Source organism: Vanellus vanellus (assembly GCF_965231255.1).
Source record: "Vanellus vanellus genome assembly, contig: HAP1_SCAFFOLD_35, whole genome shotgun sequence".
Lineage (NCBI taxonomy): Eukaryota > Metazoa > Chordata > Aves > Charadriiformes > Charadriidae > Vanellus > Vanellus vanellus.
Window position 1 is genome coordinate 1,867,322 of NW_028128889.1, and position 55,540 is coordinate 1,922,861.

General features: G+C 53.8%; 2 protein-coding genes across 2 annotated transcripts in view; both read left to right on the forward strand.

Moving 5' to 3' along the window:
* The window catches only part of LOC309683952 (scavenger receptor cysteine-rich type 1 protein M130-like), a gene marked incomplete at both ends in the record, with an annotated part of 6,237 nt that extends 2,896 nt beyond the window's left edge, over positions 1–3,341 (forward strand). Inside the window, 5 exons of the mRNA XM_082499922.1 lie at positions 779–1,099; positions 1,185–1,499; positions 1,857–2,171; positions 2,790–3,104; positions 3,337–3,341. Coding sequence (XP_082356048.1) covers positions 779–1,099; positions 1,185–1,499; positions 1,857–2,171; positions 2,790–3,104; positions 3,337–3,341 — 1,271 coding nt within the window. The remainder of the gene's footprint in view (positions 1–778; positions 1,100–1,184; positions 1,500–1,856; positions 2,172–2,789; positions 3,105–3,336) is intronic.
* Positions 3,342–28,236: 24,895 nt separating this feature from the next.
* On the forward strand, positions 28,237–49,795 carry LOC309683953 (olfactory receptor 14A16-like; the record flags this gene model as incomplete). Its single annotated transcript, XM_082499923.1, has 2 exons — positions 28,237–28,530; positions 49,109–49,795. The coding sequence occupies 2 exons, from the start codon at positions 28,237–28,239 to the stop codon at positions 49,793–49,795; spliced, it is 981 nt and encodes a 326-aa protein (XP_082356049.1).
* Positions 49,796–55,540: the final 5,745 nt, after the last annotated feature.

Below are 55,540 nucleotides of genomic sequence, written 5' to 3' on the forward strand. Positions count from 1 at the left end.
GCAAGGTGTCACCAGGGGACATCTGGAGCACTTTTCCTGCTCAGACTGACTACTCCGCTGTGACAGAGCAGAGGACTGAACAGGGGCCGGTGTCTTTCCCCCTCAGGGCAGCAGCTCCGGCCCTGGGGCCACCGCCAGGCCCAGGCTCCTTTACCTTCCCACAGTGGGATGGGCCAGGAACATGGCTGTGGGGCTTGTTTCCATCCCTCTGCCTGCAGGCAGCCCTGTCCCACCCCACAGAGAGTCCCACAGAGCCCAATCCCACAGCAGAGGTGCTGCCTGGGGGCCACCAGCAGCAGCATCAGACCTGGGGGTGAGCTGCAGAGTGGGGCTGGCTTCTGGTCAGCACAGGACCCAAATTTTGCCCATTTGATGGCAAAGGCCCACCTTGCTCTGGCTCCCAGTTGCCCATCCCAAGGGATGCAGGATGGCAGAGATGCATCTCTCCCGTGTCTCAGTAGTGGCCACTTCTGGCTGCTGCTCCCTCCTGCAGGAGCTGCCCCAACTGCCTTGGCAGGGACGTGCTCTGTGGCTCTGCCCCACCAAGAGCAAAGCTGGCGTCTTACTCAGGAAGGCTCGGGGACTGGGAAAGCACCCCATGGAGTCCTGGACAAGGAGCTCTCCTTGGGGGCTGGAGGCAGGCAGGCGAGCTCCTTCTGCAAGGAATTTCCCTTCTGGGCCCCTCTGCAAGGGTGCCAGAGCCTGGAGACATGCTGCAGGCTGCCAGGCTCCCCAATGCCACCAAGGACTGGGGCATGGCTGCTCTCCCCAGGCCCAGATCGCTTTGCATCCTTGCGGCTGGTGGGTGGAGGAAGCCGGTGTGATGGGCGAGTGGAGATCTTCCAGCACGGGACGTGGGGCAGAGTCCTGGATGACCAGTGGGATCTGAAGGAGGCCAGCGTGGTGTGCCGGCAGCTGCAGTGTGGAGAGGCAGAGACAGCCTACAACCCCCCGAAGCCTCAGCAAGGGACGGGTCCCGTGGGGCTTCGAGGGGTCCGGTGCGCAGGGCATGAGGCCAACCTGACCCTCTGCAACACCTCCCTGCCTGAGAGTGCACTGGACGCAGGGATTGCCGAGGACGTGGCGGTCATCTGCTGGGGTGAGTGGCACTGCAGGGTCCCCCAGGCTCTGGGCTGGGTGGGCAGCCAGCCCGTGACGGCAGCTGGGGTTTCCTCCTGCTGCAGGGAGCCGGTGGGTGCGGCTGGTGGACGGGCCTGGGCGCTGCGCTGGGAGAGTGGAGGTCTACTACCAGGGACGCTGGGGGACCGTCTGTGATGACGACTGGGACCTGTCCGACGCTGCCATTGTTTGCCGCCAGCTGGGCTGTGGAGGGGCGGTGGAGGCAGTTGGCTCTGCTCGGTTCGGAAAAGGCTCCGGTCAGATCTGGCTGGATGGAGTGAACTGCTCCGGGGCCGAAGCTGCTCTCTGGGACTGCCCGGCAGGGTCCTGGGGGCAGCACGACTGCGGGCACAAAGAGGACGCAGGAGTCGTCTGCTCAGGTCTGTGCCGGGGGCTGCGGTGGGAGCCCAGTGCCCAGGCAGGCTGGGATGAGGGGAGGGCCAGCAATGGCCGAGGCTGTTACTGGCCACCTCTGAGCCTCTGACAAAGCCCATCCTGGGGACACCCACCCACAGGTCCCCTCAGTCCCTTTGGGGGTCCCTGGGGTGCTCAGCTGTCCCTGATGGTTTGCAGGGAGGGCAGGGTTGTCTGTCCATCAGGGACATTTCTCTGCCCGTGGGTGCAAGAGGGACTTGCTGGCCGTTCCTTTGCCTGGCTGAGGGTGTGGGTTGTGCAGAGGTGTCCCTGCTGCCACAGCCCCACACCAGCCTGTTCCCCCTCGGTGCCTTTCCTCCCAGAGTTTGTGGCCCTGAGGCTGGAGAACAGCAACAACTGCTCCGGGCGCCTGCAGGTTTTCTACAATGGGACGTGGGGGAGCGTTTGCTCCAACTCAATGACTCGCAAAACGATGTCGCTGGCATGCAAGGAGCTGGGCTGCGGGGACATACAGACCCTGGAAACACAACTGCCCTTCGGCAGGATTTCTGGCCCTGCCTGGCTGGATCGTGTGCAGTGTGGGGAGAAACACAGCTCCTTCTGGCAGTGTCTGTCTGATCCCTGGAACCCACAGTCATGTGATGACCTGCGAGATGAGACCCACATCACCTGCAATGGTAATTCTGCGCTACCCGGGCACCAGCTTCTCCCCAGCTCCTGCTCCTTGCTGGGCATGGTCAAACGCAGAGACAGGCTCTGCCGAGGCTCTTCCTTTCCATGCCAGATACTTCTGCTGCTGGTAGCAAAAATGGGACTTCAGCCCTCAGAGCCCCACACATTCACCAGCAGGGGAATTGCCAGCCGGGCTCCCAGCTTTGCCTGGGCAGGGAAGAGGTTTTTGGAGGCAAGGTCTCAGAAGGGAACAGCCAGGGGTCCCAGGAGTGTCCCTTCCATGGACACCCTGCTGCTGCTGTGAAGTCCAGGGTCCCTTTGGGGCTGAGCAGTCAGGGTCCCTCACACTGCGTGTCCCCTGAGTGACCGGGGTTCAGGTGCTGCCGTAATTGAGGTGGCACGTGCATAACTCAGCCCCGCTCTCTGCTGCACCATGCCCTGCAACAGCCCCTTCACCGCAGCATTTCCTTCTGCAGGGCGTCAGCCAGAATTGCCCCCGGCCCCAACGGCTGCGTGCCCCAGCACCACGAGCTGCACAGGTAGCTGCTTCTCCGCGTGCCCCTCTCGCCTGGAGGGGTTCTGCCTGCTGTCCCGCTGCCCTGGGAGCTCTCTGCCTTCTCCAGACAGGGAGAAGATTCGTGCCGTGGGAGGCGAGAACGGGTGCTCTGGCAGAGTGGAGGTCTGGCACCGTGGCTCCTGGGGGACGGTGTGTGACGACTGGTGGGACATGCGGGATGCCGAGGTGGCATGCAGGCAGCTGGGCTGTGGGCCTGCGGTGTCTGCCCTGCACGAGGCTGCATTTGGGGAGGGGACCGGCCCCATCTGGCTGGAGCAGGTGGAGTGCCGGGGGACAGAGCCATCTCTGCAGGACTGCTGGGCCCGGCATGGGGACAGCGGTGCCTGCCGCCATAAGGAGGACGCTGCTGTGCGCTGCTCAGGTAAGCGGAAGGGCTGGTGCCCCTCACAAGGATATCAGCAAGGAGCCGTTTCCCCCATTCGGTCCTGTCATGGCTCCAGAGGTCCTGAGAGCAAGGCCATCGCTGCAGAGCACGGGAGCCTTTTGCCAAGTAGGCAGCAGCTTCTGTGGGATGTCCTTCAGCTTCTGCTCGCAGGGCCCTGCAGCCCCCAGGGCCATCACTGGGTGCCTGCTCTGTCCTGCCCTGCGGCCAGAGTAGGGCCATGGGCTCCTTTCTGGCCACCCTCACCAGCGGTGCAGGAGGGGCAGTTTGGGTGGGATGTGTCAGGGATGTCTGCACATGCACACGTGTGCACACAAACACACACACACACACACTATGTGACAGAGAGGAGGCTCCCTGGTACCTGCACACCCACCCATCAGCCCTATTCTCCTTCTCCTTCCTTGCAGATGCACCCAGGACGGCAGCACCAACCCCTCGAGCAGGTAACCTGTCCTCCCCACTGGCGCTGGCTCTCCTTGGGCCCAGGCTGTGACCCACAGCCAGAGGGAATGGGCTCCTTTCTAGGGTGTGAATTCTCCCAGGAGGAGGCACCAGGGTAGCAGGGAGGTGGGGAGGTTGGGAAGGAGTGTCATTTAGCCAGTAAGGATGGAGCGTGCCCATCCCTCATGCCCTGGAGTCCCCTAGTCAAGATGCAGTGGGGATCAGGACTGGGCTGTCCCAGCCCCTCACCTCTCCCAGGCCTGGTACTGCCCTTGGTTCCTTCTATGCAGATCTCACCCGGGGCCGTCTGAGTGTCAGCGGGAGACTCTCATTGCCCGTCATCATCTGCATCATCCTGGGAGCCCTTCTCTGCCTGCTCCTGGCCCTCCTGGCCGGGCAAGTGCGACGCGCCAGGGCTGGGCGCAGAGGTGGGTCCCTTCCAGGGGAAGATGCCTCCTGGCAAGGCCAGGGCTGGTGTGGGCTGTCAGTGAGTGGTAGAGGCAGATCTGGGGGAATAGGTGTTTCCTACCTGCGGAATGCCATCCTCTCTCTGACCACCCCTGGGCCAGCTCTGCCTCTGTCCACAGGGTCTGAGAGAGCTCAGGAGCCCTTCCCTGAGGCTGTGTACGAGGAGATCGGTTACAGCCCAGCATGGGAGAAGCAGGCAAGGTTCAGCGGCTCAGGTTGGTGCGCGTCCCTCATTGAGGACACATCTACAGTGCCTTCCCCCTGGTCCCCACCCAGGGTTGACACCCCCTGCAGCCCCCTGGCCAAAGGTCCCTGCAGCTCTGGGGCTGTGGGGTGTGTGGGGAGAGCAGACAGGTCCTGGTCCCAGGAGAGAAGCTTTCTCCCCACCAGCTCTGCCCGCCCCAGCTGGGGATGGCCCCTCTTTGCCTGCCCCGGCACCCTGGGGGACACATGAGGGGTGAGGGAAGGGGCTGTCCCAGGGCAGCTCTGGGAGGCCCTTTGAGAAGGGGTTTTTCCCAGGAGAGCAGGGTGAGTCCTGAGCCCTCGTCCCTATGCAGCCGTGGCTCTGTGGGTCCCCCATCCCCAGCAGCACTGGCCACAAGCCGTGTCAGCAGAGCGCACTCCTGGAACACCCATTGTGCCTCTCTCCAGGCGCCTCTTCAGAGGGGTCCCTGACCAAGCTGCAGTCCTACCCTGGGGACAGCAAGGAGGAGGATGGTCCGGGGCCAGCCCCAGGTAATGTGGAGCAGGAAGGGGTGGATCTCTCCTCCCTGAAGACATGTGATGGACAGCAGTGTCACTGGGTGTCAGCATCAGAGTTGGAGAGGACATGGGGGGGTCTTCTGTGGGGCTGCCAACACCAATGTCTGAGCCCCATGTCCCTGCGTATCCTCCCATCCTCTGCTCTGCAGATGTATCTTCTCTCTGTCACCAGCTCCCCTCTCCTTTCAGATGTCCCTGTCCTGGCCGAAGGTGACCCAGCGGATGGCTATGATGATGCCAGGGAGGTTTCTGACCCGGGGGAAGATCCTGCCCCTGGGCAGGAAGACTGGGAAATGCCCAGGGTGCCAGAGGAAGGAGCAGGGCCCAAGGATGCACCCGGAGGTGAGAGGGGGAGATAGCGCTGCCGGTTCCTGGGGTGCCATCCCTGGTGCTGGATGAATCGCTGCCATACTGAGAGCCCGACCTGCTGGGACGGGGCCACCTGCCCCAGGAGTTTTCCTTGGGGGAAGTAACGGTGAGAGAGGGAGCTGAACATCTCCGGACTGGTGAGAAGGGAGGAAGGAGATGTAGAGTCCAGAAGGGGCACCCCATGGGGTGAACATGCAGTAGCATGCCTTGCTGCTTGCAGAGGCAGCCCTGCGCTCCCAGAGAATTGCTGGGGCCCCTGGAGCTAAGGGGGATGTCTGTTCCCTGTCCCCAGAGAGCACGGGCTACGATGATGCTGAAGAGGTGTCTCTGGCGCATCTCCCTGAGGACACAGAGGCTGTGAGACCGGATCTCAGTGCACAGCAGTCCCTGAGCCCCGGGCGAGGAGAGCACATCCCTGCCATGCAGCGGGGTGCAGCCAGGAGAGAGGAGAGGTCTGTGCAGCTGGGAGAGCCGTGAGCACCAGGGAACCGTCTCCCTTTTCCATGGGCAACAGAAACTGCTGGGCGGTTGCTCTATTTTTAATCCCCTGTTTTTATACTGTGCCCGTGTATTTGGTCTTATTAAAAGCCTTTGAGTCTTCAAGCCAGAGCTCTTCTTGCCTGCCCAGGAGTTGTAGTGTCTCCCTGAGGCCAACTAGGGGGAACAGAGAAGGAAAACATGGGAGTGGGGAAGAGACATGTCTTGGGGACAGCAGGCTGTGAGAGCCCATGGTCCCTCGGAAATGTTTCTGCTGACAGAGACATTTCCACCCTGCCAGTCACACTTTCCAGCAAAAAGGATTCTCTGCAAAGTCCTGTGATACACCCAGTGCGAGCGCCCATCTCCTCACCCCGGGGTTCCCCAGTCGCCCTTTCCTGCAGCCCTGCCTGGGCCACGCTGGTCCCATGTATGCAGTGACCATATGTGTCAGCCATCGCCGAGGGGGTCTCGCCCTGGGAACACTGCTCTCCCATGGGCTTTCCACAGCCGCGCTCTGCCCAGCGTGGGGTAGCAGTGCAGAGGGTTGGGGTCTCACCCTCCCGTCTCTCAGGCAGGTCCGTGGGAGCTGCAGGAGCAGGCACAGACCCAGGGCACAGTGACAATCCCGCTTTGCCACAAAGACCGGACCCAGCCTGCAGGGCCAGACTGTTCAGGCCCCAAAATGCCATGAAACGGGCTCTTTCTGCTCAGGTGTTCTGCCCCCTCACACATCTCTATTAGGAGGAGGAGGAGGAGGAGGCAAAGCTCTGCCAGGTGCCAGAGTCAGGGAGAACTGTCACAGCTGTGGGAGGGAAGGGCTGGTGGGGAGGTGGCCTGGGAAGGACAATGGGCTCTTCTCTATGGTCGCCATCTGGGGCAGCTTGGGTCCACAGGTCAGTGTCCATTCATGGCACCCATCATCTCGTGTTCAGAAGATTTTACCACCTCTCTTCTTTGCTTCACTTTTATACCTCATTTCTTTGAATTTGGTCCCACTGTTGCTGGGGACTGGGCACCCTGCAGTGAAAGGCTGTCTCACAGCCCATTTTGGTTGCAGGTAGTTTTGGTGGGGGAAAAGTTGAGGAACCACCTACCATCTCCGTGTCCTCCTCTCTTCTGCACAGCTGTGGACAGGCCTGTGCCTCCCTGTTCCCACTGACACGCGGGTGAACAGAGAACCCAAACACCCCCCAGAACAAGAGGTGGGTTCTGGCCCCACCCGTTCCACCTCTGCAGGGCTGTGCCTGACCTCAGCAGCTCTGGGTGCCCTGAGTTGAAGCTCTGCTCAAGCCAGTGGTGATGGCAGAGGGAAGAGGACCTGGAGACAGGGTCAGGGTAAGAGGTGTCATCCCTCCAGATGGGAGTCCCACAGGCCTGTCCAGGTTCATCCAGCTCAGACACCACTACCTGCTGGCACAGAGGGGTGCTTCCCACGTGCTCTGGGATCTTCACCTGGAGACAGGGCAATCTCAGACCCTGGGAAGCCACCAGGGCAGCGTGGCTCTGCTTCCAAAGGACACCCAGGCTGGAGCAGCACCCTCACACCACATCTCTCAGTGCAGCCAGAAACGATTCCTCGTGTGCTGCTGCTGATGTCTACCTCCTCCCTGAGGTCTCCTCACAGGCACTCTGCTGCCCAACCTTGTCCCTGGGTGGTGGGTGGGGTGGGTCTGTGGTGCAGGCAGTGACCTGAGCTCAGGCCCAGCACAGCCGCCTGCCTCTCTTCTGAGAGGGGGCTCAAAAGAGGCAGTGCCCTCCTCACCCCACAGCCAGGCCCTGGGTGGGCAGGGCAGGCCCACAGTGCCTGGAGAGGACCAGAGGCTCCAGCTCCAGCCTGTGCCCGCCTGAGGCTGGGGATTCAGAGAAGAACACCCTTGGAGATGCCGGGGATCAAACCCAGGACCTCCCACATGCACAGTGGGCCCTTGACCACTGAGCAACATCCCCTTCACACTTGCCAGTAGAAGAGACATTCTGCTCCCATGACATGTCTATGACACAGCAGCTCTGTTGTCCCCTGGGTGCCTGGGGACCCTCTGCACAAAACAGCACTTGGATCCTCCTGCGATGGGGGAAGGCCGGACTGCCTCTCCACTGGGGCCTGATCCTGGCACAGGGCTGCACTGCAGAGCACTGCCCCTTCAGCGTCTCTGCAGGGTGATGGGGCAGAAGGAGGCTCTTGCTGCAGGCACTGCTCCCACGCTCTGGCCCACCCTGGGGTGTTTGGATGGAGAGGAACAAACCTCTTCCCTTGAGCCTCCTCTGCCACCCAGGAAAACACAAGTCTGTGCCACATCTGTCCCCAGCTCCACAGGAGGAGCAGTACAACAGGGTGAGGGACATGGCCTCCCTGGGGTGAGGTGCCCCCAGGCTCTTATGACACCCCAGGGTGTGTTGTGGGGCAGACACAGGCAGAAATCTCACAGACCCTCATCCAGGTACTGGGCCTCCTCCTGCACTTCCTCTGCCCCACAGCATCCCTGGAGGTGGGGTGAAGGGCAGGCTTCCAGCTCCATGGGGCTGATGCCCAGAGAGGGGCACAGAGGTGTTTTATCAATCACTGCAGCAGGGGGGCAAAGGGGACCAAGAAACTCCACTCAGGACAGAGTGGGACTAAACATCACTGACGCCCGTGCACTGCAGTGGGTGACCCTCAGCATGGCTTTGCCAACTGTCCTGGGCACATCAGAGGTGTGGCTGTAATACCCCCCCGCGGGAAGGATGCTGCCATTCAGGGCTCGGTTCCAGGGAGTGCCTGTCCCTGGGACTGGGGGGACAGTGGCCTCTGGTCTGGGAACTGAAGACAAGGTGAAGGAGGCACACGAGGAGGGGAGCAGAGTGTGCACCATCAAGCGTGACAAAGAGGAGAGGAACAGGGTCTTTGCAGAGACCCTACAGAGGAGAGATCCCCATCTCTGTGGAGCAGGGAAGGGGGGACAGCTGGACACCCCCCACAAAGCAGCACTGAATGGAGAGTCCTGCCCAGGGGGAGGATGGGGACTTGTGGCCCTGGAGGAAGGCTCCTTCTAAGCCGCAGATGCACAGCTCCAGGGCAGTGCCAGTGCTCTGGCAAGAGGTGATGGAACAAGCATGGCTGGGGTAGGCTGGAAGAAGGCTGAGGGGCTCTGCAAAAATGAAAGGGAGAAAATCATTGCTGAAGCCCGGGGTTGAACCAGGGACCTTTAGATCTTCAGTCTAACGCTCTCCCAGCTGAGCTACTTCAGCCCTGCCCCAGCAGCCACTCTGCCACCTGGGCCAGGCTGACACACACGAGGAGTGCTCCTCAGGGAAGTTCCCAGGGAGAAGCTGTGCCCAGCCCCGGACAGAGGGGACCTGGCCCCTCCCTGCCTCCAAGGCCAGGGGGGCTCCAGGTTTGGGTGGAGGTCAGCTTACACTGGGCATGCCCAGATGTGTGTGGGCCTTGTACAAGCCTGACAGGAGTGAAGGTGTTTGGCAGACCAGGCTTGTGCCACTGCAAAGGTTGAGGGTCGAAAAAGCATAGGGCGGGTAGAAGACCATCTGTCAGTTCCCTCAGGACCCACAGATGAATCTCATTGGGTCCCATGGACTTGTGCAGCTTCACGTTCCTCAGATGGTCTTGAACCTGGTCTTCTCCTACAGTGGCCAGTTCCTCATTCTCCCAGTCCCTGCCTTTGCTTTTGTGACTTGGGTGGGGTGGCTGGAGCCCCTGCCAGTGAACACCAAGGTAAAAACTTTATTGAGTACTTCAGCCTCCTCCATGTCCCAGGTTACCAGGTCCTCCATTTCCTTCCTGAGAGGGCCCACAATTTCCGTCATCTTCCTTTTGTCACTGACATATCAATAGAAGCTTTTCTTGTTGCTCTTGACGCCCCTGGCCAGATTTAACTCTATCCGTGCTTTAGCTTTCCTAACCTGATCCCTGGCTGCTCGGACAATTTCTCTGTATTCCTCCCAGGCTACCTGCCCTTGCTTCCACCCTCTGTAGGCTTCCTTTTTCTCTTTGAGATTGCACAGGAGCTCCTTGTTCACCCATGCAGGCCTCCTGGCATTTTTGCCCAACTTCCTCTTTGTTGGGATGCATCTCTCCTGATCTTGGAGGAGGAGATCCTTGAATATTAGCCAGCTTTCTTGGGCTCCTCTTCCCTCCGGGGCTTTATCCCATGCTACTCTGCCAAGCAGATCCCTGAAGAGGCACAAGTCTGCTCTCCTGAAGTCCAGGGACGTGAGCTTACTGTGCGCCCTCCTCGCTGCCCTAAGGCTCTTCAACTCCACCATCTCATGATCACTGCAGCCAAGGCTGCCCTTGAGCTTCACATTCCCCACCAGCCCCTCCATGTTGGTGAGAACAAGGTCCACCATGGTCCCTATCCTCATTGGCTCCTCTGTCACTTGGAGAAGGAAGTTGTCATCGATGCATTGCATGAACCTTCTGGATTGCTTATGCCCTGCTGTGTTCTCCCTCCCACAGATATCAGGGTGACTGAAGTCCCCCATGAGGACCAGGGCTTGTGAATGTGAGGCTGCTCCAATCTGCCTATAGAGGGCCTCATCAGTACAGTCTTCCTGGTGGGGTGGCTTGTGTCAGACACCCACTGTAATGTCACCTGTCCCTGCCCTCCCTTTAATCGTGAACCATAAGCTCTTGATCCGCTCCTTATCCATCCCCAGGTGGAGCTCCATGCCCTCCAGCTGGTCTTCCCCTTCTCTGACAGGTGGACCCCATCAGGCCCCAGGGGACCCGGTTTCTCAAAGTGAGTCTCATGGTCGAAGCAGCCAAACCCCTGGCTGTGGCACCAGTCCTGTAGCCATTTATTGACTGGCCAGCTTTGACTGGACCTTTCAAACCCTTCTCTTTGACTGGGAGGATGGATGAAAGAGCCACCTGCGCCCCAGAGTCCCTGACCTCTGCTCCCACGGCTCTATAGTCTTTCTTCATCGTCTTCAGGCTGCTCCCGGATGCATCACTGGTGCCCACGTGAAACAGCAGCAGCAGATAACAGCCAGAGGACTGCTCTCGGCGCCATCCCTGATACGAGCCCCCGCTAAGCAGCACACCTCTCCAGAGAGTGCCTCAGGTCAGCGAATGGGTGCCTCCGTGCCTCTCAGAAGAGCGTCACCTACTGCTATCACCCGTCGCCTTTTCTGAGTTGCACTGGTTGTTACACGGGGAGCAGATCGGGTGGCCTTACTCAGCTCCAGCGCCTCTCCTGATGCAGTGGGTTTTTCCTCTTCACTCTGCAGAGCAGTGAAGCGGTTCTGCAAGGGCACCTCAGGTTTTGGGGGAAGTCTCTTCCTCCTGCTGGTCTTTGCAGTAACAAGCTTCCATTCCCCTGTGTCGCTGGTGCCCCTCCCTTCTGTGTGTGACAGAGTGGGAGGTTTTGGCTGTTTGGCCGTGTGCTGTGGGTCCACTTCAGGCTGTGCTTGTAACGAGCTATCTCCTTCTCAGCCTCCCGGATGCACTAAGATAAACCAAAGAAAAGCACTACCCAACAAAACCCCAGCTTCCCTGAGGTAGGATTCTGAGCAGGAGAGTTTGAGGATCTGGGGGATTTCACAGAAGTACTGGTCCACAGCATTGCCGTGGCAGAGAGGTATTGAAAATGTATGTGCAGTGTGCAGCAGAGCATTGAGAAACCCACTGCCCCAGGCAGCTGCTGCCATGTGGACACAAGCTCTGCTGCCCAGGAGGGTCCCATAGTGCAGGGGTTTGCAGATGGCCACATAGTGGTCACAGGCCATGACAGTGAGAATGAAATACTCTGCTACAACTAGAAAGAGAATCTAAAAAAATGTGAGCAGCACATCCCAGGTAGGAGATGGGCCTGGTGTCCCAGAGGCCATTGGCCATTGATTTTAGGACAGTGGTGGAGATGCAGCCCAGGTCGAGGAGGGAGAGGTTGAGGAGGAAGAAGTACATGGGGGTGTGGAGACAGTGGTCTCAGGCTATAGCAGTGATGATGAGGCCGTTGCCCAGGAGGGCAGCCAGGTAGATGCCCAGGAAGAGCCAGAAGGGCAAGAGCTGCAGCACTGAAGCCCCCACATAGGATTGGGTTCCCCCGGTGACCCATGATCTACAGGAGCACTTCTGGAGCAGGAGCTGGTCACCAGACAGGCTGTGTCAGAGCATCACAGTTGAGACAACTGGTTTCTCTTCCTTGGGTAGAAAAGGAAGCCTGGGCAATGGCACCCCAGCTCTCCAACATTAGAGGAGATCACTCTTATCCCTGCCTCCACCTGCAGAGGAGCCACCTGTACCCTACCCTGCAGGGAATTAAATAGGAGTTGGTGTAGGTGCTGCAGAATCTACTTGAAATGAGTCCTTTATCCCTGATGCATTGGGATGAGTGCAGGTTTGGCTATTCAAAGTAGAGCACTTCATTAACTGCGTCTCTTTGCTTCCTTCTGTGAATTGAGGGAGTTTGTGAATTCACCGTGTGACTCATAGTAGGCAAAAAAAGGGAAGACTGAGAGAGTCCGAGCAGGGAGCATTGTGGTGGGCCTTGGGATCTGTGCTTGACAGAAAAACATTTTTTTCCATTGGTCTAAGGCTGTCCATTCGGAGGCGCTCAGGAACAGCATCCGTCATGGATAGCCGACCTCACTTAATCTGTAATCAGAAAAAAAAGAAAAGAACTAGAAAAAGAACAAGTGCTTTGTTATTGTTATTTATTATTCAACTCTTTTCACTTTGAGTGGGCTCTTGAAATCTCACTAATCAACCACATGAGAACTGAGGACTTGAGGCAAACTCTGCCCCAAGACTTGGCTTGTTAGGGCTTTTTGGGTGTTTATGAGCCCTCTGGTGTCAAATGTTTGAACTGCAATTATTGAAAAATGGAACCAGCTTCTGTGGAAGTACAGAGTCAGCAGCAAACCTTCAAGTTTCTGAGCATGTCAGCAGGTCCCACTGAGGGCCATCACTGAAAAGGCCATGGAGGGCATGGCCTGACAAGGAGATGGTCCCTGGGGGCTGGTGAAACAGGCAGTCAGAGGCACCGGTTACAGGTGGAAAATTAAATGCTGAAGTGGCTCTGAAAGACCTTGATGTGTTTCACCAAGCGGGATGCCCAAGCCTGGTTGATGATATTTAAGCCTGCTTGTGAGGATTTGCTAAAGCCATCAGCCATCACCTTGTAACTCACTGACATCCCCTGACCCACCTTCCCAGACACACTGCATTGGCTTTACGTGGCAGAGTTTTGGTAGGGGGGCACTCCAGGGTGGCGTCTGTGAGCAGATGCCAGAAGCTGCCCCCACGTTGGGCAGAGCCAGTTCCAGGCAGCTATGAGACAGACCCACCGCTGGCCGAAGCTGAGCAAATCAGTAACAGTGGTAGTGCCTCTTTGATAACACATTTAAGAAGGAGTAAAAAATGGCTGCGCAGCAGCAGCTGAGAGAGGGGAGTGAGAATATGTGAGAGAAAGAACTCTGCAGTCACCAAGGTCAGTGAAGAAGGAGGAGGAGGAGGTGCTCCAGGTGCCATAGCAGAGATTCCTCTGCAGCCCGTGGGGAAGACCATGGTGAGGCAGGCTGACCCCTGCAGCCCATGGAGGCTGTGTATCCAGAGTGGAGCACGTGGAGGATGGCATAGCAGAGCAGGTGGATGTGCCCTGAAGGAAGCTGCAACGCTGTGGAGAGCCCACACTGCAGGAGGCTTCTGGAAGGAAGCAGAGGAAGAGCAGGAGAAGGAACAAGTGGCACAAGCAAAGCGATACGAAATGAACACAATCCCCATTCCCCATCCTCCTGCATCACTCTGGGAGAGGACGTAGAGCAGTCAGGAGCAAGGCTGATGCTGGGAAGAAGGGAGGGGTGGAGGGAATGTGTTTTTAGATGTTGTTCTTCTGTCTCATTATCCTCCTCTGTTTGATTGGCAATAAATTACGAGTCTGTTTTGCCTGTGATGGTAACTGGTGAGCGATCTCCCTGTCCTTATCTCAACCCATGAGCTTTTCATTTTATTTTCTCCCTGTCCTGCTGAGGAGGGGCAGTGACAGAACAGCTCGGTGGGCACCTGGCAGCCAGTCAAGTCCTACACAAGGCCAATCACTGCTGCTCAGAGCCACTCACTCTTCAGACAGGATCTTGAGCTTTCTGGATCTTCCTGGTGCTTATTACAATCTCCCTGGCTTCCTCCACAGCTCACGGGGACGTTTCCTGTCCTTTAACAGGGACTTTACGACCATCTTTTATGAAATGGTTTTCTTTTTAGGATATTCTGTGCAGAAAGAATAGTCACAGAAAAGCACCACATATGTCAAAACAAATGCCGAGTGAAGTGCCAGAAAAAGCCTCCTGAGCTTCCCGCATGGCTGTGGCTTCTTGGCAAGCAGTCTGTCCTGAGAAGGGACTCCAGCCCCTGCTCCTCTGGGGAGCGCAGTAGTGCAGTCTGGATCAGTCCATGGCAAATGGTGGGGCTGTGTTTCCACCCCTGGGGCAGTCGATTCCAGGCGTACGGGGTACTCCTCCAGGTGAAAGCAAACTCTGGCCTGCACTCTGCTGCCAAAGAGACCAAGAAAGAAACTTAGTGGTATCAAGTGTTGCATAGCCCTTGGCTGCCTTTGACTCCAGTTCCTACTGGAATTCTATTATGTCTGGTGTGGCAGCACTCAGTGGTGGTGTGACTTTGTTCAGGCCACAGAAGTCCACATTTAGCCTCCACTCTTGGTTCGATCTTTGCAGTGGCCATTTGGGACTATTAAAGGGTGAGCAAGTCTTGCTGATCACTCCATGGCTCTCCAGTGGCTAAATCAGCTTACAGAGCGGACCAGGGAGTTTCAGCTGGTGCGATATTGTTGCCTGTGGACTGCCATGGCACCTGGCTATAGCCAATAAAAATAAATAAATAAATAAATAGGAAATGGATTGCCTTTTGTCTTTTTTGCGTTTTTTTGCACTTCTTGTACCAAAACTTCTAGTCTCCGGATAGGTACACCATCCCACTTCCTCATGTCCTTCCCCTGGTCACGCAGATAGAACCACAGGGTGGCACAGGGTGTGTGCCACCAGTACCCTCTCCCTTGAGCAGAAAAAGGCTGACTCTTAATAGCTGAGATGTCGGTCGGTATGAGAGAGGAAGACATCCTTTTTTAAGTGCTGGGGCAATTGTTGGGGCAGTTTCTCCACAGCTGAGACGCAGGCCTGTAGGGAGCAAGCGAGAGTCTCTTTCGATTCCTGCAGCTGGCTGGGCAGTCCCTCCACAGCTGGTGCCTCCGCGTCTGTCCAGCTCACTATAGACAAGGTGCTGGCATGTGCACAACGGCCTTATCCCTGGCAAGGACACCCTGAGCTGCCGGGCATCCTCACCCTCTCATTCTGACTAGTGGCCCCAGTGTCCCAGCATCGGAGCAACCAGCTGACAATTTGCTCTCCTGGATGATGGCTGAAATCCATTTGCACACCTCCCAAGTTGGCCTCGGCTTCCGTTGTTCCTTCTCGGCTAGAGGGGAGACTGATCTGGCTGAGCGCTGTGTCTCTGGTTCAGCCTCAGTGTCTGCTTGCACGTCTTGAGATCCAGAGCCCCTCTCTTCCCCTTGAGGTGCTGAGCAGTGCTGAAGAGAGCTCAGTAGGCGCAGGCCAGGCCCCAGCACGGCGCGACAAGCTGTGGCTCTTGGGCACAGCCAGGGCCAGGGCACCCTTTGTTCTGGGTTGAAGTCCCAGACCATCAAATGTGACCACCATTCTTGCCACCCATAACCACACTGCCTCGAGGCCTGCCTGATATTCCCAAGTACTTGGTTAACCTTAGAAAAAGCGGAGAGAGTATTCTTGAGAAGTACCACCAGCAGCATTTTGGCTACCCAAGGGTATTCAAGTTAGTGAAGACCTATTGTAATGAGGGAGAAAACATCTGCCACGCAGAAGATGGTGAGGGTGCCATGCTGTGTGTCCTCCCCCAAAAACCTCTTGGAGGACAAAGGTGAAAGTGTAATTGTTAATTGTCTCCATGAGATGGTTCCCAAAGTAGAGAAATGGCATCAGTGCAGAGCTCACATACCACATTAAACTTCAGGACAGTCCTTTTACAGTAAATCTCCCAGAGGAAACACCACCAAGCGCTACAGAGCACAGCAAAGGGCAAAAGCCAAAACCAGCCTTTAACATCCACAACACAAAAGGGATCGTGGCACAGAGCAGATAAACAAACGTCGAGTACAGATAGGTCAATATCGTGACAAGCAGCTGTTACACAGATATAACAATTAAAAGTTCCCTCTAACACGCTGGGGTCATATCTCTTGTTAATTCCATCCCAGCCCAAAGCAGGACAGCAGGACAGAGACCCCCTGCTGAGTCCTGTCCTTCCCTCCACCCTCCCCAGGCACTAAGGGACACTGGGAACTGGAGGATATGGGGGGATGGGAACCAAAACCTAACTGTGGGGGAAACAGGACCTTCACTCTCTGTCTGCCCCCACTGATGTGCGTCCTGTTAGGTGTCCTTAAACCAGCAGATGGGATCTTCCTGAACAGCGCCTTTAAGGTTAAGTGCCCATCAAATGCGTTTGCCCCTCATTTGCATTGACCTCAAAGGCAGCCCTGACCTCTCCTAAGTCAATATTCCTCAATTATGACAGTGCACACAGTTCAGCACTTCTTTTCAACATAACTTCAAAAAACAAAGAACATCAAAGCATATTTAAAGATGATAAATAAATCAACACTCGGTCATTTCGCTATCTAATAAGTAACACACAAAGCAGAAGCAGTCAAAATGAAAACCTTCCAGGTGACTGCCTGCTCTTTGGGCAATTTCCAAAGCAAATATTCAAGTCAGTACCCTGAAATCTTTTCACAGCTGATCCACAACAGATCTCTTATTGATACTTAGTGTCCCGTAAAGATGGAACCATACCCATAAGCCTTAAAAATGACAGAGAATGTCATGGAAGAATCTGAGCCATTCACAGTTCTCGTGAACCTCTTGTCAGTGCATTTTTGTTTCTTTGAAGCCCTGACAGGAGCCTGTGTCATCACGGGAACAAAACCAGTGACACCTTGGATTCACTGAAACTCAGTCAAACCTCCCACTGATTTCAAAACCCAAACCAGATTTTTACCACCAGCCTTTGATTCCCAGCTTGCGTCTCATAAAAATAAATTAGCCTCACCCCCTCAAAGACAGAGGACTCAAATAGAGCACTCTTTTACTTTCAGACCTGTGACATGGACTGCTGGATGGTTTTGGAAGGGCAATTGGGAAGCACATCGTGGTAGCTTGAATTACTGTGGCATATGACAATCAGAGGATGTCAGCTGGTGGGTTTGATGGTCATTCCATGAGGTTACTTCTGACCATCAGCTACCCAAAGAGGCAAGTGAATACATGACATGCTGCATCTCCTGACTGAGACCTTACTGGCCTCCCAGTGCTAGCTCACACCACCAGGAAAAATGCTGGTCTTCTTGGGATGCAGAAATCCATATATGCCTGTCCATTTGTCTCTCTCTCCTTCCAGTTGTGTGCATCTACAGGAGGCACAGCAGGCGTGCCGGAGCTTCTTGATCCAAAATACGCCCATCATCATTAGGAGGGTGTCCCCGCTGACAGAGGCACCAGCTATTCCCTCTGCTGTTTGGGGCAGTTGCATCCTTGAAGAGAGCAGTGATGGCCGATCCCATGCGCGTCACAACTGGAAAGAACGGTGCATTGATACCGCATTGCTGGAGAAGGTCTTGCTTGGCTTATGCGAGCCAGGCCAGCAGCTTCACCCAGCGGCCCTCCCCACTGAGAGGGGAGAGCTGAACCACTTGTGTACAACCGCACACTGCCCCTGACCCACACTGGCCAGAGGGTGCTGTGCAGGGCCCCCGGGAAGGTGATGTGTGGGCCAGGGGTGCTGTGAAGGAACCCCCCTGGAAAGCTGGGGAAAGCTGCAGGGCAGGCAGGGGGGAGAGGGAAAGGGAGGCAGTGCCCCTGGGGAGACAGCTCCAGCCCCCAGGCTGCTCTAAGCCCCGCTCCTGCAGGACTCCCCTGCCGCCAGGCTTTCCCGAAGGACAGCGACACCCCGGGTGTCAGGCTGCTCCCCCGGGACTGCCCCCGCCTCTGGGCTCCAGCCTGTCCCCAGGGCAGCGAGGGAGCCCCAGGCATGTGGGGGTTCCCAGGGTGTGCTTCTCCCCAGTGTCCCTGGCACTGCCCTCCTCTGCGGGCTCTGCCCGCTGCCAGGGCTGGAGGGAGCCCCGGCATCCAGGATGCTTTATCCCCCCCCAACTCCCCCCAGTTGGGACCTCTTGTGAAGCACCAAGCTTGCTGAAGGGGCTCCTGGTGCCATGGGTGCTGGGCAAACAGACCTTATCAGTGATGCTGTGGGGACAAACATCCCTCCTCTTGCCAGGAGAGCTCTGTCCCCACAATTAGCTACGGGTGGCTGCCCGGGCACAAGGGACTCCTTCATCGTGTTTCTCTGAACAGCCACATCCTGCTCAGTGATGGCAAAGGCCTGGGCCAAGGAAGAGGCATTGAAGGGAGACTCTGTGAGGACACGGGCCTCTGGTGAGCTGCGGTCAAGTCCCAGCCAGGGATAGGGCTGTAGGCAGAGCCTTGTTTGGGACGGGGCCACTGGGACCCACCGTGTGAGGGCAGTTCTGCAGAGTGGGACCCATGCTGTCTGGAGGGCACGGGATTTCCCCCTCTGTTCTGTGCTCTGGGGAGGTCACGGCTGGGAACTGGACGAGTTTGGGGCCCACAGTGCAAGGGGAATGGAGTGGGCTGGAGCTGGGCACTGACACCACCTCAGCCCTTCCCCCAAGTTCAACCCTGAACGTCCAGCTTCCCAGCATTCACCAGTGCTCCCCATTTACTCCAGGGACGGAAGATTCCAGTCACCCAAATGACCGCATTGCCCATGGCCCTGGTTGTCCTCCGTAGGGTGTGCAGCTGTCAGGGGCTCACTGCCCTCACCACCCGCTGATGCCTGAGCAGTTCCCTGTGCAGCTGCCCCAGGCGGGAAGATGGAGTGATGCCGGTGAAGGTGGCTGGCTCTGTGCCGGAGGCGGGGGTCACTCTGTGCTGGGGCTAGGCTTGTTGCCAGGGCTGGTGTCTCTGCCAAGCCTGGCTTTGCCCTGGGGGCTCTCGGGGCTGGGAGGGGCAAGGAGGAGTCTGGGCAGGGATAAATCTGTCCCTCATCTTCTCCGGCTTCACCCAGGACTCAACACACCGCAGAGGAAGATGAAGGTCGCAGCGCTCAGCGTCGCCCTCCTCTTCACCATCCTGCTGTGCACCTTGGACGATGCTGAGGTGAGTCCTCAATGCCACAGGGAGGGGCACGAAGCTGAGGATGGGTCCTGGCGGCAGGACATCTGCTGTCCTGCAGAATGACATTGTAGTGGTGAGCTTGGCCTCTCCCTTTCCCACGCAAGGAGCTCCTCCAGGCTCCCATGCACCTCCAGCCCAAAGCAATCCAGCTTTCTGCCTCCCGTAATTCCGTCTGTTGTCTTCACTTCCCCTGCAATTAACCTTCTGGTGCCCAGAGCCTGAGTTCCTCAATGAGTGGTCGGACCTGTCCCCTCCCTGGGAGAGTCCACTGCAAACTCCTCTAAGGGCACCTGCCACTTTCTCATCTTGGTGACCCCATATCACCCCCTTCTGGTCCTCCCCATCCCATCCTTTTGTGACCCTCACACATCACTTCCTTAGATCTCTTCAGTGTCCTTTCTAGAGTCCCCAAATGATCTTCCATTTATCATTCCCAATGCCTTGCTTTCAGTCTTTCCCCTCAGCCTTTTGCCTTTCATCCTGCCCACTGTGGTAGTGTCCCCAGATCAACTTCCTTCAAACCCCACTCCCAAACACCATCCCGATCCCCTTGTTTTGGTCCTCAGCAGTCCTCTCCTTCTGCCCCCACCAACCACCCCGCTTGAAGTCTCCATATCCCCTCCATTTCAGGTCCTTTACCCCTCACTCGCATCCCACACGGTCCTCTCCATTCAACACCGCCAGCCCAGTCCCTTGGGGTCCACTAATTCAGCCCAGTGCCCCGTCTTTGGGTCCTCCCCATCCCCATCTCCTTGGGAGGCCCTGAATTCTCCACACTATCCTTATCTCCATCCCCACCCCTGGTCCCTCTGTGAACAGCTATCCCAGGTGAAACTTGGGAGGAATGGAACTGGAAGGAGCAGAAAGGATTTCCTGTCTCAGAGCAGGGGGAAGCAATGGGCCTGGGGGGAGTGGGGAAACCCGTGTCCCACACACAGCCCCACCAAGGTCCAATCCAGACCACCCCTTTTCTCTCTTTCCCTAGGCACGCTTGGAAGGAAGTGGAAGTGTTAGCCTGGATGTAAGTGGTGGGATGGACTTTGGTAATGGGAGGGCAATTTGGTCCTCCCATCCCTTGCTGGGACCGAGAACATCTCAGTGACCAGTGAGGTCTCATGGTCTCTCTACAGGAGAAGGTACTCAAATCCCAGATAGGAAAGAGGTCTGAGGTGGGTACCACAAATTCTACTGGCCCCTAACCCTCCCCTCCCATGACCACGATGATCCAGGGCATCCCAGTATACCACTGTACACCCCACTGACACCCCAGAAAGCATCTCTGAACCCCAGTGTTTTCCCAGGGAGGCCCCCTTCCCCAGGGCCCCCATTGGATTCCCATCCCTCCCATTACAACCCAGTACACCCCAGGATACCCCAGTAAAAACACAGGCACCCAAGTGGGCCCCTTCCCCATGACCCCCACTGCTCTCTGTGCACCAACATACAAACTCATGTACCCCATTCCTCCCTAGAAGCACCTTCCCCAAGGACCCCATTGCTTTCCCCTTTCTCCCAGTATACTGCAGTGCTCTCAAGTGTGTCCCTAACTCTCCCTTTCTCCCCAGCCTCCTGTGGCTGAGCTGGCAGTGGACCTTGCGCGCCAGAGACGTGTGGCTGTCGACGTTGATGTCTAGGTGAGCAGCATCAGGGTGTCTCCAGCCCCACAAAGGATGCTGAGCCCTGTGGGATCCCTGAGCCCTCTGGGTTGGGCAGAACTTGTCTAAGGGAGAGGGAAAGAGAGGGGACTGTCCATGATCCATGTCCCAGGGTGACTGGGACAGAGCTGCCTCCATGCCTTTCCTTGAACGCAGTGGAGCTCTACAGACCCAGAGGGTCACCATGCAGGCCAGGCAGGGTCTCTGGTGCCATACACAGCCCAAGGATCACCATGAGGGCTGTGCAGGGTTCGGGGAGATTTAGGGGCATCGCAGGGTAGAGACACACTGGGCGAGGGACTCTGGGTGCCATATGGTCTCAGGAGAGCCAAGTCCATTCCTTGGTCTGTTGAGGGCTCCAATTCCCAGCTCCTTCCGCAGGGCTCTGCAGAGAGAGACAGTAGGAGACAAGGCCACTCTCATGTCCCAGTTGACAGTGGGGGTCTCATGTGGGGCTCTGTCTTTCAGGACTGGAAGTGGTGGTGACACCCTTGCCCTGTTCCCCTCCAGCAGCATGAGGAGATGATCATCCCTGGATGACCCCACCTGATCCCGAGCCCTGGGCCATTCCCCCCTAATGATCAATAAACCCCTTCAGCAAAGCTATTCTCTGCGCGTGTGTCCGTGTCTGTTTCGGTGTCCCCTTTCGCCTGCCAGTGCCCAGACGCCTGGGTCCTCTCTGGCTCTACCACGGCAATGAGCAGAGTGACTGAGGGAGTGTGGACACCTGGGGTGTCTCTGTAAAGGAGATCCCCATTCCCACCCACCGTGTGCCCCCCGAGAAGGGCAGATTAGGGCAAACTGGAGTGGCCCCCCATGAGGCTGGGAGAGGCGAAGGGCAGACGGTGCCAGCCCTCAGGGCAGACGGTGCTTTGGAGGCACAACGGGAAACAGGTTCTTACCGGGGCTGTAGTGAGCACCAAATGGCACCATTTGGTATTGGGTCAGGAGAGGAGCACAGGGACAGGCAGCCTGGGCCCCTGGGTCTTCTCCCTGCTGTGGGAGGGGGGTGGTTCCCTGCCCCATGGACTCAGCGCTCCTGCCATCACGGATGATTTCAGAGCCCCGTGATGGGCCAATGTGCCTTCCTCAAGCCCCAGCCCACATTCTTCTCCTGGGAATGCCCCATCACAGGCCAGGAAGGCAGGTCATGGGAATCAGATGCTGGAGAAGTGCTGGGTCCTGCACTTAGGTCACAACAACCCCATGCAACGCTACAGTTCTTGCAAAGTGTTGTTGGAAAGCTGCCTGGCCGAAAAAGACTTGAGGGTATTGGTGTACAGCCGGCTGTGTATGAGCCAGCAGCGTGCTCAGGTAGCCAAGAAGGCCAACAGCATCCGGGCTTGTATCATAAATAGTGTGGCCAGCAGCACTGGGGAAGTGATTGTTCCCCTGTTCTCGGCACTGCTGAGGCCTCACCTTGGATACTGTGTTCATTTTTTGGCCCCTCATTACAGGAGGGACATTGACGCACTAGCGGGTATCTAGAGAAGGGCAAGGAAGCTTGTGAGTGGTGTAGGAAGCAAGTCTTAGGAGAGGCGGCTGAGGGACCTGGGGTTGTTTAGTCTGGTGTTGTGGTTTTGGCTGGACTTCCACCAAAATAAATGACAGATGCTCTCCTTTAACTTCCCTCCCAAGGGAGAGAAGAATGAGAGAGAGAGAAACTGATGCTTTGAAAAGAAACTGAATTATTTTAACAAAATAATTGGAAGAAGATTTGATCCTAGTAATAAGAAAACAATGAAATATATTCAGTATATAGAACCTGTATGGAGCACACTGTATGAAGATCACATCACTGGCAAGCACTGGGAAAGTTCCAGACTGGACTCAGCAACGGATGGGAACTGGATTGCAGATCAAGAGTCAGGAACGCACAGACCGGGATCAAAGGAAAATGAAAATACAGAGTCCTCCTTGGACACAGGCTATTGAAGGAAGAGACCTGACTCTTTGATCCCTCAGCTTTTACACTGAGCACGAGGCAGATGGGGTGGAATACCCCCTTGGTCAGTTTGGGGTCACCTGTCCTGTCCGCTCCTCCCCGCAGGTGGGACCCCTTTACGCTCTTCTGCTTCCGACCCTCCAATGGGGCAAATACCAAAGTGAGCCGCCCTTGGGTGTTATAGCAATAAGTATAAGCAGGAGCCTCTCTGCATACCATGCCCGGGCATCAGCTATAAACACAGGTCTTATCCCTCTGCGGGTGAACAGTGTCTGCACAATGTGCTGTTAATTTCAGTAGTTAGAAGAGGCTCAGCTAAAAAGTGAAGTTACTGAACAGAAATTCCATTCTGCTTCACCTCAAACCAGGGCAACGCTTTTAAGATTCAGCTGGACAGGGTGCTGGGCCATCTAATTGACACTGTGCTTTTGCCAAGAAAGGTTGGACCAGATCACCCTTGAGGTCCCTTCCAACCTGCTATTCTAGGATTCTAAGATGTTTTTCAGTGCTCTTCAGTGACAGGACCAGCAGCAATGGGCATGAGCTGAAACACAGCTCTGAACATCAGGTAAAGTATTTGAACTGAGGGGTGGCACAGGTTTCCTAGAGAGGTTGTGGAGTCTCCATCCTTGATGATATTCAAGAGGCATCTGGACATGATCCTGGACAACTGGCTCTAGGTGGCCCTGCTGTAGAAAAGGTTTTGACCAGATGACATTTAGTAGTCTCTTCCACCCTCAACCATTCAGCAATTCTGTGAAAAGGTAAATGATCCTTGATCTGACCTTTGCCTCTAGTCTCAGGGGTCTGGGATTACTGAAGGCTCATCTAAGAAGCAAAGAGTGAGGTTGAAAGGGCATCAAATCCCTCAGCCTTGTCGATGTCCTGTGTCAGCAGGACTCCCGCCCCATTCAGCTGTGGTCTCATGTTTTCCCAAGCCTTCCCTTTGCCATTGATAGAGTTGTAGCGTCCTTTCTTGTTGCCCTTCATATCCCTTCCCAGATGAAACTGGAGCATGTTCCCCATGGGAGCATGGCTGTGATCATCTGAAGAAAGCCTTAATCTTCCTCAATCATCTTCTGTAATGTTCCTGATTCCTTTGAGAAGACACCCACTACCTCACCCATGTGTCTCTGCACACTAATTCATTTTTTCTCAGCTGACTCATCACCTCTCCCCAAGCAGAGATCCAGACATTCCCACTGCTCTCTCCCATGACCTGTTAGGAATAGGTCCAGAGGAGGCCACGAAGATGATGAGAGGGCTGTAGCACCTCTCCTTTGAAAACAGGCTGAGAGAGTTAGGAGAAAGCTGGAGAGGGACTTTTTACAAGGGCATGTAGTGATAGGACGAGGGGGAATGGCTTCAAACTGGAAAAGGTGAGATTTGGAATAAATATTAAGAAGAAAATTTTCACTTTGAGGGTGGTGAGGCACTGGAACAAATTGCTCAGGGAAGTTTTGGAGGCCCCATCCCTGGAGGTTCTCAAGGTTGGACAGGGTTTTGAGCTTCCTGCTCTAGTGGGAGGTGTCCCTGCCCATGGCAGGGATATTGGAACTACATGATCTTTGATAAAGTCCTCAGAAGAGGTTTTCAGGATTCTGTTGGACAAAGTGAATTGAAGGATCTCGGGGTGAATTCAAGGTTGACTCTGTTGTGAGCAGCAGGCTGATCTAGAGATATCCCAAACTCCCTCCCAACTTGAACAGTTCTGTGATAAACCTGTCATCCCTGATGGTGGTTAATGTGGTTCCTGCAGCCATTAATTCCTCATCTGCATGTGGGTTAGCACCAAGCATGGTGCCCCAGAGCCAGACCCTCACAGTGGTGTCCTGTTGCCACCAGGGCCTGAACCATCGTCAGCTCAGTGTTTCACTGTGGGTGACTGCTTGTTCAGACAGAACAGGCTGTCCCTACAGCCTGCAACAGCTGTGCATTGCAACAGGGTGACCAATGAGAGCGACACAGAACGTGATGGCATGAAGGTGATGATATTCCAACATCCCTGCAGTCCCTTGCTAATCCAGTAAATCCAGGGGGAATGGAAGAGCCCTAAACGTCTCAGGCATGCATTGGTAAGGTTGACCTTGTCAGTAGGAGAGGGTAAAAGAGCTGAAGTTGTTCAATTGTGAGATTAGGGAGCTTTAACATAAAATTACTACCTCCTACCACTACCAGGAGGTCACCAAGGAGGCAGATCCAGGTTCTTCCCTGTTGTGTGTAAGGAAACACTGTTTACCCATGAAGAGAGTGAAGCACTGGAGCAGGCTGGCCAGTGACGTTGTGCTGTGTCGTTCCTTGGCAGGTTTTAAAGCCAACACGAATAAATCCCTGAGCAACCTGGTGTAATCTAATAGCTGCACTTGCTGTGAGATGGACATTGGCCTAGAGAGCTTCTGCGGTCCCTTCAACATGAGTGACCACACATTTCCTTCCACCACAGGTCTTATCTTCACCATGGTGGGGAAAGTACTAAGAATCTCCAAGACCCTGGAAGTAAGGCAGACATAGGTTTGGTCAGATCACCTGTGTTGTTCTTGTCTCACACCAGTCACTGCTGCTCACATCCAGAGCTTCTTGGCAGGAACCCCCAAAACAGCCTTGATCTAGTCCTTAGCTTCACCTGCCATTTCCTTTCTCCCTCTCTTCTTCCCTTTGATCCTTCTTGTACACTCCAACATAAACAGCAGACCTCCCTTTGCTCTTTCCTCACTGGCCCTGGCTTTGCTTGCTTTGCAGCTGTTTATGAAATCGTCACCATGGATAATCCTAAATTGGAAAGAAGTTGCACTAAAGTAGCACCACCTGTTAGTATTTGTAGTGCCCTGCAACTCCCTGGACTGTTACCTTGTGAGGGACACCACCATCAGGGTGACCAACTGCACGATAATATTAACAGTTGAGAGAAGGGAGCTTCAGTCCAGGGGGTCTTTGAGAAACTCTGGGATTTGGGCAACAGAAACCTTGTGAAATTTTACATGGAGAAGAGGCCAGTGCTGCATCAGTGGGAGGAATAATCCTGTAGATGAGGGCATCCTGGGACCTGCCTGGCTGAGTAGGCACCCTGAGGAGAAGGGCCTGGGCACCACGAGGGGTGCCAGAGGAGCCAGTAGGGCATGCTCACCATGAACAGGGCCAGCTGCATGTGGAGCTGCCTTGGGAGGAGTGTGGGTCACCCACAGCAGGGGAGCTGTCATCCCACTCCACTGAAACCTCATGTGGCCACCTCTGAACTAGCGTGGCCCTCTTTGGGGCTTCCTGTTCTAGACAAGTGGGGAGGAATGGAGAGTGTCCAGAGGAGGTCTGCCAATACGGGATTCATGACCTCAAGCACATGCCCCATTTGGGGAGGCTGAGGGACTTGGGGTCCTTCAGCCTGGTGAAGTGGAGGCTCAGAGCATCACAGTCACAACCCGTAACTGCCTGAAGGGTGGTGGAGCTTTTCTTCATAATGGTCAAAAAGCAGGAGAGAGAAAGAATGCCACAAAGTGTGGCTTGGGAGGTTGAGAATAGAAGAGAAGAGAAGGAAATGTCACTCCAAGGACAGCGCTGTGGAACAATCGGGCAGCCAGAGTGGGGCAAGACCAGCCCATGGCTTTGTCTTTCAAGGACCAGCCAGGGAGGATGGAGAGATATCAGTGCTGGCAGTGAGATATTGAGGTGAAAATGAAAGAAAATTGAGTGCCTTCAAAGAAAGAAGGGGGCACTGAAAGCCCCCACCGGACATGATCTCTTCTTCACCATGGCTATGGCAACTCTCTTTGCCACCAAGTCCTACCAGAAGGTACTTAAACCTTTTTCAGGAAGACATCATTACCTCCTTGCCCCACCCAGAAGGGTCATGCCACACTCCTTCCCTCGGCATTGCACATCCCCACATCACACTTCCCCAAGAAGAGCCCTGAGCAAGGGGTGAGGGACGAGATCTCCTTTCCCAGGGGCTGCAGGTCAGAGTGTGGCCCTTTGGCTCAATGTAACACATTCAGGTTTCCTCAGCATCAGAGCCACTTTTAATTTTCCTTTCCCTATCTGTTGTTATTGACTCCAGTGTTGTGCTCCAACGAGCCCCTGGGGAGGCTTTGTTGGTAATGGTCCTCAGTGGGACCCATTAACACTCCAAGAAAGTGTTGGGTTTGCAGATTTCATCCGAGTGTGGCTTCTTGAGAGGTTTCTTCAAATTCCTCTCAGTTTCTGAGGTTCATAGACTGTGTCTCAAACCCACCAGAGTGGTCATTAAAATGCCTTGGGCTGGTGCTGTGCTGCTGAGCTGGGCCGGGCTCTTGGGACAGAGGGAGCTCTTGGTGAGTTGGTGCTGCTGTAGAGAGACAGCTCTGCCCAGGAGCAGCTCCTCTGCAAAGCGCAGCAGGGCTGAGGGAACAGCTTCAGGCACGACGATGAGATGAGCAGTGCAGAGAGAGCTTAAAGGCAGTTGGGAGTGGAAGACAGCTGAGAGCTCACAGTGGGAGAAAGCTTCACAGCCCTCTGCACGGTAAGTCTCGGGCTGCAGGGCACTGCCACCGCAGTGTAGAAGATAAGGGTGTTCTCCAGAGCAGGGCTTCCCTGCAGCACCGTCAGAGGAGCAGGACTGCCTTGTCCTGGGGATGGCTGCAGGGGTGTGCAGGCGGGTGTGCAGCCAGGGGTGCCCAGGGCTGTCCTTCAGAGCAGGGTCCCTGTGCCCCGGGGGGCTGTGTGCCTGCCCAGTGAGCTTCTGCCCTCAAGGATGTGGCATCCAGGGCAGCAGCTGCCTCATCTGTGGCCAGAGCTCGGGCAGAAGAGACTCTCCTGAGCGCCCCTCTGTCCCTCCCCGGCCTTGCCTGCCTTGGCAGACCCATTGGGCCATTTCTCCTTGCTTCACCCATCCCTGCTGTTGCTGTTGCTCTCGTTTTCAGTTTATTTGTGATGAGGCTGCAGCAGCAGCTCAGTGACTGACCCTGCAGGTCCTGCCATGCTGATGTGTCCATGGTGCCCAAGCCCCCTTCCAACCTGTGGGTCTCTTGGCAATGCATTCCATGGTGTGGGGATAAAGCTGACATTTCTTTAAGGACACCCCATCTTCTGGGTGTCCAAAAGCTCACAGCTCTTCACTGGGGAGGGGAGGTTGAAGATCTGCACTTTGAAACCTGGATTCCTCTGATCTCTCTGTGGTCATCCTCCAGAGCAAAGAGGTGCAAGAAAAAGCAGCTGAGCTTTTCTTCAACTTCCTTCAGCTGAGCTGAGATGAGATGGACAGATGGATGGAGAGACCGATTCTCCTCCTGCTGCACTAAGGCTCTGTCCTAGATGCCTCCCAGGACTCGCAAAATAGCGCTTGTAGTGTAATAAATATGCCAGGGATTTTTGTCTTCAGAAATGACTCCTCCGGTGGGACAGGGGTAACAGGAGCAAAATAAACAAAGAAATCCAACCCACATCTGTGTTCTGCCGCCAGGGGAACTGGAAGTGACAATGGTCAAAAGCTCTTTTATATCAGCGATAGGTTCAAGCTGCGATCACTCCTGGTTCCTGTCTGCCCATTGCTGCACAGCACGACTGACTCCTCTGGAGCCCACAGCAGAGTCCCCTTCTCCCCACTGCAACCTCAGCCCACACAAACCAGGATCACACCAGGATCTGCACAAACGTCTTCCTGGAAGGACAGAGTTCAGTTGGGGGACCTTACTGTGATGTGGAACAAATTCTGCTCAGAGGTGTCTGTCCTAACTCCTCACTATCTTTTCCTCCTTCAACAGGCCCCTCTGTTCAGGGGGAACAAATGTCCAACAGCAGCTCCATCACCCAGTTCCTCCTGCTGGCATTCGCAGACACACGGGAGCTGCAGCTCTTGCACTTCTGGCTCTTCCTGGGCATCTACCTGGCTGCCCTCCTGGGCAACGGCCTCATCATCACTGCCATCGCCTGCAACCACCGCCTCCACACCCCCATGTACTTCTTCCTCCTCAACCTCTCCCTCCTCGACCTGGGCTCCGTCTCCACCACTGTCCCTAAAGCCATGGCCAATTCCCTCTGGGACACCAGGGCCATCTCCTATGGGGGATGTGCTGCACAGGTATTTCTATTTCTATTTTTGATCTCAGCAGAATATTTTCTTCTCACTGTCATGGCCTATGACCGCTACGTGGCCATCTGCAAACCCCTGCACTATGGGACCCTCCTGAGCAGCAGAGCTTGTGTCCACATGGCAGCAGCTGCCTGGGGCGGTGGGTTTCTCAATGCTCTGCTGCACACTGCACATACATTTTCACTACCTCTCTGCCAGGGCAATGCCTTGGACCAGTTCTTCTGTGAAATCCCCCAGATCCTCAAGCTCTCCTGCTCAGACTCAGACTACCTCAGGGAAGTTGGTCTTATTGTTCTTAGCGCCTGTTTCTTCTCTGTGTGCTTTGTTTTCATTGTGGTGTCCTATGTGCAGATCTTCAGGGCGGTGCTGAGGATGCCCTCAGAGCAGGGACGGCACAAAGCCTTTTCCACGTGCCTCCCTCACCTGGCCGTGGTCTCCCTCTTCATCAGCACTTCATTCTTTGCTTACCTGAAGCCCCCCTCCATCTCCTTCCCAGCCCTGGATTTAGTGATATCATTTCTGTACTCAGTGCTACCTCCAGCATTGAACCCCCTCATCTACGGCATGAGGAACAAGGAGCTCAAGGATGCCCTGAGGAAAGTGATCCCATGGATCTGGCACCATTAACACACCATTAAAAATAATTTGCCTCCCCTTCTCTGCACGTTTCCCAGGATGTATTTTACACGTGGCCTCTAATTCCCAGCCCCTCCCCCCCCCCGCTTTCTGGTAATCATGCTTAGAGGTAATTGCTTGGGTTCATAATCCTTCACTTGCGACTGTGTCCTGTTGCGTCTGACTCTTGAAGAACTGTGTGTCATCTCTTGCCTCCCTAATAGGATCTCTGCAATAAAAGGGGATGTCCTGAGCGTGGCGCCTGAAGGCTGGGTTCTCTACAGTTGTGGTTAAGAACAAACCCGAGGAACTGACCTTTCCAAGTGTTTTGCACCTTTTCCTTTTTTTGGGGGGGGGGGAATAAACTCATGGTATAACTGCGTTCTGTTAGATACCAAGCACTTAATTAAAGGCTCTCTTCTTGGTGTCCAGGGGCAGCGGAAATAGTCAAAAAGTGCCTGGTCACCTTCCTCAGGCTGTCACAGGTGATGGGGCTGATGGCAGATGTCAGTCCATGTGGAAAGGAATCTGGAGTGGTCAGGGGAGGATGGGGACACTCCATGTGCTCTGGGGTGGGAAGGGAATGGAGACTGAGAAGGAAAAACACCCTCTGAAATTAAGTCCCCTCAGGAGAAAGCACTAAAGTCAAGTGCCCACAAACGAGGACTCTGCCATGCTGTGGGAGGCAGTGAAGGGCAGCAGAGCTTGTGTCCACGTGGCAGCAGCTGCCTGGAGCAGTGGTTCCCTCCACGCTCTCCTGCACACTGCCAATACATTTTCAATACCTTTCTGCAAAGACAATAGCCTAGAGCAGTTCTTCTGTGAAGTTGCCCAGATCCTCAGGCTCTCCTGCTCAGAGGCACACTATCGCAGGAAAGCTGGGCTTTTTTTACTTAGTGCCTGTTTATTCTTTGTGTGTTTTTATTTTCATTGTGTTCTCCTATGTGGAGATCTTCAGGGCCGTGCTGAGGATGCCCTCGGAGCAGGGACCGCACAAAGCCTTTTCCATGTGCCTCCTTCACCTGGCTGTCGTGTCCCTCTTTCCCAGCACTGCCATGTTTGCCTACCTGAAGCCCCCTCCATCTGCTTCCCATCCCTGGACCTGGTGGTGGCAGTTCTGTACTCAGTAGTGCCTCCAGCAGTGAACCCCCTCATCTACAGCATGAGGAACCAGGAGCTCAAGGATGCCCTGAGGAGACTGATTCCCTTGGTCGTATTTCAGCAGGACTGAGCCACCCATCTCTCTTCACAAGTAATTGCCAGTTATTCTCAGGCAGCTTACATGCCTCACACATTTGTCCTGTGATTATTGTGTCTGTACACAAATAATTGAATTTATCCCACTTCTCCAGTGGCACCGACCCACTCTATCTGACCCAGAGGCCTTCTTTCAAAGTGTCGATTGCTATGTCAGAGTTGGCCTCCCATGTAGCCGCTAATAAAAGGGGATGTCCTCAGTGCACTGTCCAAAGACTGAGATCTTCTTCCTTTAGCTGGAGTCAGGAATACCCACAAGGAATTGCACGCTAAAAGGGTCTGATGCTGTGCTTGGGGTCTCCATGGGCTCATGGAGATGAGCTCATTGGACGATGTGTTAGGGAGGGAAGGCTTGACTCAGCCCACAGTTGTGGTCGCACAGTGCCACTGGAGATGGTGAATGGGCAGTACGCATCTGCTCATGACTGTCCCACATGTAACAGCGCTGCTGACTGTTGCCCATCGTCCTGTCTCCCGCCAGGAGAGCACAGGGCATATTCACAGACACCCTTTGCCGGGGGGTGGGCAGCAAATGCAACTTCCAAAAGCCAAGTGGAGTCTCCGAAAAGTAAAGGGCTAAACCAAAGAATACACAGGCTATTGATGGCTCTGCAATCCCAAGAGAGGCAGGGGAGGCACAGCGGGTGCAGGGAAGAGAGCCTGGAGTGGGATTCACATCACCTCCAATGAAGAGCCACAGCCTGGATCTAGGGACACATGTGAACGCATTGTGACTTTCTGAAAAGCCCCACGATTGCTCCGAGCACCTGCACAGCCACAGGTCCCCAGGGAGAGCATTCTCACATGCAATGACCCCTGTCTCTCTGACTCTGCTTCCAGCTTGACCAGCACAGCCAATAGGTAGCCACCCCATAGTCCCAGGGCACCACAGCCACCTCGCTCGGCAGAGCATCAGAACAGCCGGTCAGGCCAGCTCAGATGCATTCACCTGGGCAAAGGCTCTCTGGGGAACAGGGACATCTCAAGAGAAGATCAGGGCAGACTGTGTGCGGAGCAGGAATGAACGAGAAAGAAAACCATGTTTCTGACTGCACCAGCTCAGGGCAAACTGTCCTGCCACTGGGTAGCAGGAGCTGCCTGAGGAGCCCTAGGACCAGGATTCTTGTGCTGCGCTGGAGAGGGGTCTGTCAGACAGGGGCCTTATGTGGGTGGGGATGAGGATACCCTGCACAGGAGAATAGGTCAAGAGTGTCAGTGTCCTACAGTGCTCAGGCAATGTCCAGCCTCTAGCCCCGGGGCTGATGAGGACACTGGCAACCCTTCTCTCTGGCCCCGACAAGTTCCTGTGCCCTTCGGCGGGGCTGGGGCTGTGGTGTGCATGCCCAGAGCTCTGCAGTACCATTGTCCTCGGTCTGGTGGGGATAGGGTTAATCTTTGCAAGGAGCTGGCATGGGACACAGGTGCTAATCAGTACAACAACGGTGCATCAGCTGCAATATGGCACTAACCAAGACTCTCGGATTCCCATCCATAAGCTGATTTGTCAACTAGAGACTCAAGCAGTCATCAGCAAGACCCACTCACCCTTTAATGGTCCCATATGGCCAGTGCGAAAATCTAATGGAGAGTGGAGGCTAACAGTGGACTATCATGGCCTGAATGAAGTCACGCTGCCACTCATCACTGTAGGAGATGACTTGTAAATTCCCTGAAACAAATGGTGAGAGACCAAAGACAGGGGAGGCCCTCTGAGCCTCACTGAGGAACAAACACTCTCAAGTACCTTGAGATATGGCTGTAGCCAAGGGGTGGATAATGTGGAGTCTGGATAATGGAGGCCTTGTGCTCAAAGAACTGATATGGCTAACACTTGCTTCCCTCTTGTGTCACTCAGGAGAAAAAAACTCATCTCGATAACGCAGAGTTCATCTGTGTGTGGGGAAGTCTTGTGAAGACAGGGCTTTCTGCTCAACTTGTGAAGATTGTTAGTTCTCTGTTTTCGGGGCCATCGTGTCTGATGAATGACCTTTGCCTCATTATCCACAAAATGCATATTAAACTTCACACCCCAACATATGCTCATGAAGATTATCGAGATCGTGCTAAACATACATGACTATAGGACTCTTCTCTCCACCCAAATCATGTTATGTGTCACCTGGTGGGGAGAGAAACCTGAGCACCGTAACAGCGGCACAGGTCATACTGATACTGAGAACATAAAAGGGGAAAATAAGGGCCCCTAGGGAGACGATTTTCCTTGGGGATCCACAGAGGGGCGCTTCTACAACCCAGAGACCCCTGTTGGCTGGACAAATGCTGGAACCAGATCCAGTGATCTCCTTCTCTCTCTCTCTTTTTCTCTATCCCTCTGTTTCTCTTTCTTTTCCCTTCTTCTTTTAAAGTTAAGTACATCACGCAAGGCGCACTTTGCCACTTGAAATACATTGTTTTACCGTTAGCCATAATTTGTCATATACCTAACCCATTATAGGAGACCTAGTAAAGACATATATTAATCACTGTGGGAATCTAATAAATGTTTCTGTATGGACCCTGAGAGTTGTCTCACCTTACTCCACACCACTGGGGATTTGCAAATCTGAGTCACTTCCCCCCCTCTCTCGAGAGTGGGGTGTAACAGCCTCCAAAGCACCGGCTGCCCCGAGGGCTGGCACCGTCTGCCCTTCGCCTCTCCCAGCTTCATGGGGGGACACTCTAGTTTGCCCTAATCTGCCTTTTTATGGGGGCACACGGTGGGTGGAAGGGGATCTCCTCTACAGAGACACCCCAGGTGTCCACACTCCCTCAGTCACTCTGCTCACTGCTGTGGTACAGCCAGAGAGGACCCAGGCGTCTGGGCACTGGCAGGCGAGAGGGGACACGGACACGGACACACACATGCAGCGTGTAGCTTTGCTGAAGGGATTTATTGATCATTAGGGGGGAATAGCCCTGGGCTCCCAGGGGATCAGGTGGGGTCATCCAGAGAAGAACTCATGGTCATGCTGCTGGAGGTGAACAGGGCAAGGGTGTCACCACCAGTTCCTGTCCTGAAAGACAGAGCCCCAAATGAGACCCCCACTGTCGGCTGAGACATGACAGTGACCTTGTCTGCCATGATCCCTCTCTGCAGAGAGCTGGGGAAGGAGAAGGGAGCTGAAGCGCTCAACAGCCCAAGGACCAGATGGGGCTCTCCTGAGAAACATATCGCAACCAGAGCCCGTTGCCCAGTGTGTCATTGCCTTGGGATGCCCCAGGGCATGGGATGACCTCTGTCCCTCTAACACTGGAACATGGATCATGGGCAGTCCCCTCGCTTCCGCTCTCCCATACCCAAGTTCTGCCCAACCCAGAGGGCTCAAGGATCCCATGGGGCTCAGCATCCTTTGTGGGGCTGGAGACACCCTGATGCTGCTCACCTAGACATCAACGTCGACAGCCACACGTCTCTGGCGCACCAAGTCTACCACCTGCTCAGCCACAGGAGGCTGGGGAGAAAGGGAGAGTTAGGGACACCCTTGGGTGCACTGGGAGACAGGGGAAAGCAATGGGGTCCTTGGGGAAGGTGCCCCTGGGTAGGAATGGAATACATGAATTTGTATGGGGGTGCACAGTGTGCAGTGGGGGTCTGGGGAAGGGGCCCACTTGGGTGCTGGCTGTGTACTGGGGCATCCTGAGGTGTACTGGAATGTAATGAGAGGGATGGGAATGTAGTGGGGGCCCTGGGGAAGGGGGCCTCCCTGGGAAAAGACTGGGGTGCAGGGGTGTTTTCCGGGGTTCAGTGGGGTGCAGCGGAGTGTACAGGGCTATGTTTGGACACCCTGGAGTTTTGTGGCCCTGGGAGGAGAGGGTCCAGGGCCAGCAGAACTCGTGGTACCTACCTCAGACCTCTTCACTCGCCCAAAACTATACCCGTACTGTAGAGAGAACATGAGACCTCACTGGTCACTGGGATGTCCTTGGTCCGAGCAAGGAACGGGAGGGCGAAATTGCCCTCCCGTTCCTCAGACTGGATGTCCTCAAAGTCAACCCCATTACTTACATCCAGGTCATAACTTCCACTTGCCTCAAAGAACGCCTAAGAAAGGAGAGTGAATGGGTGGTCTGGATTGGACCTTGGTGGGACTGTGAGTGGGGCACAGGTGTCCCCAGTTCCCCCAGGCCCACAGCTTCCTCCTGGTCTGGTCCATCCCTTCTGCTCCTCCCAGCTCCATTCCTCCAAGTTTCACCTGGGATGGCTGTTCACTCAGGGACCAGGGGCGGGGATGGAGATAAGGATAGTGTGGGGAATTCAAGGCAACCAAAGAGGATGGGGGTGGGGAGGACCCAAAGACGGGGCACTGGGGTGAATTAGTGGACCCCAGAGGGACTGGGCTGGGGGTGTTGAATGGACAGGAACACGTGGAATGGAAGTAACGCATAAAGGACTTCAAGTGGAGGGGATACAGAGACTTCAAGCAAGGTGGTAGGTGGGGGAAGAAGGGAGAGCAATGCAGAGGATCAAAACATGAGGAATGGGAGAGTGTTTGGGAGTGGGGGTTCAAGGAAGGTGATCAGTGGAAACTACTACAGTGGACAGGATGAAAGGCAAAGGACGGAGGGGAACGACAGAAAGAAAAGCAATAGGAACAATTGACAGAATGGTGTTTAGGGACCCTTGATAGAACACAGAGGAGATCCCAGGGAGGTGATGTTGGAGGGTTACAAAAGGATGGGATGAGGAGCACCAAAAAGGGGAGATGTGGGGGCACCAGGACAAGAAACCGGTGGGATCTGATGACCTGCAATGAAGACCTATCCTCAGCCTTGAGTCCCTCCCTGTTGCATTGAGGACTCACCTGAGCATCTTCCGGGGTGCACAGCAGGATGGTGAAGAGGAGGGCCACGCTGAACACTGCGACCTTCATCTTCTTCTGCGATGTGGTGAGTCCTGGGTGAAGCCCGAGAAGGTGAGGGGCAGATTTATCCCTGTCCAAACTCCTCCTTGCCCCTCCCAGCCCCGAGAGCCCCCAGGACAAAGCCAGGATTGGCAGAGACACCAGCCCTGGCAACAAGCCCAGCCCCGGCAGAGAGTCAACCCCCGCCTCCGGCATAGATCCCGCCACTTTCCCTGGCATCACTCCACCTTCCCACCTCGAGCAGCTGCACAGGGAACTGCTCAGGCATCAGCAGGGGGAGATGGGGGGGTGGGCAGTGTGCCACTGACAGCTGGACATACTATGGTGACGACCCACTGCTCCAACACAAAACCATGCTCCAACAGCTCCCCAAACACAGACCTCCCCCCATCTCCCAGTGCCCCTCACCTCCCAGCACTGCCATCTCCCAGTGTCGCCTGCCTCCTGGGCCAGTCTTTCCCTCTGGGACTCTCCCAGAGATGCCTCCAGCCTCAAACCAGTGGTCTCTGAGTAGACTTCTCTCTGAGTGCTATCCAGCCCCTTCGGGTGAACGCGGGGCTGGGACTGACCCTCTCCTTGGAGTACCGGGGATCCCCGGGATTAGGGAACACTGAGTGGTGGGAGGACAATTGTGGAAACGGGGACAGCCAGGAGAATGGGATCTTCAGTCCCTGGAGGCAATGGGGAGCACTGGTGAATGCTGGGCCCCCGGAGATGAGGGTTGAGCTTGGGGGAAGTACTGGGTACTCACAGTGCCCAGCTCCAGCCCACTCCATTCCCCTTGCACTGTGGCCCCAAACTGGTACAGTTCCCAGCCACAGGCTCCCCAGAGCACAGAACAGAGGGAAAAATCCCGTGCCCTCCAGACAGCATGGGTCCAACTATGCAGAACTGCCCCCACACAGTGGGTCCCAGTGGCCCTGTCCCAAACAAGGCTCTGGCTCCAGCCTTGTCCCTGGCTGGGACTTGGCCACAGCTCACCAGAGGCCCTTGTCCTCACAGTGTCCCTTCCATGCCCTCGTCCTCTGCCCAGCCCAGTGCTGTCACTGAGCAGGATGTGGCTGTTCAAAGGGACACGATGAAGGAGGCCCTTGTGCCCGGGCAGCCACCCACAGCTAATTGTGGGGACAGAGCTCTCCTGGCAAGAGGAGGGATGTTTGCCTGGGGGCTGGAGCTGTCTCCCCAGGGGCACTGCCTCCCTTTCCCTCTCCCCCCTGCCTGCCCTGTAGCTTTCTCCAGCTTTCGGGGGGGTTCCTTCACAGCACCCCTGGCCCACACATCACCATCCCAGGGGCCCTGCACAGCACCCTCTGGCCAGTGTGGGGCAGGGGCAGTGTGCGGTTGTACACAAGTGGTTCAGCTCTCCCCTCTCAGTGGGGAGGGCCGCTGGGTGAAGCTGCTGGCCTGGCTCGCATAAGCCAAGCAAGACCTTCTCCAGCAATGTGGTATCAATGCACCATTCTTTCCAGTTGTGACCCGCACGGGATCGGCCATCACTGCTCCCTTCAAGGATGCAACTGCCCCAAACAGCAGAGGGAATAGCTGGTGCCTCTGTCAGCAGGGACATCCTCCTAATGAAGATGGGCGTATTTTGGATCAACAAGTTCAGACACCCCTGTTTTGCCTCCTGTAGATGCACACAACTGGATGGAGAGAGAGACAAAAGGACAGGCATTTATGGATTTCTGCATCCCAGGAAGACCAGCATTTTTCCTGGTGGTGTGAGCTAGCACTGGGAGGCCATTAAGGTCTCAGTCAGGAGATGCAGCATGTATTCAGTTGCCTCTTTGTGTAGCTGATGGTCAGAAGTAACCTCATGGAATGACCATCAAACCCACCAGCTGCACTGAGCCACAGCAGCATTGAAGGCATTGGACTCCGGGCCCCTACTGAGTTCATGGGACATCAACGTTATGACAGCACATCCATGGATACTTTGTAAGGCGGACATGTTCCTCTGCAAACTCATCCTCTGAGTTTTGTGTGCCACTAATTCAAGCTACCGCGCTGTGCTTCCCAATTGCCCTTCCAAAACCATCCAGCAGTCCCTGTCACCGGTCTGAAAGTAAAAGAGTGCTCTATTTGAGTCCTCTGTCTGTGAGCGAGTGAGGCTAATTTATTTTTATGAGGCACAAGCTGGGAATCAAAGGCTGGTGGTCAAAATCTGGTTTAGGTTTAGTGGGAGGTTTGCCTGAGTTTCAGTGAATTCAAGCTGTCGCTGGTTTTGTTCCATGTCCCATGATGATACTGACTCCTGCCACAACTGAAGAAAGACTGTGTTGTTTTATCCACGTGAAAAGGGATAAATAGAAATACACTGATAAGTGGTTCACGAGAACTGTGAATGGCTCAGATTCTTCCATGACATTCTCTGTCATTATTAAGGCTTATGGGTACGGTTCTATATTTACGGGACACTAACTATAAATAAGAGATCTGCTGTGGATCAGCTGTGAAAAGATTTAAGGCAACTGACTTGAATATTTGCTTTGGAAATTGCCTGAAGAGCAGTCAGTCACCTGGAAGATTTTCATTTTGACTGCTTCTGCTTTTTGTGTTACTTATCAGATAGCTCAGTGACCGAGTGTTGAATTATTTATCGTCTTTAAATATATTGTGATGTTATTTGTATTCTGAAGCTATTTTGAAAAGAACTGAAGTATTCTAAAGCTCTTTTGAATAGAACTGATGCACTTTTATACTTGAGAAATACTGACTTAGGAGAGGTCAGGGCTGCCTTTGAGTTCAATTCAAATCAGGTGGATGGCATTTGATGGGCACTGAACCTTAAAGGTGCTGTTCAGGAAAATCCCATCTGCTGTTTAATGACACCTAAAAGGACGCGGTCATGTTTAGGTAAGAGTAGCCTATTGGAAAAGTGTAATGTCACGAGGTTGCCAGCTTGACAAAGAGGTGGACAAGAGACTTTACAAGGTTGGTCTAAAGTGTAGCTTCTCCTACTTGTGCTGTCTCCCTCAACCTTCTCTGAGCAGGGCTGAGAGCAATTGTGGAGGTTTCTCTGTTTTTCCTGCAGTCACTTCTGTGAGGCAGTGGAATTTGTCTCACATTTGTTTTCCAAATTAAGTTGTAGTACAGTTGCTGTCCTCAGGCTTTGACCTGCAGCGAGGTATCCCGTTGTTTTACAGAGGGAAAGGTGTGTTTTCCCTCTGTAAAAGAGGGAAAAGAAACGTTCATGCACTGCTGCTTTGGTGGAAACACTTGGTTCATCCATTCATCTTGAACATGTATATAGGTTTGGAGCTTGAGCAATCACCCCAGCTCTCCCCTCCAGCATTTGGAGATGCATCTTCCCCTGCCCCATTGGAGGAACCCCAGGGATGGAGGCAGGGAGGGAGAGGGAGACCAACAGAGGCAGGAACGAAAGGGGAGGAGAAGGGATGGGGGTAGAAGGAGAGGGGAGAGGCCGCTCTGCAGCGCTGGAAGCGTGTCAGTGGGGACAGATGGACAGTGAGGGCCGTGTTTTCCCCACGGTTACGTCTTGCTCCATCACCCAATCAGCTCTAAGCCTCACTCCTGCAGGACTCCACTCTCACCAGGCTTTGACGAAGGACAGCTACACCCCGGGTGTCAGGCTGCTCCCCCAGGATGAAACCTCTGGGGTCCAGTGTGTGGGGACCCCCAGGATGTGCTTCTCCCCGGTACACCTGGCATTGCCCTCCTCTGCGGGCTCTGCCCGCTGCCAGGGCTGGAGGGAGCCCCGGCATCCAGGCTGCTTTATCCCCCCCGACTCCCCCCAGTTGGGCCCTCTTGTGAAGCACCAAGCTTGCTGATGGGGCTCCTGGTGCCATGGGCGCTGGGCAAACAGACCTTATCAGTGATGCTGTGGGGACAAACATCCCTCCTCTTGCCAGGAGAGCTCTGTCCCCACAATTAGCTGCGGGTGGCTGCCCGGGCACAAGTACCTCCTTCATCATGTCCCTTTGAACGGCCACATCCTGCTCAGTGACAGCACTGGGCTGCACAGATGACAAGGGCATGGAAGGGACACTCTGTGAGGACAAGGGCCTCTGGTGAGCTGTGGCCAAATTCCAGCCAGGGACAATGCTGTAACCAGAGCCGTGCCGGGGACGGGGCCACTGGGACCCACAGTGCAGGGACAGCTCTGCAGAGTGGGACTGTCTGTTGTCTGGAGTCTGCTGTCTGGAGGGCACGGGATTTTCCCCTCTGTTCTTTGCTCTGGAGAGGCCGTGGCTGGGAACTGTACCGGTTTGGGGCCTGCAATGCAAGGAGAATGGGGTGGGGTGGAGCTGGGCACTGCGAGTACTCAGGCACTTCCCCCAAGCTCAGCCCTCAACTCCCAGGACCCAACACACTCACCCGTGCTCCCCATTGTCTCCAGTGACTGAATATGCCAGTCACCCAGCTGTCCCCATTGCCCATGCCCCTGGTTGTCCTCCGTAGGGTGTGCAGCTGTCAGGGGCTCACTGCCCTCACCACCCGCTGATGCCTGAGCAGTTCCCTGTGTAGCTGACCCGGGCGGGAAGCTGGAGTGATGCCGGGGAAGGTGGCTGGATCGGTGCCGGAGGCGGTGGTCAATATGTACCAGGGCTGGGCTTGTTGCCAGGGCTGGTGTCTCTGCCAAGCCTGGCTTTGCCCTGGTGACTCTCGGGGCTGGGAGGGGCAAGGAGGAGTCTGGGCAGGGATAAATCTGCCCCTCATCTTCTCCGCCTTCAACCAGGACTCACCACACTGCAGAGAAAGATGAAGGTCGCAGTGCTCAGCGTCGCCCTCCTCTTCACCATCCTGCTGTGCACCCCTGACGATGCTGAGGTGAGTCCCCAATGCCACAGGGAGGGGCTCGAAGCTGAGGATGGGTCCTGGCAGCAGGACATCTGCTGTCCTGCAGAATGACATTGTAGTGGTGAGCTTGGCCTCTCCCTTTCCCAAGCAAGGAGCTCTTCCAGCCTTCCATGCACCTCGAGCCCAAAGCAATGCAGCTTTCTGCCTCCCACAACTCTGTCTGTTCTCTCCACTTTCCCTGCATCTAAGCTTCTGGTGCCCAGAGCCTGAGTTCCTCAATGAGTGGTCAGACCCGTCCCATCCTTGGAGGGTCCACTGCAAACCCCTCTGAGGGCCCCCTCCTGTTTCTTGTCTTCGTGCCCCCACATCTACCCCTTTTGGGCCTCCTCATCCCATCCTTTTTGAACCCTCAGTTATCACCTCCTTAGATCTCCTCAGTGTCCTTTCTAGAGTCCCCAAATGCCCTTCCCTTTGATCATTCCCAAAGCCTTGCTTTCATTCTTTCCCCTCAGTCTTTTGCTTTCATCTTGTCCACTGCCGTCGTGTCCCCAGATCGCCTTCCTTCAACCCCCACTCCCAAACACTCTCCCAGTCTCCTTGGTTTGGTCCTCTGCAGTCCACTTTTTCTGCCCACACTGACCACCTCGCTTGAAGTCCCTTTATCGCCTCCACTTGAACCCCTTTACCCCACACACCCACCCCCATCCTCTTTGCAGGCCCTGAATTCCCCATGCTATCCTTGTCTGCATCCCCACCCCTGGTCCCTGTACGAACATATATCCCAGGTGAATCTTTGAGGGATGGAGCTGGGAGAAGCAGAAAGGATTTCCCCCTCCAAGCAGGGGAACACCATTGGACTAGGGAGACTAGGGACACCTGTGCCCCACCCACAATCCCACCAAGGTCCAATCCAGATCACCCATTTGTTCTCCTTTCCTAGGCATTCTTTGAAGGAAGTGGAAGTTATAACCTGGATGTAAGTAGTGGGGTTGACTGGGAGGACATCCAGTCTGGGGAATGGGAGGGCAATTTCGACCACTGATGAGTGAGGTCTCATGTTCTCTCTACAGTACGGGTTCAGTTTGGGGCGAGTGAAGAGGTCTGAGGTGGGTACCACAAGTTCTGCTGGCCCTGGACCCTCCTCTCCCATGGCCACAAAGCTCCAGGGTGTCTGAGTATACCCCTTTACACCCCACTGCACACCACTGAACCCCAGAAAACACCCCTGCACCCTAGTTTTTTTCTCAGGGAGGCCCCCTTCCCCAGGGCCCCCGTTGCATTCCCATCTCTCCCGTTACAACCCAGTACACCCCAGGATACCCCAGTACACAGCCAGTACCCAAGTGGGCCCCTTTCCCATGACCCCACTACTCTCTGTGCACTACCGTACAACCTCATGTACCCCATTTCTTACTGGAGGCATCTTCCCCAAGGACCCCATTGCTTTCCCCTGTCTCCCAGTGCACCCAAGGGTGTCCCTAACTCTCCCTTTCTCCCCAGCCTCCTGTGGCTGAGCTGGCGGTGGACCTTGAACGCCAGAGACGTGTGGCTGTCGACGTTGATGTCTAGGTGAGCAGCATCAGGGTGTCTCCAGCCCCACAAAGGATGCTGAGCCCCGTGGGATCCCTGAGCCCTCTGGGTTGGGCAGAACTTGGCTAAGGGAGAGGGAAAGAGAGGGGACTGTCCATGATCCATGTCCCAGGGTGACTGGGACAGAGCTGCCTCCATGCCTTTCCTTGAACGCAGTGGGGCTCTACAGACCCAGAGGGTCACCATGCAGGCCAGGCAGGGTCTCTGGTGCCATACACAGCCCAAGGATCACCATGAGGGCTGTGCAGGGTTCTGGGAGATTTAGGGGCATTGCAGGGTAGAGACACACTGGGCGAGGGACTCTGGGTGCCATATGGTCTCAGGAGAGCCAAGTCCATTCCTTGGTCTGTTGAGGGCTCCAATTCCCAGCTCCTTCCCCAGGGCTCTGCAGAGAGACAGTGGCAGACAAGGACACTCTCATGTCTCAGCCGACAGTGGGGGTCTCATTTTGGGCTCTGTCTTTCAGGACTGGAACTGGTGGTGACACCCTTGCCCTGTTCACCTCCAGCAGCATGAGGAGATGATCATCCCTGGATGACCTCACCTGATCCCCTGGCAGCCCTGGGCCATTCCTTTCTAATGATCAATAAACCCCTTCAGCAAAGCTACACTCTGCGTATGTGTGTCCCCGTGTCCGTGTCCCCTCTCGCCTGCCAGTGCCCAGACGCCTGGGTCCTCTCTGGCTCTACCACGGCAATGAGCAGAGTGACTGAGGGAGTGAGGACACCTGGGGTGCCTCTGTAAAGGAGATCCCCATTCCCACCCATTGTGTACCCCCCGAGAAGGGCAGATTAGGGCAAACTGGAGTGTCCCCCCATGAGGCTGGGAGAGGCGAAGGGCAGACAGTGCCAGCCCTCGGGGCAGACGATGCTTTGGAGGCACAACGAGAAAGTGGTTCTTACCGGGGCTGTAGTGAGCACCAAATGGCACCATTTGGTATTGGGGCAGGAGAGGAACACGGGGACAGGCAGCCTGGGACCCTGGGTCTTCTCCCTGCTGTGGGAGGGGGGTGGTTCCCTGCCCCATGGACTCAGCACTCCTGCCTTCACAGGTGATTTCAGAGCCCCGTGATGGGCCAATGTGCCTTCCTCAAGCCCCAGCCCACATTCTTCTCCTGGGAATGCCCCATCACAGGCCAGGAAGGCAGGTCATGGGAATCAGATGCTGGAGAAGTGCTGGGTCCTGCACTTAGGTCACAACAACCCCATGCAACGCTACAGTTCTTGCAAAGTGTGGTTGGAAAGCTGCCTGGCCGAAAAAGACTTGGGGGTATTGGTGTACAGCCAGCTGTGTATGAGCCAGCAGCGTGCTCAGGTAGCCAAGAAGGCCAACAGCATCCAGGCTTGTATCATAAATAGTGTGGCCAGCAGCACTGGGGAAGTGATTGTTCCCCTGTTCTCGGCACTGCTGAGGCCTCACCTTGAGTACTGTGTTCATTTTTTGGCCCCTCACTACAGGAGGGACATTGACGCACTGGAGCATGTCTAGAGAAGGGCAACGAAGCTTGTGAGTGGTCTAGGAAACAAGTCTTATGAGAGGCGGCTGAGGGACCTGGGGTTGTTTAGTCTGGTGTTGTGGTTTTGGCTGGACTTCCACCAAAATAAATGACAGATGCTCTCCTTTAACTTCCCTCCCAAGGGAGAGAAGAATGAGAGAGAGAGAAACTGATGCTTTGAAAAGAAAGTAAATTATTTTAACAAAATAATTGGAAGAAGATTTGATCCTAGTAATAAGAAAACAATGAAATATATTCAGTATATAGAACCTGTATGGAGCACAGAGTATGACGATCACATCACTGGCAAGCACTGGGAAAGTTCCAGACTGGACTCAGCAACGGATGGGAACTGGATTGCAGATCAAGAGTCAGGAACACACAGACCGGGATCAAAGGCAAATGAAAACACAGACTCCTCCTTGGACACAGGCTATTGAAGGAAGAGACCTGACTCTTTGATCCCTCAGCTTTTACACTGAGCACGAGGCAGATGGGGTGGAATCCCCCGTTGGTCAGTTTGGGGTCACCTGTCCTGTCCGCTCCTCCCCGCAGGTGGGACCCCTTTACGCTCTTCTGCTTCCGACCCTCCAATGGGGCAAATACCAAAGTGAGCCGCCCTTGGGTGTTATAGCAATAGGTATAAGCAGGAGCCTCTCTGCATACCATGCCCGGGCATCAGCCATAAACACAGGTCTTATCCCTCTGAGGGTGAACAGTGTCTGCACAATGTGCTGTTAATTTCAGTAGTTAGAAGAGGCTCAGCTCAAAAGTGAAGTTACTGAACAAAAAATCTATTCTGCTTCACCTCAAACCAGGACAACACTTTTAAGATTCAGCTGGACAGGGTGCTGGGCCATCTAATTGACACTGTGCTTTTGCCAAGAAAGGTTGGACCAGATGACCCTTGAGGTCCCTTCCAACCTGCTGTTCTATGATTCTAAGATTTTTTTCAGTGCTGTTCAGTGACAGGATCAGAGCCAATTCACACAAGCTGAAACACAGCTCCGAACATCAGGAAAAGTATTTGAACTGAGGGGTGGCACAGGTTTCCCAGAGAGGTTGTGGAGTCTCCATCCTTGATAATATTCAAAAGGCATCTGGACATGATCCTGGACAACTGGGTCTAGGTGGCGCTGCGGGAGAAAACGTGTTGACCAGATGACATTTAGTAGTCTCTTCCACCCTCAACCATTCAGCAATTCTGTGAAAAGGTAAGTGATCCTTGATCTGACCTTTGCCTCTAGTCTCAGGGGTCTGGGATTACTGAAGGCTCATCTAAGAAGCAAAGAGTGAGGTTGAAAGGGCATCAAATCCCTCAGCCTTGTCGATGTCCTGTGTCAGCAGGACTCCCGCCCCATTCAGCTGTGGTCTCATGTTTTCCCAAGCCTTCCCTTTGCCATTGATAGAGTTGTAGCGTCCTTTCTTGTTGCCCTTCATATCCCTTCCCAGATGAAACAGGAGCATGTTCCCCATGGGAGCATGGCTGTGATCATCTGAAGAAAGCCTTAATCTTCCTCAATCATCTTCTGTAATGTTCCTGATTCCTTTGAGAAGACACCCACTACCTCACCCATGTGTCTCTGCACACTAATTCATTTTTTCTCAGCTGACTCATCACCTCTCCCCAGGCAGAGACCCAGACATTCCCACTGCTCTCTCCCATGACCTGTTAGGAATAGGTCCAGAGGAGGCCACAAAGATGATGAGAGGGCTGGAGCACCTGTCCTTTGAAAACAGGCTGAGAGAGTTAGGAGAAAGCTGGAGAGGGACTTTTTACAAGGGCATGTAGTGATAGGACGAGGGGGAACGGCTTCAAACTGGAAAAGGTGAGATTTGGAATAAATATTAAGAAGAAAATTTTCACTTTGAGGGTGGTGAGGCACTGGAACAAATTGCTCAGGGAAGTTTTGGAGGCCCCATCCCTAGAGGTTCTCAAGGTTGGACAGGGTTTTGAGCTTCCTGCTCTAGTGGGAGGTGTCCCTGCCCATGGCAGGGATATTGGAACTACATGATCTTTGACAAAGTCCTCAGAAGAGGTTTTCAGGATTCTGTTGGACAAAGTGAATTGAAGGATCTCGGGGTGAATTCAAGGTTGACTCTGTTGTGAGCAGCAGGCTGATCTAGAGATATCCCAAACTCCCTCCCAACTTGAACAGTTCTGTGATAAACCTGTAATTTCTGATAATGGTTACCTCTGGTTCCTGCAGCCATTAATTCCTCATCTGCATGTGGGTTAGCACCAAGCATGGTAGCCCCAGAGCCAGACCCTCACAGTGGTGTCCTGTTGCCACCAGGGCCTGAACCATCGTCAGCTCAGTGTTTCACTGTGGGTGACTGCTTGTTCAGACAGAACAGGCTGTCCCTACAGCCTGCAACAGCTGTGCATTGCAACAGGGTGACAAATGAGAGCGACACAGAACGTGATGGCATGAGGGTGATGATATTCCAACATCCCTGAAGTCCCTTGCTTGTAAATCCAGTGGGATTGGAAGAGCCCTAAATGTCTCAGGCATGCATTGGTAAGGTTGACCTTGTCAGTAGGACAGGCTGAAAGAGCTGAAGTTGTTCAATTGTGAGATTAGGGGGCTTTAACATAAAATTACTACCTCCTACCACTACCAGGAGGTCACCAAGGAGGCAGATCCAGGTTCTTCCCTGTTGTGTGTGAGGAAACACTGTTTACCCATGAAGAGAGTGAAGCACTGGAGCAGGCTGGCCAGTGATGTTGTGCTGTGTCTTTCCTTGGAAGGTTTTAAAGCCAACATGAATAAATCCCTGAGCAACCTGGTGTAATCTAATAGCTGCACTTGCTGTGAGATGGACATTGGCCTAGAGAGCTTCTGCGGTCCCTTCAACATGAGTGACTGCACATTTCCTTCCACCACAGGTCTTCTCTTCACCATGGTAGGGAAAGTACTCAGACTCTCCAAGACCCTGGAAGTGAGGCAGACATAGGTTTGGTCAGGTCATCTGGGACATTCTTGTCTCAAACAAGTACATGCTGCTCAAATCCAGAGCTTCTTGGAAGGTACCCCCAAAACAGCCTTGATCTAGTCCTTAGCTTCACCTGCCATTTCCTTTCTCCTTCTTTTCTTCCCTTTGATCCTTCTTGTACTTTCCAGTACAAACAGCCCACCTCTGTTTGCTCTTTCCTCACTGGCCCTGGCTTTGCTTGCTTTGCAGCTGTTTCTGAGATGGTCACTATGGATAATCCTAAATTGGAAAGAAGTTGCACTAAAGTAGCACCACCTGTTAGTATCTGTAGTGCCCTGCAACTCCCTGGGTTGTTACCTTGTGAGGGACACCACCATCAGGGTGACCAACTGCACATTAAAGTTGGCAGCTGACAAAAGGGAGCTTCAGTCCAGTGGGGGCTTGAGAAACTCTGGGATTTGGGCAACAGAAAACCTTTGAAATTTTACACAGAGAAGAGGCCAGTGGTGCATCAGGGGGAAGATTAATACAGTAGAGGAGGGCATCCTGGGACCTGCCTGGCTGAGTAGACACCCTGAGGAGAAGGGCCTGGGCACCACGAGGGGTTCCATAGGAGCCGGCAGGGCATGCTCACCATGAACAGGGCCAGGTGTATGTGGAGCTGCCTTGGGAGGAGTGTGGGTCACCCACAGCAAGGGAGCTGTCATCCTGCTCCGCTGAAACCTTGTGTGGCCACCTCTGGACTATTGTGCCCCTCTTTGGGAATTCCTGTTCTAGACAAGTGGGGAGGAATGGAGAGTGTCCAGAGGAGGTCTGCCAATACAGGATTCATGGCCTCAAGCATCTGCCCCGTTCGCGGAGGCTGAGGGACCCAAGCTGCTTCAGCCTGGAAGTAGAGGCTCAGAGCATCACCGTCACAACCCGTAACTGCTTGAAGGGGGTTTTCAGAGATGGTGGAGCTTTTCTTCGAGGTGGTCAAAAAGCAGGAGAGAGGAAGAATGCCACAAAGTGTGGCTTGGGAGGTTGAGACTAGAAAAGAAGAGAAGGAAATGTACTGCAAGGGCAGTGCTGTGGAACAATCAGGCAGCCAGAGTGGGGCAGGACCAAGCCATGGCTTTCTCTTTCAAGGAACAGCCAGAGAGGATGAAGATATATCAGTAATTGAGATTTTGAGATGAAAATGAAAGACAATTGAGAGCCTTCAAAGAAAGAAGGGGGCACTGAAAGCCCCCACCAGACATGATCTCTTCTTCACCATGGCTATGGCTACTGTCTCTGCCACCAAATCCTACCAGAAGGTACCTTAACCTTATTCAGTAAGGCCTCATTACCTCCTTGCCCCACCCAGAAGTCTCACGCCATACTCCTGCCCTCAGCATTGCACATCCCCACACCACACTGCCCCAGGAAGAGCCCTGAGCATGGGGTGAGGGACGAGATCTCCTTTCCCAGGGGCTGCAGGTCCGAGCGTGGCCCTTTGGCTCAATGTAACACGTTCAGGTTTCCTTATCATCAGAGCCACCTTTAATTTTCCTTTCCCTATCTGTCGTTATTGACTCCAGTGTTGTGCTCCAACGAGCCCCTGGGGAGGCTTTGTTGGTAATGGTCCTCAGTGGGACCATTAACACTCCAAGAAAGTGTTGGTTTTGCAGATGACATCGAAGTTCTGTTTCTTGAGAAGTTTCTTGTACTTCATCTCAGTGTCTGAGGTTCATGGACTCCATGCCAAACCCACCAGGGGGGTCATTAAAAAGCCTTGGGCTGGTGCTGTGCTGCTGAGCTGGGCCGGGCTCTTGGGACAGAGGGAGCTCTTGGTGAGTTGGTGCTGCTGTAGAGAGACAGCTCTGCCCAGAAGGAGCTCCTCTGCAAAGCGCAGCAGGGCTGAGGGAACAGCTTCAGGCACGACGATGAGATGAGCAGTGCAGAGAGAGCTTAAAGGCAGTTGGGAGTGGAGGACAGCTGAGAGCTCACAGTGGGAGAAAGCTTCACAGCCCTCTGCACGGTAAGTCTCGGGCTGCAGGGCACTGCCACCGCAGTGTAGAGGAGGATAAGGGTGTTCTCCAGAGCAGGGCTTCCCTGCAGCACCGTCAGAGGAGCAGGACTGTGTTTGTCCAATGGATGACTGCAGGGGTGTGCAGGTGGGTGTGCAGCCAGGGGTGCCCAGGGCTGTCCATCAGAGCTGGGTCCCTGTACACCAGGGGGTTGTGTGCCTGCCCAGTGAGCTTCTGCCCTCAAGGATGTGGCATCCAGGGCAGCAGCTGCCTCATCTGTGGCCAGAGCTCGGGCAGAAGAGACTCTCCTGAGCGCCCCTCTGTCCCTCCCCGGCCTTGCCTGCCTTGGCAGAACCATTGGGCCATTTCTTTGTGCTTCTCCACCCATTCCTGCTGTTGCTCTTGTTGTCAGGTTCTCTGGGATGGGGCTGCAGCAGCAGCTCAGTGACTGACCCTGCAGGTCCTGCCATGCTGATGTGTCCATGGTGCCCCAGCCCCCTTCTCACCTGTGGGTCTCTCGGTAATGCAGTCCATGGGGTGGGGACAAAGCTGACATTTCGCTAAGGACACCCCATCTTCTGGGCGTCCAACTGGGGAGTGGAGGTTGAAGATCTACACTTTGAAACCTGGATTCCTCTGATCTCTCTTTGATTATCCTACAGAGCTTATTGTAACATATGGAACAGGCTCTGCTCAGAGGTGTCTATCCTAACTCCTCACTGACTTTTCCTCCTTCAACAGGCCCCTCTGTTCAGGGGGAACAAATGTTCAACAGCAGCTCCATCACTGAGTTCCTCCTGCTGGCATTTGCAGACACACGGGAGCTGCAGCTCTTGCACTTCTGGCTCTTCCTGGGCATCTACCTGGCTGCCCTCCTGGGCAACGGCCTCATCATCACTGCCATCGCCTGCGACCACCGCCTCCACACCCCCATGTACTTCTTCCTCCTCAACCTCTCCCTCCTCGACCTGGGCTCCATCTCTGTCACTGTCCCCAAAGCCATGGCCAATTCCCTCTGGGACACCAGAGACATCTCCTATGGGGGATGTGCTGCACAGGTCTTTCTCTTTGTCTTCTTGATTGGAGCAGAGTTTTATCTTCTCACCCTCATGGCCTATGACCGCTACGTGGCCATCTGCAAACCCCTGCACTATGGGACTCTCCTGGGCAGCAGAGCTTGTGTCCACATGGCAGCAGCTGCCTGGGGCAGTGGGTTTGTTCATGGTGTGCTGCACACGGCCAACACATTTTCCATACCACTCTGCCAGGGCAATGCCTTGGACCAGTTCTTCTGTGAAATCCCCCAGATCCTCAAGCTCTCCTGCACAGACATAGTCTATCTCAGGAAAGCTGGGCTTATTGTACTTAGTGCCTGTTTATTCTCTGTGTGCTTTGTTTTCATTGTTGTTTCCTATGTGCAGATCTTCAGGGCGGTGCTGAGGATGCCCTCTGTTCAGGGACGGCACAAAGCTTTTTCCACGTGCCTCCCTCACCTGGCCGTGGTCTCTCTCTTTATCAGCACTTCATTTTTTGCTTACCTGAAGCCCCCCTCCATCTCCTCACCATCCCTGGATCTGGTGATGGCTGTTATGTACTCTGTGGTGCCTCCAGCAGTGAACCCTCTCATCTACAGCATGAGGAACCAGGAGCTCAAGAATGCCCCGTGGAGACTGATCCAAGGGGTCGTGCACCATCAACAGGAATTCTCTTCCCCTTCTTTGTGTGGTACGCAGAAAGTATTTTAGGAAGACCTCTGTATTTCTTTTCTCTGATAATTATACTTAGAGGTAATTGTTTGGGATCACAGCACTTCCCTTGACGCTCTGTCCTGTCATGTGTGATCCTTGAAGAAGTATGTGTCACCTCTTGCCTCCCTAATAGCACCTCTGCAAAAAAAGCGATGTCCCGAGTGTGGTGCCTGAAGGCTGGGGTCTCCTTGATTCAGTTGCTGTTAAAACCAAACCCAAGGAAATGGACAGTGTCTTTCCACCTTGTTTTCTCCCTGCGTTTGGGGGAATAAAGTTATGGTATCACTGGGATCTTTCAGACACCTAGCAGTTGAAGGCTCTCTTATTCACTTTGAGGTGCAGGAGAGATCATGCAGGACCTCCTTGTCACCCTCCTCAGGCTGTCACAGGTATGGTGGGACTGATGGCAGATGTCAGTCCATGTGGAAAGGAATCTGGAGTAGTCAGGGGAGGATGGGGACACTCCATGTCCTCTGGGGTGGGAAGGGAATGGAGACTGAGAAGGTGAAACAGCCTCCGAGATTCAGTCCCCCCAGGAGAAAGCACCAAACCAGGTGCCCACAAACCAGGACTGTGCCGTGCCGTGGGAGGCAGTGAAGATGCAGCGGGCCCAGGGAAGGGAGACTGGAGAGGTGGGGGAGCTGCCTGAGGAGCCCCAGGACTCTGGTGCTGTGCTGGGGAGCAGGGCAGGCGGGGAGGCCGAGCGGGGCAGAGGCAGTGTGGGCGGGGGATGCCCCGCAGCTGAATGCAGGAGAGCCCGAGAGTGAGCGGGCTCTGCTGGCACTTGGGGCCAGCTCCAGCCCTGGGCTGGTGGGGAGGCTGAGAGCCCGCTCTGCCCGCCAGCAGCTGCTGTGGCCTTCCGAGGGGCTGGGGCTGTGGGGGGAGTGCCCAGAACCCCGCAGTACCCTGTGGCCAGCGCTGCTGTGGGGCCAGCCCAGACTGGGCTTCTCTGCTGGGCTGGGGAGAGGGCAGGGGAGGTGGGGGAGAGCCAGGGAGGCTCTGGACTGGTTGGGAAAGTGCCCAGGAGAGAGCAGTTCTTCCAAGGTCTGGGCCACATAATAATACACTGGACCAGAACGATACATAATGGTCTAACACAAAAGGTAGAAAAGGTGGAGAGCAACGGACCAGAACACAGTAGTCTGCCCGGTCCCCATGGTCTTGCTGTATGAAGATAATAACGATGATCGGTCACTCCTGACAACATAGCATGGTTACATGGACCATCTTTTAACAATAAACAATCCCAACTTATATGATGGGACATCACTGCGTTACTGGGGACAGAATCGGGAGTATGGAATAGCTACTACCGATGACCTGAGCAAATTGGAACGCCCACTACAGTCCTCTTTATCAGCCTTGGGAGCAAGTCAGTGTCTCTGATCAGACATTTTACCTTATTGGGAAGAAAGTGAAAAAAATGATCATCAATTAATTGCAAAAGCCCTCAGAGCAACCCAAGATAACACCTCTCTTGCCTTGAGTTGTATCCGAGCACACTTGTGGATACAGCCTATGGTAGCAGCCATTCTTAAAGAAGGAGGAGGAGGAACCCTACCACTGAAACTTCTAAATTGATTTGGGACAGTGCCTCAGAATTTGAAAAGCAGTTTCAATCCTGGTGGCAATTAATCAAATTCACTTATCACATGGAAAGTGATAAGATTATTGCCTTCATCCTCACAATACGCAATGCTTCGGTGTGCACTATATATACAATCACTGCATTAGGACTAAATCACAATGGAACTGTACTCTGTCCCTTAGAGCACAGAGCGTGGTCTCATCAAAAGGAGGAAAGTGGCAAACGGTTGGTGTCAACGCATGCATTGTGAGACACCAACAAGGTTTCATTTGAGAAAATAACACTCTTGAAGCTGAAGACATCTGTTAAGATACAGAACAAAACATCTGCCACTTTGAAATCCACCCAAATGAGATTCCTGAAAGCGTTGTCATAGACATTGGAAAAGGACATGTCTGCATGCAAACAGTGTGTGAATCTTTATTGATAGCTGATCTTGCTTCCAACATAACCAATCAGCTCAACTTATGTGTATGCAACCTGTCCATGATTGTTGGCTGTGATTTTCATTTCTCTGTACCAATAACTATTCATGACGATTTGTCTTTTGATTACATGTTATATCACCAGCTACAGCCCACACCTATCAGAATGAGTCTAAGTATAATCAAACAACTCCTTCACCACCCGGATTTAATCAACCTTCTACAACGAACACGAGGGACTGGATAAAAAACTATTATCACAGGCTACGGAGATGTTGAAGAAATACACTGAGTGTTAAAAAGTGTCAAAGGAGGACAAGAACACCACTGGTGGGAAGTCCTGTTTGGATGGTCTCCAAGGGCAACTGGAATACCAAACCCGGTGTTACAGCCTATCGTGATCTTACTGACTGCTGTTATATTATGCTTGCTGTTAAATATTGTCTTATACATTGCAGTTTGGAGGATGGCTAAACAAACTGCATTCCTGCAAAAATATCCCTGTGTATATAATGCCACTTAACCACATTTAACAAAATGCTGTGGAACTAACCAAACAAAAAGTCTCCCTCAAATTCTACTTGGACTGAGGCATTCCCTGTTTATAGGCATAGAGACAAAAGGCAACAAAACAGCAGCTCTACGGACGAGGTAAATTAACGTTAGTCACAGGGCAGATTGTGGTGGGGAACCCCCTCTCTTTCCAGGCCACTTGGTACGTGGCGTGATTTCCTCCCCACCTGAGCCACAAAATAACACACTGGACCAGAACAATACATAATGGTGTACCATGAAAGATAGAAAAGGTGGAACACAATGGACCAGAACACAATAGTGTGCCTGATCCCTACGGTCCTACACTTTGGAGATAATAAGTACAACCCATCACCACTCACAACATATGGGTCGTGACCACAAAGAAAGGGAATACCAGGACCCCAAGTCCTTGCAACTTCTGGGCTTGCGTACTTTCTGGTTGAAAGTACTGGAATATTGCATTGTCTGAGCTGGTCCGGACTGGAAAAGTATCTGACAAAAGTCAATTCTCCCAAATCCTACAAATAGTGATTCTAGTAAAGACCCTTTGAGCTCTTCTGGATCGCAGTGGGCTGTGGCCAGGATCTCCTCTGAGTGGGGACACCGCTCAGGCTGACACCCCGAGGACTAGAAGGCCAGGGTGAGAGAATCCCTCTCGAGCCTCAAGTATTGCCCTTAGAGGAACACCGATGCATCGTGAGTATTTCTCCTAAACTCGGGAAAGGGAAATTGTGACTATAGGCTAGCCTCTCTCCCACCCACCCCTCCACCTATGTGTTTGTGATATACACATTAGCTTTATGGATGTGGATATTCTGCTGTTTGTCCATGTACACGTAGGAGTTAAAAGTGGTACCTGTTGGCTCGTTAGAGCCATTATGAAATTATGAGCATTATAGCTAATATGCTATTATGAAATTCCTGATTCCAGGAATCAAAGACCTCTGTCTGTGTGGGGGTGTGTGTGCATGTGTACTTATATGCTTTCCTCATGTATTATGTATTAACTTGAGACGTGTGCTCTTGCCCATATGTATATGTATTGATTTGGAATACTCTATAGTACGTTAGTGTGAATCTTGCCATCTTCGAATCTGTAGCTAAGTCGCTGTTCGATTATCTTGTCAAATCACTTTGCAAACCTCTACATTGGTTAATGATTAAGTGCTGCTAAAATTCCATCTCTTGATCTACCTTAAATCACTAATAAATTTTTAATCACTATAAATCGTAACTGTGTCAAATATTTCCCTCTGCTCTAACAAACCCATGGGGAGGCTTGCTCTGGAATGGCCCTCCGTGGGGCCAATTAATGCTCCAACACACTTTGGCGTTTGATGCTGACTTTAACTCCTGGACAGGTTGTTCACTCTCAGTATCTGAGGTTCATGGGCTCAGCACCAAATACACCATGGGGCTCGTTAAAGTGCAGAAAGCCCAAATGAGCAACATCTCTTCCGTGATTTTCTGCAGGGCTTCCAGGCTTGTACAGCTAATTGGAGAGGTCTCAGGAGTCTACTTACAGTGGAACATTTCAATGAGAAATTGGTTTTAATTTTGAAGCATATTTTATTTTATGTTTTCAGATTACAGAAGTGCTGGCAGCTTTCTCCAACTGATACTGAAGCAGAGGGTGTTCTGAGGATGTCTGCAGAGGCAGCAACAGCTGTCCCCTCGGGGTCCCCCATTGTATGTACAACTTTCCTCCCCACCTCCCCAACCCCACCACTTCTCTCGGGGGCCGCCTGGGACTTACATTCTTTTCCTACATCACATTTCTGCACTGAACTCTGTAGATGAATGTTACAGCTTCTTTGTACCAATTCCCGCCTGATTTAACCTGAGACTTGGCAGTAAATAGACACAGGATTATTATTAATTTTGAACAACCACAATTAAATATAATTATAAATTAACAATTAATATATTATAATTAATTACAAATTAATTATATTATAAAACAATATATTTTAAAATTAATAAATAATAAAATGAAGTAACACTTTTCTCAACTGCATGCCAGGTTCAAACCTCCAATAAGGTCCATCTTCCTCAAGCAATGACCATACATGACACATTTTAGATAAGAGAATAGGAAATTGTAAATATACACACAATTAGTGAGTTGGCTTAAGAGTTAATTCAGCAGACTACCAGAAAACAGGCAACCTTTTAGGTCCCTGAAGGTCAAAGTGTCAACTCCCTGAAGATCAAAGCAGTGAGAGATGACTGAAGGAACCATGTGGAAGGGGAGGTCAAAAATCCTGAGGACTAGGGAAAGAGCACATGGCCAGAAAATATTGAACATATAATGAAATTCTCCATTTGACATGACTCAGGGAAAATTTATTAGTTTTACTAGGAGTATTCAATCACTTCAGCAAGTGACAAAGTGCTCACAGCTTTTTAAATCTTGACAAAATTTCTGAGGTGCTCAGGCAGAGCTCAGCATCCACTCTTGGCTAAATTCCCAGCCCAGAGCCTTGTCACCAACTCATGTCTCTCGCGATCTCCCTGCCCATCTTCCTGTGGTCTCATCTACCTGGCTGCCTCTGCCTCCTGATCCCATGCCCACCTTTAGCAAATGAAGTTGGGGTGTTGTGAGCAACATTTGACAGTCAAATAAAAAATCATTTGTCGATGTGGAAAAAAATACTGAGTCACGTCTGAGAACAAAAAATGAATCTGTGTTCCATCATGTGCTTGTTAACATCATCACACTTAGCAAAACTCTTCCTCAAAGACAATCTCTTCTAAAAGTCCCTCTGCAACTACAGTTGCTGCACACTAACAAGCTCCCAGGGGAAAGTCACAGGGAGTGGCACGAATAAAGAGGCTTGGAGGTTTAGCAGGGTCTGCTGAGGCTGTGGGTGATGAAGCTGTTTGAGGAAATTGAAGAGGGCTTCCCTGGGGGCTGATTGGAGCAGAAATTCAGAGGCAATGATTTTGGGATGACAAAGAAAGCAGACAGAGACATCCTGTGTCATGTAGCCCCTTGGATGTGCCCTGTCAAGCCAAGGGGCCCAGTGCTGATCCCCAGCCCATGAAATGGTGATGCTTTTGGTCATCAGGAGCTGAGGTTTCCCTCAGGTCACCTCAAGGGCAGAAGCACGCAGAGTGCCTACACCTCTTTGCTTCTCAGACCTGGCACTTCCCAGCTCACCCAAAACCTTTGCCTCTACCCTAACCCGA